Source organism: Marmota marmota, unplaced genomic scaffold (assembly GCF_001458135.2).
Source record: "Marmota marmota marmota unplaced genomic scaffold, marMar, whole genome shotgun sequence".
NCBI lineage: Eukaryota > Metazoa > Chordata > Mammalia > Rodentia > Sciuridae > Marmota > Marmota marmota.
In genome coordinates, this window is record NW_026000240.1 from 29,526,915 (window position 1) to 29,590,693 (window position 63,779).

Genomic DNA, 63,779 nt, shown 5'->3' on the forward strand with positions numbered 1-63,779 from the left:
CTCGTATGGGCCCCTTGAGCTTGAGCCATGAGAAAATAAGACTATTGGCAAGAGGGGCACATTCCTACTGCCATCTGCAGTCGACCCTAGAGGATAGTCTGGATCCATGGAAAGACCCTAAGGCAGGGACATAAAGGCCGGTAAGACTCCAGGGCAGGCCTGGTGGGGAGGGCACCAAGCAAAACAGCATGTATATATGCAGCCAAGATATTGACAGCAGTGAGCATTCATGGTCTGCCAGGAAGCAGGAAGTGGAGTTGTCAAATGCTGAGCTCATGCCACAAACTCAGAGAAGCTCAGTGCAGGGCATAGACATACAGATGGACAATGATCCACCACCGCACCCCAACTCAGACCTCTCCTACGCTCACTCCTGCAGCCACAGGCTCCCACTTAGCCAGGGCCTCTCAGCAGGCAGCAGCTGTGTCCAGGCTAAGCCCTCTCCAGACCAGCCAACCCCAGGTCCTGCCCTCAGTGGGATCCTCTGCGTCCAAATCCAAGACAGGTGCTAAGAAGGGTGTGTACAGCCTCACGGGATTGAAGGAAGCTCCTGTGAGGCATGGGGGGGCAGCAGTGGCCACATCATCTACTCACACCTTGTACAGAGACTTCATTCCTACTGAAGAGCAGGACAGCAACAGAGTCCTGTGTCTGCCATTCTTCAGAGGGACAGGTAATGGCAAGGCTGGTTTTGGGGGTGTATATATGTGTGCAACCTTGATTGCATGGGGTACCATGGGGTACCATGCCTGTAGAGGGTTGTGGTGTAAGAGGTTAACCACACAGTGCTCCATGTCCTTGGTGGCCCATGACACTTGTACCTGTGCCCTTACTTATGTGTTTAATTCTATTTCAGATTTTTCTGGAATCTGGGCACGCATTGTCCCTCTTATGCAGTTAAATGATGGCTGAGACTTGCTGAGAGCTTCACCATGGGCTTACCACAGCCCTCTGACATTGGTGGCTTAGAATTTCCATCTTCCAGATGAGACAGAAATGGAAGACCAGAGAGAATCATGCCTTGTTCCAAAGGTCAGTTGCTAAGCCAGAATGCAAAACCAGGACCTTTCCACCAGGAGCAGGGCTTCTCCTTGGAAGCCAGAACGTAAAGGAGGCCAAGGGCAGGTTCATCTGGGGTCACATTGAGAAAGGGTCAGATGTGGACTGCTAGCCCTGACATCTCTCCAAATACACGGCCCCCAAGTTCATTCATCAGAAGGTTTGATCAGTCTGGGGAAGATCTGGGTGCTGGACTGCAGAATCTGAGACAGGCTCACTGTATTGTGCTCAGCTGGGAGAAAATATGTGTTTAGCTCCCCTGCATGCCCTGTTCTGGAGCAAGATCTTGAGCTTTTAACTGATATCCCTACAAGAGGAAATCAGTGCCCTGGTTTTCCGAAAGTGGATGCTACAGAAAAGTAATGGTTTCTTGTTCATAGAGCTCTGGGACCAGAATTCACATCTCCTCACCCCACCCTTCCTCAGACCACAGCTTCCTTCTTGATATTGACCTTCTCTTTATTTAGAGAGAACTGAAAAGGAAGAGAGGGAGGGGAGCACTTGAGGGAGAAAGAGAAGGAAATGGAGAGAGAGATTGAGAGAGGAGCTAAGGGGCTTCCATTTCTGAACCAACCTGAGCATGACCCACCACACACAAGATAAAATCCTTCCATTCCAACCCGAGGGTTGGCCCTCTTACAGAAATAGCTGAACTCATGTGTACGTGCAGGGGAGTTGGGGCAGCTGCCAAAGAGGGGGTGGGCAGGAAGGCAGTGAGCCTCTGAACCAATATTTGCTGTTTACAAAAGTTGCCCAATTTACACAGAAGCAGAGCAAACAAAGAGCCTCTGTCTGCTTCAAGCTGTCCCCCTCCCCCAGTGTCCTCTGCCCCACACCAGAGCCTTCTCTGATATTCTGGGTCTGGGTCATCATGGGGAGCCTGAGAACCCATGCTCATAAGACCAATAGGACCGCTGGGTCAGGGGGAGTATGTCAAAGTAGGTGGGAACCAGGACAGGGGCCTCTTAGGAAAATGGCAGCCATTTTTATATGTCATATAACACTCCCCCTCCCCCTTGCTCTCTGTCCTATGCCTCAGAAGTCCTTGGACAATGGAAGATACTCAAGGTTTTCATCCTTTTCGTAACAGAATCCATAAACATACCCATCTCATAAAAAATAGTACCCCATGGCCAGGCAAAATAAATTCTATCATTTAAGAAGAAAGAATGACACCAGTCTTACACATATGCATCCAGGGAACAGAAAAGAAGCAACAGTCTCTGACTAATGTTCTAAGCATAGTATGTAGTAGGTATACTTTGCAAGGAAAAAAAAATCACCAAAGACAATAGGACATACGTAAAAATGAGTTTCATGAACACAGAGGCCAAGATCCTATGCAAAAAAATTAGCAAACAGAATCCAGTAAAACCAAACAAGGATAATAAATAATTACCCAATGGGTTTACTTCAGGAGTGCAAACTATCTTTTGAAATATCAATCAGTGTAATTGATTACATAAATACAAAGACGAAGAAAGATGACATGACCCTCTCATTCAGCATGGGAACGTTAGTATGGGAATCAGTATAGAAATGTGGCCTGGAAACTTTTTCTTTGAGGTCAAGAACAAGGCCAAAATATCTTCTAGTAGCATTTCTAGTCAACCTGGTAACTGGAGTTTCTTTCCAGTCTACACTGGCAAGAATATGAAATAGCAAGTAAAAGGATTGAAAAAAAAAAAAAACTCTCATTTTTACAAATGATATGATATGATTGTGTATTATAAAATTCTCAACTATTTTATATATTAGGATATATGAATTAAGAAATACGTTGGATGCAAGATAGAAATATAAAATCAATTATATTTCTACATGTAAAATGAAAAAAACATGAAAAATACTGTCCAAAAATAGCATAAGAAAAACAAATACCTAGGGGGGCTGGGTATGTGGCTCAAGCGGTAGCACGCTTGCCTGGCGTGTGCAGGGCGCTGGGTTCGATCCTCAGCACCACGTAAAAATAAAATAAAGATGTTGTGTCCACCGAAAACTAAAAAACAAATATTAAAAAAATTCTCTCTCTCTCTCTCTAAAAAAAAAAAGAAAAGAAAAAGAAAAAAGAAAAACAAATACCTAGGAATAAATCTATAAAAAGACAACTAAAACTTTTATGCACCAAACTATAAAGTATTATTGAAAAAAAAAAAAAAAACAAAGAACCCTAAGTAAATGGAAAACTATTTTCTAAACATAGACTGGAAGAACCAATATTGTAAAAATCTGAATTCTCCCCAAATAGATTTATTGATTCAGTGTAGTTCCAAACAAATTCCTAAAAAGTGTTTTATACTTTCTGGTGTACATTAGCAATATATTTCTAAAGTTCATATGAAAATGCAAAGTCTCAAATATACATTTGGTTGGTTGCATAGGGTGAAGCATACCAAGATAAGAATAGCATTAATTCAATTTTTCTAACTTTTGTCTGCGTACCAAAATCTGTAGTACGATTGTCAGGTCCATTGAACTCAGGTGTTGATTATGCATAAATTATCTAAGTGTGATCTTTAACATTATATTGGACTAATAGTATAGAGTAACAATTACATAGTCAAATTGGGCATGGTGGCATATGCCTGTAATCCCAAGGACTCAGGGGGCTGAGGCAGGAGGATCACAAGTCCGGGCCATTCTCAGCAACTTAGTGAGCCCTGTCTCAAAATAAAAAATAAAAAAGGACTGGGGATGTGGCTCAGTGGTAAAAGCACCCCTGTATTCAATTCCTAGTACCCCCAATTTTTTTAAATTACATAGTCAAGTACACACTTTAGGACACGTGCATATGTATCCACCACAATTAATATCCACTCTGTTGTATCATATTGATTTCCCACACTAGGAAGTAAACTAAATTTTTGACTAGCTATAAAGACCTTTTCAGATAGTTTTCCTCTTCCTCCTCATTCTTTTTTATATACCTATGAAAGTTTTTAAACATACACAAATGTAGAGAAAATATTATAATAAACTCCCTTAGACAACTCTCCCCATTTCAATAATTATTAGTATTTTTTTTCTTTCAATAATATTTGTATTTTTTCGAACTTATTTTATCTGTTTTCTCTGCTTTACTTTTCTTCTGGGATGATACTTGTCATATTATGTCCCCCATAAAAGTATGCATTTCTAACACAGAAATAATTTTTTTGCCTAATAATGCTGTCATTCTATCAAAATTGTTATCCCTTATTACCATCTAATATCCAGTCAATATACCAATTACCAGTTTGTTTGAACAAGTTAAGTTAGGTGTTCACAGGGGATGCCAAACATGATCCGTGATTTATATTGGGTGTCTCTTAAGTTACTGTAAAACAGTTCCCTGCATTTTATACTCTTTACTTGTCAAAGAAACTGGATCTTTGTCCTTTGTAGTTCCCAACATTCTGGATTTGGCTGATCTGTGTCTACATGGTGACTTACCAGGTTATTTCATTTGAACAGCTATTTTATGGAAAGTCCCTCCGTTGGGGTTTTTCTGGTGTTGCCTCATAATTAGACTCAGGTTGTACACTTGGGGCAGCAATAGCAGAGGTCAGCTGCTGTTCTTAGTGTATCATGTTATAAGGCACCCAAAGGTGATTTATCCCAATATTGGTTGTTTCTCTCCCTCTCCCATATTGGTTTTGTTAACTCTTTTCTTGGTGCTGGGGTCTGACAGGTTTCTCCCCTGCAAATTCTGTTTTGCCTTTTTAATTGTTGAGTAGTTTGTGGGGAAATATGTTGAGAGTATTTAATATTTATTTCCTCATAAGACTTTCACCCACTGACGCTTTAGCATTCATTGATGACTCTTGCCAGAATGAATTGGTACTATGCTGATCGCCAAAGGATATTCTGATTATATCTTCCTTCTACATTTATCAGTTGGCATTCTATAGTAAAGAAGAGTCCCCCTTTTTTCATATATTTACCTCTCAGTTAGCTATCTCAGCATGGATTCTTGGATTCCTATTTCACTCAATAAATTTTAAACCATTACCGTCAGTATTTTCACACTCAGTGGGTACATATCTGGCCAGTGGGAGGCCTTTGAAGCCAGATCCTTTGTAATTTTTACCAGCAATTTGTTTTCTAAGCACTTTGCTCTCCGGCAGAATTCAGGCCTACCTTATGCTTTCCCTGTGCCAGCTCTGGGATCTCTATTTCCGGAAACTCATTCACTAAGGAGACTATTATCCTTTTACTGGATAATAATATTTAAAAGACAAGTTCTAGCCAGGTGCAGTGGTGCACACCTGTGTGTAATCCCAGCAGCTTGGGAGGCTGAGGCAGGGAGATTTTGAGTTCAAAGCCAGCCCCAGCAATGGTGAGGCACAAAGCAACTAAGTACTAAGACTCTGTCTCTAAATAAAATATGAAATAGGGCTGGGGATGTGGCTCAGTGGCCAAGTGGCCCTGAGTTCAATCCCTGTTATTCCTGGGCCAAAAAAAAGCAAGTTCTAGGTGCCTGCTATTCAAGAGTCATTGATGCTATGACTTTCCAACAGACGGAACTAAGACCTGTGTGTGTGTGTGTGTGTGTGTGTGTGTAATGTGTATATACACATCCATCTACCTCTACCTATTTTGGTCTCTTCCTCTCTCTTCTCCATCTGTCTGTCTGTCAGTTCATCCTCCCTCCCTCTCTGGCAACTGTGAATTCACACTGATTCCTCCAACTGAACACCACGGCATACATTCTAGTTTTCTTCCATCCCATAGTTGCAACCCCCCCCCCCTTTTTTTTTTAGCAATGGGAGACTTCAGTCCTCATATTATCCCTGGCTTTACATATTATCCCATGCATAAGCAACCTTCTGATCCTCCCGCTACTTCCTCCGTCTCTCAGGCTGCACTGCCTCAGCCACCCCAAGGAAAGGAAAAGGGAGAGAATGAATACATGTTTAGAAATATAGAAAAGAAAAGAGAGGAAAGGGTGGAGGAAGGGAAAAGGAAAGGGAATGAAAAGGCTTTTATCATTTCCTCTGCCCAGCGCTGTGCAGGGGAGGGACCTGATGGTGTGCAGGATGGAGGGAGAAGAGAACAGAGATGTTCTGCATCCCTCCGTGTCATGAAGCCACGGGCTCCTTTTCCTCCATGCAGACATTCTTCTACAAGGAACTAGGAAAGATTAGGGGCTGTTTATCTTCATTTCAAAAGTCAGAGATATCCACTCTGTAATCCTTTCTTGTAATCCTTTCAGCCTGATGTTCAGCTGAACCCAGCCATACCTGACCTGAAGGCCGACAGCTGGAGAGGACACTGACCCTGGGCCTGAGTGGACTCTGTGAAGTCCTATGTGTAAAGGAACAAAAGTCCTGACCAAAGGCAGGCATGCAGGAATGCTGGCGCTCTCGAACATGCTGTTTACAGGACACTTGAACGGGCCTGCAAAAGACGGGATGAGAGTTCAGGGCCAGGGGCTCAGTTTAGTGCTCCACGGCAGGGCAGGTCCAGGTAGCATTGTGAAATAAACATCTGTCCCAGAGCTTCTTCAGGCCCTGACTCCAGAGGCCTCCCTCCCAGGGGACAAAGTAGGATTCTAGAGAATGGACAGGAAGGCAGGGGAATCTTGAGAGCCATTTATAAAGTAGACCTGGACACGGGGTGTCAAAGAGTCTGGATTTTAAAATAAAGCTGGAAGAGTGCACTACAAGTAGAAGAGTTCACTGCCAGAAGGGGTCTCGATTCCAGATATGAAATTGGAGATCATCTGCACAGTGCAAAACAGAAATGCAGTGCCCAGAAGAGGAGCTCCCTCTGCAAAACCTGAGACAAGAGGAAGTCATGCTCCCAGCTCTCCCTGACTGAAGACAACACTAAAGCTGGTGTGATTTGGTCGTTTGCTCCTATCCTTACAGACTTCCAGGTTGGACAGTGAATTAGGCAAGTTACTTAAGCTCTCAGTGCCTCAGTTTTTGCATCTAGAAATTGGGAATCACAATGCCTCCTTCATAGACTTCTTGTGAGATCTAAATTAGTAACTAAAGTTAGTCACCTTGTGCAGAACCCAGCACGTTATTATCCTTTTTCTTATTTTTACTTGTGATTTGCTCTTTATCTTCTCCCTCTGAGTCTCTTTGAGTCCTCCTAAGCTCAGCCCCTCAAGTCCCACCATATCAAGGATCCCTTCAAGTGTGCTGACTGCTAGATCTTAGACAATACGCCCTAGAGGATACAGCAGACAGGTCCTGGCAGTGTTTTGCTCTGTATGTCAGTTACCTGTGCCCTCCTTCTAGTCACCTGTGTATTCTTGAGGACCAGGCTGGTCTGGTATTAATTCTGGTCCATAGATTAAGGGAATAATCTTAATCATTAAAATAAAATGGGCATGAGAAGTCAAGATGGGGCTTGAATCTCAGGCTATTTAGGGTCTGCATGATGTTGGGCAAATTATCTAGGCTCCATTTCCCCAGGCTCTGTTTTCTCTCTAGTAATAGGAAGACAAGTACCTCCCCTGTCATTATGAAGACTACTGGCTTTACTTTTAAAGTGCTGGCTCTATTGGACACTGATTGATGGTAATGAGTACTATCATTGTTACAGAACTCCGAGCACAGACAACATACTTCATGCACATTCAGGGGACAAAGGAAGCATCTCTGTGTGCCTTCATTATGTCCCTCCTTTGCTATTGTTCCCTTCAGCAAAACACACCCTTAAGGGACCATCTAGCACAGCACCTCATTTTACAGGTTATAAAAACTGAGGCTAGCCAGTGGACATAACGGGTAGACTGCTCAGCAGGGCAGAGGACACTGGGACCTAGGACTTGAGGCTCAATGACCTGAGCTGTCCCAACCACCTTATGACACACTTTCCTGGAAAGTGCAATTCATATTTTCTTCCAAGTTTATTTCAGAATTTTACTTCTCATTGCTTTCTTTCATTGAGAGAAGTCAAGACTCCAGATCATCAGATGGATACACAGAGGACTGGCTAAGCATGAGCACACAGACAGAGAGGACTGGCCAAGCTGAGCAGAGTCCAGTGTTCCCGGGGCCAAAGCAAACAGAAAGCTGATCTCTCTACTGCCCCCAGAGCCAATGCCAGTGTTTAATGTCCCTGCTCTCCATGGAAAGAAGAACAAAGTCTACCTGGTTTCTCAGCTGTCCAAAGTAACCCTTTGGCCTCTGCAGATTTACAAACAATGTCAACTGTTGGTTTCTGCAATTGAATGATCTTACCCTTTTACTTGTTCTAAGTATTGCTCATTTATGTAAATATATCCAGCTTGTCTATAGGTGTCATTGACAAGACTTACCAGCTCCACAGGGAGCATCTGCCCCCAAACAATTAACAAGCCCCCATCCCTATCTTTCTTCTCCCTGGGAAAGGAAGTGAGAGATCTCAGAATGCAAAAATGTGTGTGTGTGTGTGTGTGTGTGTATTTTTAAAGTGAGAGTCCCTAGTTTTTATTAATCCTTAGTCGGGCCCATTGGTACTATAAATATGTTGAAATCACTGGCCATCTTTCCATGTTCTTAGAATTGGGAGGAAGTAGAGTTGAGGTACTTGACAGCAATCTCCCAGTGCCAGTGAAAGACCCCCCTTGGACCCAGACCTTCAACTCTAGGTAACTTAGGACTGCAGGTTTGGCCCCCCTGGTGGAGGAAACTGGTAGCCAAAACTCAAGCTCTTTAGAGCCAACTGTAACTAAGCCTCTGAGCAACAAAGCCTGAGGATTTTATAGCAGGTGAAACTTTAGAGGAGAATCTTCCAGAAGCCCCAGCATAAAGGACAGGCATGTCCATGGCTTCCTGGGGGCACACTGCAAGGAGCCTATGCAGGACCAGATGTGAAAATGTCATTCCCACAAGGAGTGAGACCTCAGCCTCTAGCTACTCCTGGAGCGAAGCTCCTGATCCACCGGCCCTTCCTGCTGCCTCTCTCTTGGGACTGTATTCTGGACAGAAGAGAGGGTCTGTCCCCGCAGGCTTGACTGAGTTCTTTGGGCCTGACAGTTAATAACTGAGAGAGAAATCCTGGCAGCTCATTGAATAGACAAGCATCTTGAGCCTGGAGGAGCTGGGGGAACTTTCTATGAGGCTTATTTTGGAGCCATCGTTTCCTTCCATTCCACCAGGGAGACCAGTTGGAAACTCCATCTCCTCAAAGCTAAAGATGCCTATTTTTTTCTGAGTTGTAATCCAGTTTTCTGGCCTTTTTCAGGCGAATTCCCAGGTCTGTTTATAAGAATTTTTTTATTTTTTGTACTTGAAGGCAATATGTATGAAGTTAAAATTGTTGGCTTTGAAGGGAAGATGCTTGGATTGAAATTGAGCATGAAAGGCTCCTAGCAAGACGTCACCTTCCATTCCTGACAGCTAGTATTGGAGTAACACTCTTTTTCATAAAATGAATAGAAAGTTAGTCAAACATATTAAACCACTGCTTTTGGATACGTGAAAGTACCAGGTTTTGATTTTTTTTAGAGAAGGAGACCAGTGAAATGAATCCTACAATCTTACTCACTTCCTGCCTTGAAGCACTTTTTCAGAACACAGCACAAGGACAGGTGAACCATGCAGAACAGGATAGTCTTGCCATACTTTGGGAACAGAGATGAGGAGTAGAGAACAGCGAACCAGAATTCACATGACACTGTACTGAAGAGAAGTGAAATATGCAGAAAAAGTTATCCTGAGATCTTTACAGTTTGAGACCAGGCAATGAGCAACTTCTGGGGAAAAAGTGACTATTGGGGAAAGATATATTGAACATCTTTTGGAACTCTCCAGAGCAGGGAGAGAGATGAGATTTGCCCAGTAGCACTAGAAAGACTTCATTGATCACATACAGAATCAGGGGGGAAAACTCAGACGTTAGGAGTAAAGATAAATTAGCCCTAGAGGAAAGTTTATATCCACTCTAACAAAAACCTTCATATACAACTTGAAAGCATTGAACTGATTTGCAAATATATTAACTTTTCATAAAAAAAGAACTCCCCTCATTTTCTTTTAAAGGAGGCATCAGAATCCAGACACTTAACAATGTAATAATCACAAAGTACAGCAACAAATAAAGAATTATCAGTCACCCAAAATCAGAAAAATGTAGCCCATATTCTGGAGGGAAAATAATCATAAGGAACAGATCCCAATAAGATAGAGATAATAAAATTAATAGAGAAAAATTTTCAAGTATTTACTTAGAGATTTAGAAGAATCAATGAACAAGATAAGGGCAGAAATGGAAGATGAGCAAAAGAATCAAATGAATCTTCTAGTGTAAAAAATAAAATTTTTTTTTTTTAAATTACTGGATGAATTGATCAACAGCTTAGACTCTAAAAAAGAAAAGATCAGTGAACCCAAATACAGGGCAATAGAAACTATCTACACCATAGCAAAGAGAAAGGGAGAGACAGAGAGAGACACACACACACACAAGTGTCACAATGGGCAAAAGGTGTGACTTACGCAGTCGAGGGGGAGAAATAAAGAATGTCCACATGCCTCTGCCCTTTTCAATGTTTTATTTACTCAAATCACTTAATACAATTTCACTCTATAGGTTCTTAATCAAGGGATGACAATCCTTAATGCTGGGCATTGCAATAGAAATAATCAATTCAAAGCAAACAATTCTAAGTTAATTCTCAGCACTGCAAACACACCTAATCATGACAGACCTATTGCAGACATTTCCTCTGCATGCTAAGCTTAAGTGGTAGATTTAAAGTCTTAAGTCTTATATCTTAATTCCAGCAGATGCACACTTACTCAGACCACAGCAACCAGGTCAGGATCCGACAGAGGCTTCTCCTGGGGTGGAGTTGATGGCTGGCTGAGGAGGTGGTCATAAGGAGAAGTCCTTTTCTCACCAGAGTCAAGAGGTGCTGTAGAGTTTGAGGGCGGTGAGAACAACACAGAGGAACAGGCAGATGAGAAGAGTTGGGATGTCAGTTCAGGTCCTCATCAGGCTCTCAGCATGAGGGCATTTCTATCTGCTGGCTGAATGTCTGTTCATTTGCTCCATTATTTATACCAAATTTGGGGGCTTTTGACCCCCACTTTCGGACCCTATCAGCTGCCACTGGGTCTCTCAGTAACATCATTTATCTGGTGGTGGTCCCCACCCTGATTTTCTTGCCTTCCTCCCTTACGGGGCCAGGACAACATGATAGAGACTTCACTCTGAGTTTATCAAGATGGGGAGAAGTGATCTGTTTTTGTCTGAGGGCCATACTGGAGGGCTCTGTTAGGTGCGCCTGGTAAGACTGTAAGTTCCAAACTGGAGTTTTAAACTGGAATTGCTTAGGCTCAGGCCTAAGGCCATTCTTACAACAAGGCCTCTGTGACCTATGGAGTGATATCAAGTTAGTTAACAAATCAATTTGTAGAACCCCAGAAAGGGTATCAAATAGTACATGGAGAAATAATGGCCAAAATTTTTCTACAATTGACAAAAACTATAAACTCACAGATCTAAAAGTTCAACAAATCCGAAACAAAGAACCCCAAAGAAAATTGCACAAGTATCGCAATAGGCAAAAGATGTGACTTATGCAGTCGAGGGGGAGAAGTAAAAAATGTCCACATGCCTCATATTATTGAAAACCACTGATAAAAAGAAAAAATGTCTTAAAAGCAGCCAGAGGAAAAAGAGACATTAAAAACAAGAAAACAAAGATAACTAACTGCTGGCTTCTTATCTAAAACAATACAAACCAAAAGGCAATAGAAAGACATCATTAAAGTACTGCAAGAAAGAAAAAAAAAATATATTAACCTAGAATTGTAATCCCACACAAAATATCCTTCAACAATGCAGACAAAATGAAACCTTTTCTTCTGATGTACAAAAACTGAAGGGATTTGTTGTCAGAAAAACTGAACTTTTACAAAAAGGAAAAAAAAATTGAGAGGTTGTTCGGGCTGAAAACAAAGGATTCAAATGGAAGGTCAAATCTCCCCCAAAGACCTGGGAATATGGTATCAGTGGTGCCAGCATAATTTAAAATTTTTCTCTGAAACTATGTTTGAAAAAAAAAAAAGAAAGGAAGAAAGATCAACTAAGTAGCAAAAACAAAAAGCCCAGAGACAATATGTGCAATAACACTAGGTAGAAAGTTATCATCATAAACTCCAGAATAAAAGTGGGTAGAGAAAAATCACCATGACCTACATGCAATTGGTATCCATGCAGAGAAAAGGAAGAAGAGGGAAACATTTGAAGGGTGTAAGAAGAGGATACCCCAAATGTGGAAAGCAGTTTTATTAGAAAAATATTGACAGACCAATCTGAGATTAACAGATGAAATTAGGAGGATTTTACTTTCTACAACACACAATAAAACAACGTGGAACAGGAGACACTGCTGGAAGTGCAACCCAAAGCAGAAAGGAACAACAGAGGTAAAGGGGATACGTCTTGCCAGCCCAAAGTGAATGAAATCAAGGAACCCGAGAAAGCACACTGCTGAGTTTTTGAATGAACATTGCACAGAACCAGCTTTGTGTAGTTAGAAAGTTATTCTTGAAAACAGCCTTATTCTAAAAGTTCAGAAAACCTAATTTTACCTAAAATTGATCAATAGAAGTCACCAAAGTCAAATCCCATAGAAAATCATTATGAGGAAAAAAAAAATAAAGAAGCAAAACAAGTTCTCTACATATGATGAGAGTATGTGACAAAGACATGCCCACAAATTAGCGACCATCTGTGACCTGTGTGAAGGTATACAGAAAGCCAAAATGGTAAAGATGTGAGTAAAAGTTTTAAATTTCTTTCTCCGTTAGAAACTCTATAAAGATAATTTACTTCTTTTCATTTCTAAGGAATAAAGTTTTACTTAGCTCACAGTTCAGGAGGCTTAGCCACCCAAGGACATGGCGGGAGCATGTGGTCAGCCAAAGAGAGCGTACTTGCTGCATAAGACAGAATAAGCAAGCCACACACAGAGTTTACCTTTATGACAAAGGCACTCCTTCAGAAACCCATGAATTTCATGATGAGATCCATTTATGACCCAATCAAAAGATCCCACCTGTCAAAGACCATTACATATGATTATGAGGACTAAGCTTTCAGCACATGAAAGTCATTCAAACCATAGCAGAGCTGATGTGCTCAACATGGCTAGACACTGACCAGTCCCATCCCCAAATACTTCAGCTAGGAGGGCACCAACCCTGGTGATTTCACCCCAGAAGATCTGACCCAATAGAATCCCATTCCTTAGAAATCCTATGGCATCAGTAACAGACTCTGGTCCTATTACCTCCTCTTTTTGCCTTGCTCCTTTCTTTCAATTGTCTGTTCTTCTGTGTTCTCATTAGCCCAGAGGTCAGTGATCTGACAAAGGCACACGGTCATTGGTTATTTCAAGCATTTTCTTTCTGGGACCACTCATATTTACAAGGAAATGCCTGGAAGCAGGTCAGACCTATGCTAAGGAAGGATTCCAATCTACAGGCAGGATTTCAGATATCCATGAGGGCAATGTTTGCACCTTGGGTCCTTCCCTGATCTCCAGCATTAACATATCATTCAGTCACAGCCATGAGCACGTTCCTTGTTACTGAGAACAGAATCTCTTGGCAGCCTTTAAATGAGAATTTACTTCTCAATTTAAAAACAATAAAAAAAACATATTGTGGAGTTTCCAGCACATGTAGAAGTATAATGTATGATAATAAAAGCACGAAGAAGAAAAGGGGGAATCATTGGAGCACCCCAGTCATCTTCTGTTGATTCAAAAGCTGACTGTGTGACTCTCTTCTCAACTCTGCATTGATTGACATCACTTTAGTAGCTTAAAATCATTCATGATAGGTGTATTAACTCCACTAAACTGGCAATGCTAAAAAATCAGGTTTGTTTTGTTTTGTTTTGTTTTTTTACCTTGAAGATCTGGTTAAAAGTTTACCAGCACATCACTGGGGAGCATGAAACTGTACAATTAATTAAAGAGTTTTATACTATATGCCAAATAATACAACATTATTTCAATCTTGTGTTAAGCTAAAGATGCATAATGCAAACCTTGAAGAAGGTATTAAAAAAAAAACAATAAATAGCAACAGAGAAGAGACATCTATGAGTGTTTCACAATAAGGAAATCAACTCATCAGAAGGCATATGTCCTAAATGTGTATGTACCTGACAGAGTCTTAAAACATAGGAAGAGTTACAGGATGAAATAACCAAATCCACACTTACACTTAGGGATTATAATCCTCTTCTCTTAGTAATTAATGCAATAAACAGAAAGTGCATTACAATGTAAGGCTTGCATAATAGCAGAAACCAAGTTGACCTAATTGTTTTTTATAAACAGCATTAGGCCCAACAATTATGACACAGGCTATTTTTTTCAAGTATGCAAGGAACATCTATGAAGATAAACTATATGCTAGCCATAAAAAAAAGTTCACTACATTCTGACCATGAGGAGATTAAAATAGAAATCAATAACAAAATCATATCTGATAAAATCATCAAATATCTGGAAATTTCAAAATAAGTTTTAAGAAACGAACATGTCAAAGTAAACCTTTGGAAAATTAGAATTTTTTGACCCAAATGATAATGAAAATACAACATTTCAAAATCTGTAGGATTCAACTAAAGCAGTGCTTAGAAGGAAATTTCTCATTTTAAATGTTTGTATCAGAAAAGAATAATGTTCTGTATAATTGATCCAATTTTACACCTTAAAAATCTAAGAAAAAAGCAGATTAAAAGAAAAGGGATCAGAAGGAACAAAAAGTAAAATGAAATAGAATATAGACAAGTGGTGAAAAAAGCCAAAAATTTGTTCCTTGATTCAATTGAACTGATAGAGTAACTAGACAGATTGAGTAAAGAGAAAATGGAAATTTCTGGCATTAAGAAAGAAAGGGTAGCACTATACATCCTATAAAGAACAAAAGAGCAATACGGAACAACTTTGTGGCAAAAATCAACAACTTAGATGAAGTAGAGACTTTCTGTTGAACCCTAATGCAAAGAAAAGACCACCGACTCCAATTTTAAATCAAATTAAAGCAAGCTTGTATTTGCATACACAAAGAGAGCTGTTCAGCGGCTGTCTCTCCTAACACAGGCTAGAGATCAGCACCCCAGCTCTCCAGGAATGAGGTTTTATAACACAAAAAGTTGCAAAAGGAGGTGTCTTGAGAACCTACATCGAACAGGATTTTGACAAGCATCATACAAAGGCAGATCATAGGTTAATGATCTACATGGCTTAACATTTCAAGGTAGGGAATAAATTTAGATCCCCCAACATCAGAATTTTTGAGGTGCCACTGAGGTTTCAGAGAGAGTTGTTATCTGGTCGGGGGAGCCAGGATTTATGAGGCACCACTAAGGTTTTAGAGAGGGCTGTTATCTGGCCAGGAAAAGCCAGGCATGGGTGAGTTCAAGGCACAGGTAGGAATTCCAAACAAGTTTAGAAATCACAGTAATTTATAGTAAAACAGAAATTAACTTTTCATGACTTTGTGATGAGATGGCTCCCAATCTTAAGATGGAATTAGCCTGGGTTCATCACTTTGCTTGAAAAAAAAAAAATGCAACTCTAGATTTTTACCAATTCTTTCTAAAGCCCTAAAGTTTTTTCTCTGTCCTATTCATGTATTCCTTTTTATCTTTGGGCATGTTGATAGCAACTGTTAAAAGTGAATTGTCCAAATATCACATCTCTGTGGTTTCTAGGTATACTTGTATTGACTGATTTTGCCTCTGACTTGGACACATTTTACTGCTTCTTTTGCATGTCTGATAATGTTTCCATTTGATACTAAACATGATGTATGTTTTTCACTTGATACTAGATATTTTGTATGCTGTGTTACTAAGTATTTAGAATTTGTCTTCCTTTCATGGTCTTGGACTTTGTTTTGAAAGGCAGTTAAGTTACTTGCAAACCAGTTTGATCCTCTAAAACCAGTTTCAGCTATGATAAGGAAGTTCTGGAGTTGTTACCAGTGGGCTGAGGGTTTTTTAGCTCCATTCAGATACAAATTGCAAATAAGCAAAGTGTGGCTTCCTTTGTTCCCTTTGAGTTTGGAGGACTAGCGGCTCTCTGCTTAGTGTTAGCAGCTCTCTCTGTTGCTCTTCTAGCAGATAAAGGTCTCTCCCAATTGCTTTTCCTATACCTCCCAGTAGCACTTCATGGCTTTCTGGCTGCTAAACATTTTCAGGACTAACACCTCTTGGTGGTACCAGTTCTGACTGCTAGCAACTCTGTTTCAGGTGCCCTCAGCATTATAAGCTCTGCCTGCAACCAGCTCAGCCTGTTCTATTCAGAATAGAAATCACAAATAAGCAAAATAAAAACCATCCAAAACAGGCATTTTTAGGACTTATGCTGCAGCATAAGGGAAAGCACTGACCCACCAAGGGTGAGAAGGAAGTGGTTTATGTAGACAAAATAGCAGGCTTGCGTGTGCACAGTGTCCTGCCAGTTAACCACAGAGGTTCTGCTTAGCCACAGGTAGGAAGGAGTGGGACGTCTGAAGCACAGAGCCAGAGTCATCTGGAAAGGACCTGAGATCAAAGGTACCACAGCCCAAACAAGCTTCTGAGGTGCTTCAAGGCATTAGGGGCAACCATGGCTGTCAAAGTCAAAGAAAGAAAATTTTCAAACTGCATATAAGAAAAAAAAAATGACCAGGCAATGTAGTCCATGCCTGCCTGTCATCTCAGGGACTTGGGAGGCTGAAGCAGGATAGGAAGATCACAAGTTCAAGGCCAGTCTCAGCAATTTAGTTAGGGAAACCCTGTCTCAAAGTAAACATAAATAAATAAATAAAAGGCTGTATATGTGGCTCGGTGGCAAAGCATCCCTGTGTTCAGTCCCCAGTAACAACAATAAAAATTACCTCTTGGGGAGTATCAGGCCCTTCCTTCTCTTCTAAGAGTGACTTTAATCTACCACCACTTTAGCCCCATGTCAAGGCATGCCTTTCAGTGGAAGACTTTATGTTCAATGATGTCGCTTCACTATGGTTGGTAGAAACTGGAATAATTTCTGGCCTTTTGAACTCTGGGAATTGTTCGATTTTTGTTTGTTTGTTTGTTGTTGTTGTTGTTTTTCAGTACTAGTCATTGAACTCAGGGCCTTGCACATGCTAGGCAAGGTACCACGAAGCTACCTCCCTAGCCCATTTTCTTTACTTGCATTTAAAAACAGGGTCTTGTTAAGTTGCCCAGGCTGACCTGGGAACTTGCAATCCTCCTGTCTCGGCCTCCTGAGTAACAGAGAATACAGGCATGTGCCACCATACACTGACCATTCAGCTTTTAAGTCACAGTTTTTCTTTGCCCAGCTCATGGATTTCAATTTCAGTCTACACACACTCAGATTGGTATTTTACCAAAGACTCAAGGACATGCCTGTACAGCTCTCCAGAGGGTTTCTCTGCAAGATCCATCCTGGCTAGGAACTCCACAAATCCTAGGCACCTTGGACTCACCAAGCTTCTGTCTCTGTTTTCTCAATTCATTGCTGAGGGCATTTGTGGGATCCCTCACCCTGTATACAATCTAGAGATTTCTTATCAGCAGAAAGAAGAGTCACCGTATGCTCATCTATTCTGTTTCCCTTCTTTCAAGGATCCCAGTCCTACAGTGCTATTGTCCCGTGTTTGCAAACACTCGTTTCATGTTTTTCCCAGGTTTTTGGTTGTTATGGAAGGAAGCCACGTTCTATACTGGTTACTCTTTCACAGGCAGAATTTCACACTCATAAATCTGATTTTTAATAGTGTGCAACTAGGTTCCCATTTAGCATTCCCTGAGGCACTGCTACAGGCTGGGACTGTAACCACAGGTATCACAACCTCTCTGGTCAGAAGCTGACCTATGCGTGTGTCACTTATCACACATTCAGGAAGTGGACTAAATAAGTATTAAGATTTTATTTATTGAAGTTGTTTTAATATTTTACAATAAATGTGAACTAAGAGTTTGATTCCATAAATTTTAAATGTTAAAATTTTTTAAATGTGCAAAATCATTCCTTATCCATTCTTGTTATTATGTAAATCCTTGACACTTCACACACTTTTGAAAAAATTCTTTCATTTTTAAGACCTTTATTTTATTTATTTATTTTTATGCAGTGCAGAGGATCAAACCCAGTGCCTCACACATGCTAGGAAAGTGCTCTACCACTGAGCCACAGCCCCAGTTCCTTCACACACTTTTTGTGACATCTTTCTGCACCCTTGTAATCAATCACCTTGCAGACTCTTGGGGCAGATTTGTTGCTTGGATTATATTCGAATGACTTAATTTGTATAAAATAATCACAGTATAGGGAGGGAAGTCCAGCTAGTCTTATAGAGTTCTAAAAAGGAAAGGTGCAATGTAATAGATATTAAATTCAGAGCACAATTTTAATATAAAGAAATAGTTGGCTTTTTGGTTTTGTTTTTATTTTTTTGTGGCACTGGGGTTTGAACCCAGAGCTTTATACATGCAACTGAACTATATCCCCAGCCTGAAATAGTTTTTAAAAAAAAAAAAAAAAAAAAAACTGAGAACTTTCAGTGAAGTGTTCTGAAAAGACATAATTTTTATTTATTTTAATTTTTTGCAGTTATAATTCAGCTATAGCAAGAAATTGTAAAGATAACTGACGTTGGCATAGGTCCACATGGAGACAAATGAGAACGGGCCCCATGTAAGGATGGCCTTAGGCCTGAGCCTAAGCAACTCCAGTTTAAAACTCCAATTTGAAACCTGCAATCTCACCAGGCAGAACTAACAATGTGGCCTCCAATGTGGCCCTAAGGCACAAATAAGTCACTTCTCCCCACCATGACAAACTCAGAGTGAAGTCTCTGGCATGTTGTCCTCACCCCATAAGGGGGGAAGGCAAGAAAATCAGGGTGGGGACCACCAGACCAGATGCTTTAACCCCAGGGCAAATGATGTCACTAAGAAACCCGGTGGCAGCTGATCAGGATTGAAAGGGTTGGGGTCAAAAGCCCCGAAATTTAGTATAAATGAAGGAGCAAATGAACAGACATTCAGCCAGCCAACACTGATGCTTTCACTCTAGAGAACCTGATGAGGACCCAGACTGACATCTCAACTCTTCTCATCTTTGCTGATCCTCTGCGTTTTCCTCACTGCTCCCAAACTCTACAGCCACATCTTGACCCTGGTGAGAGTGGCAACTTCTCCCTAGGACCCTCTCCTCAACTGGCCGTCAGCTCCACCCCAGGAGAAGCCTGCCTTGGTTCTTGGCCTGATGACCGCAGTCTGAGTAAGTGGGCATCTGCTGGACTTAAAGCCTAAGGCTTGAGCTTTTGATCTGACACTTGAACTTAGCATGCAGAGTCTGTCATGAGCCTGTCATGATACAGTGTGTTTGCAATGCTTAGAATTAATCTAAAATTTATTTGCTGTGAATTGATGATGTCTACTGCAGTGCCTAGCATTAAGGATTGTCATTTTTCTTGATTAAGAACCTATAGAGTGAAATTTTATTAAGTGTTTTGAGTGAATAAAGCATTGACAAAGGCAGAGGTGCGTGGACATTCTTTATTTCTCCCCCTTGACTGCATAAGTCGCACCTTTTGCTTTCGTGACACCCCACCACATTTGAGGTTCCCAGCATCCACGTGGCTGCCCACCCTGAGCAGTTTTTACTTCCTGTGGAATGTGCAGGCTTCCAGAAGTTCTGTAAAGCATAACAAAAGAGAAAGACTGTCAAGTGCTGCTGATGCTTACTAAATACAGTTCTGCTGCTATTTTTTAAAAATAAGTGGTAGTTATAAAGTTTTGTGGTTTCATTTTTTTTGGTTTTTGTTTGTTAGTTTTGTACCAGGGATTGAACCCAGGGGCACTTAGCCACTGAGCCACATTCCCAGCCCTTTCTGATATTTTGTTTTGAGACAGGGTATTGCTAAGTCGCTTAGAGCCTTGCTAAGTCTGAAGCTGGCCTTGGACTTGTGATCCTCCTGCCTCAGCCTCCCCAGTTGCTGGGATTACAGGCGGGTGCTGCCATGAGCAGCTTAATAAAGATTTGTTTTAAATAGGCTCAAACGCCTTCTCTGTGCATTTTCCTTTTTTCCTGCTCTCATCATCTGTAACACATGATATAACTCAGCAAAAATTCAGGCAAACTCTCAGCAGTTTGTTTACTCCAGCTCTAGTTTTATTTCCCCAATTTATTTCTTTATGAGGCTATCTAAAAAACAAGGATAGCTAGAAAGGGCCTATGACAGAACTATGCTTTATCTGTTTCTATTAATAGTATTTACACATTTTACTTAAAACCTCTGAAACTTTGTCCTCTATGGGTATTGCATACAGTATATGTCATTTCCCAAGACCTCTCCCTGTATTGAAGTGCTCACACATTCTTCTCACTTTATGACCAAAATTACAGAAATACACACGGAAATAAGTTCAACTCCCACGTGATCTCAAATTCTACTGCAATCTTTTTCTCCTTCCAACAACTCAGCCTTTTTCGGAGGGTGTCTCTCACTGTTGCCTAATTGAGTCTCCTCCTCACTGATTCTGAATCCTCCTGCAGGGCAGGGAACAGCCCTCCAGGTCTTAGTGCTCCTGTCAATACCAGCCCAGGGCCTGGTACACACTTGTCCTTAGTACAAACATCTTTACCTTGAGCTCCAGGTTATTTCTCCTTGGTGTTCTATGCTACTTACCAGAGGTTAAGCATGGTTTCAAGTTAGCCATAGCCACAAGATATTCTGGCCCTAAGAATTTTTCATAAGTTGTTTTGTTCTGAAGGTTAGCCAGACATTCTGTGTCATCACTAAACAGCAGGTCCTTGGTGGAAGATTCAAACAGCTGGAACATCAAATATTCAAATCCATTTCTTCCAAAGAGCTCCTGGGTCAGACATACAGACAAACAGAGAGGGACCATGGGCCATAGGAAGCACAGAGGTATATGTTCTGCCCCAGAAGACCTTTGTCGGTTGGACTGCTCAACTCCAGCCCCGGGGAAACCCCGAGACAAGGCAACAGTTTCGGGGGGTAGGGGGTACTGCAGTAAAATGGCAGCAGACAACGTCTCTGGGTTCAAATCCCTGCTGTCTTTTTCTTGCTGTCTGACTTAGTTCCACTGAGCTCAGTGAATCTGTTCACTCATTTCCAGATGAAGATGGTAACACCAAATAGATGATGTATGTAAAGCAACTGGTAATAGAAAGAATTTTAAGTTTTCCACCATATCACTATCTGGCTAACCACCATGAGATGTTTCCAACTTTCTGGATCATACTTGCATGTCTTTCTGCCACCTGGACTCCTGGCTGCCTTATCTCTTCTCTGGATCTGTCCCTGGTACCCAATCATTTCTATCCCTTTGTTCCTTTCTCCTCTCTATCTCTGTCCATTTCCTCTGTGATCAAGGTAACAGCTTGTCCTATGTGGGAATCTTCCCAGGACCTCTTATTTTAACAACTTTTCCTGGGTTATCTTTTAACTGGGATGTGTGGGTGGTATATGCTAAGACACAGATTTCTTATTTGGGGAACATCCAAGAATGGGGTCCGCTAGCGCAAAGACAGAGGAAGCTTTGGGTTTTCTGTAAGAGATCACTTGGTTTAGGCAGGCTGCTACTCCATAAGATGAGCCCTTGCTGGCTCCCTGTAGCCATCATAAGGTGTCTGAATGTTGGCTTTTTAATGGTCATGAAACCCTGGACAGTGCCAAGCCTGCCCAGGTTTAGGAAACACTTTTGGATCCACCCACGAGTCAGCTTGATTAACCTCCATTCTGCCTTTCCTACATTTAGCTCAGCCTTGTGTGAAGGGCTCTGAGCCAACTCCTTTATTTCTGCAACAGAAGAAGAGAGAAAGGTTTAATTCCCCAGGTGCCATGAATCTGCTCCAAGTCAAGTGAGTCTTAGGCAGACACTCAGGTGCCCCTTGTCTGAGGTTTTCCCACTCTACTTGGATGTGCTAGATGGCCCCAGAGCAAGTGAGTATGGTTAACAGTTGTAATCAGAGGCAGGACTGGGAAACTCAGGTCCCACTGCCCAGGGAGAAAGGATGAGGCTTGGCTGAGCACATCTGTGCACCTCCACAAGCAAATTCAGAGCACTCAGTCAAAAAGGAGAGAGAGGGGGCCCTGGATAGCCATACCTGTTGGTTGAAGAGTATTCTGCGGACAAAATCTGCCTTATCTTTCCTTGAGACCACAGCATGATTTGGCACTGTAGCCAGATGGCAGCTGTGAGCCTCAGTCACAGGCTTCCTGGTGCCATCAGGACACAGCAACTCAAAGTCTTTCTGCTTCAGATTCTTAGCCCATGCCTCAGTGTTCTTTCCTGAGGGGAGAAAAGTGGGTCAGCCACAGCTGATGGTTTTGGTCAAGATGCCCTCCCTGGGACAATGGGAGTGACCACCAGTGCCTGGGAGAGTCACAAAGTAAGAAAGCTCTCAAAAATAAAACTAAAGGGACAAACTCACAATTCAGAACATTTTTGATGATGCTTTTTCAGTCCTGTTAAAGGCAAAGATCTCTTAAAACACGCCTGCGTGTTGGTCAGTTGGATTCAAGACCTGAGTGATAACCAACCCCAGCAGGTCTGACATGAAGAACTTTCTCATTCCCTAAATTTAAAACATTAGGACCAAAGTCACTGGAGTCTGGTAAGGTTGCCCTGCTGGGTGGTGACTCCACACAAGAGACTCAGATCTTTCTCAGGTGGGAAAGGCACATACCGTCAGTGTTCCGGAGGACAGCAGAGTGCCTCACAAAGGCCACATCTCCCTTCTCAACCAGACACCTGCACATGGAAGGCTGTGTCAGTGAGGAGAGTCAACAGTAGTGGAAAGGAGACACAGAGAGGGAGTCACAGTCCCTGGCCACACACACACACTTCCTCACAAGCAACCATAACACCCACACCATCCCTGGGCATTAGACTAGGGGATGTAACAGAAAAACAGAACTGTCTATAGAGTTTCGGTTATGCATAACCATCGTGCAGATCCTCATTCTAAAGACTGACCAGTTTCTCCAGAGGGGATGCTTGTGTTCTCCTAGTAACAGGGATATCCATGACTCTCTGGGTGAACCACAACTTTCAGCATCAGCAATTACAATCAGAGCGGAGGACGTGGCTTTGAAGGAGTTTTGATCATACTTAGATCTACTCAGGATCCACAAGAACGAATGTGCTTCACTAGATATTTGTTCACCCTTAATTTCATGAAAAATGTTTCTCTATGTTCAAGGTACATTCTTTAATATGAAATGTTGGACAGATTAGAAATCAGCCTTACGATATCCGGTCAGTTGGCAATGGCTATTAATCGTCAGGAGCACCTCTCGCTCCTGTCTTTGGGTGCCTCTATACCTAAATTTGGCAGGGGGTGGGGGGTGGTGGGGGTGTCCATTACTCTCATTCACATTTGCTGAATTCTCTCACCCCATTTCTTTCCTTCATGACCCCTTCAGAGAATCACAGTCCTGAACAGGCATGATCACCTGTCTTGGGTGTGTCTATACCCCAGGGCAAGGCAGACAGAAAGACCTTCCTGGATATTCCTTCCCTATGCCACACCAATGGTCCTCAAGATTGTAGGCTAGGGACCAGCAGCATCAGCGTGGCTGGAAATCTGTGAGAAATGCAAGCCTGGCCTTACCCAGACCTGGATGACAAACTCAGGAGGTGGGGTCCTGGAATATGCTTTCACAAGCCCTCATGCTAAGTGAAATAAGCCAATCCCCAAAAAACCACAGGCCAAATGTTTTCTCTCAAATGCTGATGCTAATCCATAACTGGGCGGGCGGGGGTTACAGATAGGGAAGAATGGAGGAACTTTGGATTGGACAAAGGGGAGAGAGGGGAGGGGAGGGAGTTTGGGGATGGGAAATATAGTAGAATGAGACAGACATTATTACCCTATGTACATGTGTGATTGCACAAATGGTGTGACTCTGCATTGTGTACAGAGAAATGAAAAGTGGTGCTCCATTTGTGTATAATGAGTCAAAATGCATTCTGCTGTCATGTACAACTAATTAGAACAAATTAAAAAATCTACCTCCTCATTGAGGCCTGTAGGGCTCTGAGCCATGGCCAGCACCTACTGTTCTACAGGTCACATGCCAGACCCTTCTCTCTCCACACTTGAACCCACAGACCTTCTTTGCTGACCTCAACCCAGCAAGATTCTTCCCATCCTCATGCCCTTGTCTTTGCTGACCCTTCTTCCTGTATTACTCTTCCCCAAAATTTTTTCAGGCCTGATTCCCTCTCATTATTTAATTTTCATCTCACCTAGACCCTCAACTTGCAAAAGACATCCTATCATGGCCACCTTTTCTAAAATTGCTTCTGGCCAGAGGCAGTGGCTCATACCTATAATCCCAATGGCTCAGGAGGCTGAGGCAAGAGGATCACAAGTTCAAAGCCAGCCTCAGCAACTTAGCGAGGCCGCAAGCAACTTAACGAGATCCTGTCTCAAAGTAAAAATTAAAAAGGGCTGGAGATGTGTCTCAGTGGTTAAGCACCCTTGGGTTCAATCCTCAGTACCAAAAAATAAAATAAAATAGTCCCTGATGACTGCAACATCACCCTGTAATAGTTTGGATGTTGACTGTCCCCAAGAGGGCCATGTGTTAAAAGCCAAGTCCCTAAGGTGATAGTATTGGAAGGTGGTGGTCCTTTGAGGAGGTGGGACCTTGGGGGAGGTCCTTAGGTTATTGGGGGGGTGCCCTTGAAGAGGATTGATGGAACCCAACCCCTCACTCTTTCTTTGCCTCCTGGCCATGAGGTAAGGGGTTTTGTTCCACAGTGTGCTCCCACCATGATGTGCTGCCTCATTACAGGCCTAAAAGCATTGAGTCCCCACAATCATGGACTGGAATCTCCAAAACCATGACTCAAGACAAACCTTATCTCCATATAAGCTAATTATCTCAGTCATTTTGTTACAGTGATGGAAAGCTGACTAATGAATCCCCCCTCCCTTGGTTCCTTGGCAGCACTTACAGTTGGACAGAGTCTTATCCTTTATTTTTGTGTTTATTGTCCTACTCTTCATGTGGGACTAGGAGTGGGTGGAAAGGGACAGGGACAGGACCATGTGTGTCTAATTGGCTAGTATAACTCCTCTACTTAGAACAGCATCTACCATATATTAGCTGTTCAATAAGTATTTCTTGAAAGGGTGGAAGAGCCCAGGAATGTCTGTTTTTAAAAGATACTCATCAGCCAGGTGTAAGAAGCAAGGTGACTGGTGTCCCTCCTGTGATTTTAAACTGAGTCTCTGACAGATTCCATGACTTGTCTACAGTCACACAGAAGAAAGGGGCAATAGGAGAATCAGGATGGTGGCTCTGCAGTCATCACTCTCACCCATCCCCAGGGCCTTGAGGTGCCCTCTCACCCATCCCCAGGGCCTTGAGGTGCCCTAAGTCACCTGGGCCTGAGGAGAGTGCTCTAGAACTGGACTGGACTTCAGTCCTTGGGGCCACTAGGAACTGCAGTAGTGTGATCTCTTATTATGGATCCTTCTAAATCAACACCCAGACGCTGGGGAAATGGAGAGAGTGAGAGACTGGAGTTAGTACAAATGGAAGTTAGTACTTGCCTGAGCGCCCCGCTGGAGCCGTAGTACTTCTCGTGGCTGTTGGGAGCACACATGTGGGCTGGATTGCTGCTGCCACCACACAGTGCACAGAGGTGGGAATCCGGATCAGACCCAGGGGCACAGCTGCGACTGAAGAACTCATCTGCAAAGAACAGCCAGAGTCAGCTCTTCCCATGACAGCAGGAAGGCCTCAGAGCTTTTTTTTTTTTTCTCTAAAAATTCTGTGCAAAGGCACAGAATTATTTGGTGACATATTTTGAAGATCAAGAATCAAAATCCATTGTAGCAAAATGAAACTGAACCCCTATCTCTCATCCCTGCACAAAACTCAAAGTGGATCACGGACCTGAGACCAGAGACCCTGCACCTACCAGAAGAGGTGCCAACTCTCTATTATGTTGGCTTAGGAGTCAAATTCCTCAATAGGACTCCTAAAGTGCAAGACATAAAATCAAAAATCAATAAATGGGATGGTATCAAACTAAAAAGCTTCTTCACAGCAAAGGAAACAATCAAGACATGAAGAGAGAGCCCACAGAACGGGAGAAAATCTTTGCCACCTGCACCTCAGATAGAGTGTTAATCTCCAGAATTTAAAAAGAACTCAAAAAACTTAACACCCAAGAAGTAAATAACCCAATCAATAAATAGGCAAAAGAACTGAACAGGCACTTCACAGAAGAAGAAATACAATCGGTTAACAAATATTTGGAAAAATGTTCAACATCTCTAGCAATTAGGGAAATGCAAATTAGAACTACACTGAGATTCCATCTCACTCCAGTCAGAATGGCAATTATCAAGAATACAAGTAACAATAACTGTTGGCAAGGATGTGGGGGGGAAAGGTACACTCATACATTGTTGGTGGGACTGCCAATTGGTGCAACCACTCTGCAAAGCAGAATGGAAATTCCTCAGAAAACTAGGAATGAAACCACCATTTGACTCAGTTATCCCACCCTTTAGTATATACCCAAAGGAGTCAAAATCAGCATACTACAGTAATGCAGCCATATCGATGTTTATAGTGGCTCAATTCACAACAGCTAAGCAATGGAACCAAACTAGGTGCTCTTCAATGGTCAAATGGATAAAGGAAATGTGGTATATATTTACAATGGAATATTATTCAGTCATAAAAAGAATGAAATTGTGATATTTGCCAGTAAATAGATGGAACTAGAGACTATCATGCTAAGTGAAATAAGCCAATCCTAAAAAACCAAAGGCTGAATATTCTCTCTGATACGGGCATGCTAACTCACAATAAATGAGGAAGGGAAGAATAAAAGTTCATAGGGTTAGATAAAGGGGAAAGGAAATGAAGGTAAGGTAGAGGGTGGGATTAGGAAGACAGCAGAATGAATTGGACATAACTTTCCTATGTTTCTATATGAATACATGACCAGTGTAACTCCACATCACGTACTCCCACAAGAATGGGAATTTATGCAGCATGTATGTACAATACACCAAAATACATTCTACTGTCATATGTATCTAAAAAGAAGAATTTCATAGAATAAAATATAAAAAGAAGTTCCAGCTGGAACAAAGTAAAGGGAAATCAACTCCAGATGGATCGGGGTCTGTGAGCCCAGAAGTCCACCTGTCCTGGCGCAGAGTAGTGGTGTCAAGGGACCGACACAGATCTTAGCCCTCTGAGAGGGGAAAGTGTAAGTCTTGGCTCGTTGAACCTGAACTACACACCTGCTGTCCTCTGCTGCCCTCAAGGATTGCCCTTGAGACTCCAAGTCAGGAAGGCATGGCCACCAAGGCCAGCACTCAAGTTCTGGGGGGCTCATCCATAAGGAAATTAGCCTAGGCCCTGCCCTTTCAGGAACCTTAAGCCTGGTGGGCAAGAGGCAGAAGTCAAGTAACCACAGCAGTGAATCCATGATCCCACCTCCATGTTCAAAGAAAAGGAATGTGGTTCTATGAGGCTACGGAGCTGGGAGGACGACGGGTGAGAGATAGAGAGTGAGGAGGTAGTCCCCAAGTAAGCAGCCAAGAGGAGCCTTCAGACCAGGGGGCCAGCACCAGCAAAAGGCTGTCTTGAGGTGCAGTGGAGGGAAAGGCACAGAGAGGTTCCTGGAGGTCACAGGGCTGGACCCCCACGTTAAGCAGCGGGGGAGCAAGCAAGACAGAGCCCAGGGAAACTTTGACATCACTGTGTAGCTGTGTTCTTCATCCCTAGAGAAAGGGGAGCCTCTGATGGGTTTTGGGCAATGCTGGGCCAGGGGTAGTAGGCAGGATGCAGTCCGATATGCATTGTGCAAAGATAGGCCCGGCAGTGGGGTAGCTGGGACCTGGGGCAGGAGGCCAGGGTTGATGAGGGCAGCGGGGACTAACACAGAGCAGAGGGGTGGGGAATGGGTGGCAGGAGGAGAAACGGACATGCTGGTGAGGGACGGGTATGTGGAGGGTGGCAGCTAGGTTTCCAGCCGGGTAAGTGGGTGGACTGTGGGTCCTCTATTACCCTAGGCACTTCTGGGATAAAGCCAGGCTCAGCAGAGATGACACATTCCATTTTAGACAGGTTGAGGTGATTGTGCTTTTCAAATATCTGACTAGATATGTCAAACAGACCAATATATACACGTCTGGAGAGATGTGTCCTGGGAAGAAGGACCCGAGAGTTCTCTATCTTTTTGTAACAACAGCAGCCAACGTGGATTTTGTGCTTAGCACATGCTTAGCTTTGTGGCACTCCTTTTCGTGCTAATGGAACCGCACGGGTGGATGTGAGCACTTGGGGATTGGAGGAAAGAGGTGCTTTATGCATCTCAAACATTTCTTAAATTTGTTAGGAAAGGGGGATCTTGTAGGGGTAGGAGAAAAACCAAGACTGTGTTGTTTTTTTTCACAAAATCCAGGAAATAATGTTTGAAGGGGACTTGAGGAAATGGTGCTGAGAGGTCAAGAGGAAGGAGCTGGGCACACCCTTCCAGGAGAACAACATGGAGGGCACTGGTGGAATATGCTGCCGATCCAGACAGCGGGTTGCTGAGGAGCAGGTGGGCAGTGGGTAGTTCAGACAATGCTTTGAGGATACCTGGCAGTAAAGGGAGGAGGAAGAAAAATCAGGAGCTAGAGGAGATTATTGGGAGGAGGGGGTGAGTTTTAAAGATGGAAGGCATTGGGTGTGTTGACTTGTTGAAAGAAATCGTTGCACATACCAGAGGAAGAGTAAACAGAGGGTCTGAGACTCTGGAGGGGAGGCTGGTGGGGTGACCAACACCCAGGTGCAGACAGAGAGACTGGCTGGAGAAAGGAGGAGGCCCACAGCTTCAGCAGTGGGAAGCTGAAGGGGAACCTTTCTAATGGCTTCAAGCATCTCCTGTAGGTGCCCAATCAACCATCGGCTGAGAAAGACTGGCAGATGGGTGAGGGTTTGAGGTGTGTGAACCATTAGACCATTAGGGTAACAAAGTGTGGAGCAGAGAATCTGAGGGCTTGTGAGTGTCGGCTGGAGCATTTGCAGTGACATGAACTGCTCTGCTGCCCTGTGACAGGTGACATTCTCCAGGTGTGTCAGCTGCCCGGACAGCAAGTCATGCTGCAGGGGTTCTGCAGGGCTGGGATTTGTCAGATAGGTGGGGAATGCAGAGGAGCAGGAGCTGTTTAGGTTCTGGCAAAAATAAGCTGAAAAGACTCGTGTGAGAATCTAAGCGAGATTGACGTGAAAGACACAGCCCTCAGGGACTTAATGGTGGACATTTTGCAATTAAGAAAGCAACACAATTTGGATTTCATGTGAAAAAATCATACACACACACACACATCCTCACCCCACTCTTGTTTTGCTTGTTTCCTGAGCAATTTGAGAGACTTCAGGAATAGAGCTACTTCCCTGAGAGCTGCCTTTGGGACCAAGCGGGTGAGGAGAAAGGGGCACCCTCAGTGTCTGGCAACCCCACCCCCACTTATGGAATTCCTTGCCATTCATCCAGCAGAATTTCTCCCCAGGCACACACCCAACCAGGAAGACCTCCAGAACACACTCACCAAATTTACAGGACCCGGTTTGGTGGTGTATTAAACCCATGGGGATGTTCCAGCCTGCGGAAGTGCCCACCGCAGTGTGGCAGGACTTCTTGCCTCGCAGCGTGTGCCAAGTGACATCAGCATCGGATTTCTTCACCACGGCCACGACGTAATAACCTTGCAGGGGAGATACCAACATGCAACTTATTTTTTTGCGGGGGGGAGGTTGGAAGGAGGGAGGAGGATGGAGGACATAAGTGAGATCTGACCAGCCTTCTTCACCAAGCCATTGAATGGCATCTCCACATGGTGTCCAACGTGAGCTGGACATTCTCTATCTCCATTCCATCCACCCCAGCCCCCCTTGGCTGTGGATGTGAAAACAACACTTTCAATGTTTTCTTGCAGTTAAATCCTTAGCAGAAATCAGAATGTGTGACATTGGGAGAGTGGAAGTGACCCAGGGGTCCCCTGCCTTCCCTTTCGATTCTTTCTCCTAGGAAACAAAGTCAGGAAGTATGAGGTCTTTCTGTCCATCTCTCCCTTCTCCACACTAATAGAGCAGAGGCTATTACAGCAACTGCAGGAGCAACAGCAGTGTGGGTTCTCGTCTCCACCCCGGCTCACGGCTATAGGGCATGCGGTAAAATCACTGCACTTGGGGAGGTCTTGGATGTGGGAGCTATCCTAGAGAGTCAGTTCCATTTCTTCTGGGTGGGAGTCATTCCAGTAACCTAGGGTCTACTTTTTACTAACACTGAGATCCCGATATTAAATTCCTGTCTGCTTAAAATAATGCTTAACTCCTTCACTGATTTCTCACTAATGCCTGTCCTTTCAAGCCAAGAGCCAGACCTTCTCAGAGAAGATCCAAGTTTTCTGAGCAAGTTTGCTCAAGGGAAAAAAATAATATACATACATACATACATATATACATATATATATATGCATATGTATATACCTACATACATAAGATACTTATATACTATATATTTATAATATATGTATATATACATGTAAGTATACGTATTTAGAAATGAATTTCAGTATAATCATTGCAAATTGGGGGGGGTGTATATAGGGAGTGCTGACATACAATTTAATACTCCAGCACACTCTGAAAATGCATTCTAGAGGTGTTGCTGCTAGCCTCTGCCTGCTGCTCCCCTTAGGAGATGGGAACACCTTGAACTCCTCATCTTACTCTAGCAGGGACCCTCCCAATACCTATCATTATTAGGTCCTGGGCCAAAGATACAAAAACTACCACACCCCAGACGCATCTACACACGTGTACCTGCATGTATTGCACATGCACCCTACTGTTGCAATGGAATCCGTCTATGTATTCTTTTCTGCAAGTTGCTTTATTCCTCCTCAGTAGTATATTGTGGACATCTTTTTGATTCAACAGAACTAGACATAGCTATCTCATTCTGATGGTGGAATCTAAGGTATGGCCTCTTACCTGGATTTATTGTGTTATAGTCCCCCTACTAATGGGCATTTATATTGAGACCCATTTTGTCTCATCACAAGCCACAAATTTATATAACTCTTTGTACCTATGAGAGTGCACCTTAAGTATGTCTGTTTAATTGCAGTTCATTAGAAAGAACTTTAATAACTTCTTTCTTAATTTCTTATCTTACTGCATTCACTTCCAAAACAATGCTGCCTATCTTTGGTGGGACTGGGTAGTCTTGCCTTATTCCTGGCTCTAGAAAATTATCATTAAGTCCCAAGTTCTCAATTCTATGAATTTTTCAACAAAATTGGCATGGGTGCATTAAAATAGAGTTGGAAATAATAATTCTGAAGCTTATGTAATATTATGATATCAATTAATATTATTATTCTGTATTATATTTAAGTTTTTATAGGTGTTCAACATCTGGGACAATGGAACAAAATGGGTTACTATTTCAGTTTTCCTGTCCAAATATTATATAACTGAATTGTGCCTGTTGAGTAAGGCCTGACTACAAAATGGAATTGGCTAAATTAGAATCATAAATCTTGGCCGACCTCGGTAGCGCACACCTGTAATCCCAGTGGCTCAGGAGGCTGAGGCAAGAGGATCTCAAGTTCAAGGCCAGCCTCAGCAACTTGGCAAGGCTCTAAGCAACTCAGTGAGACCCTGTCTTAAAATAAAAAATAAAAAGAGTCGGGGATGTGGCTTAGTGGTTAAGCACCCCTGAGTTCAAACCCTGGTACCAAAAAAAAAAAAAAATCCTAAATCTTCAGAATTAGAAAATAGTGTGGCTTGACACCAAAACAACCACACATGCACACTCCTTTTCTGGGTGCTGTAGATCAGATCTCTACCTACTCCAGTACGGAAAAGTCACAGTCAGCATGGCAGACACAAGGCCAGGGTGCCAGTCACTTCCTAAATGACCTCAGCCACTTAGCCTCTAGGAGCCTGAATTTCTCCTCAGTAAAATGGTGACAGGGAAATCCACACTGGAGCGCTGGTGAGGAGGGTCCAATGCACTAATGGGAGCGTATGTCCAGTAGGAACGGCAAGGGGAGGTTGCACCCTAGACGTGCAGCAGTGCTGCTGGGGACAGAGGCCAAGCCAGCTTTGCATGTTAACAATGAACTGCGGTGGCTGCTGCTCCTTTTTCTTCCCCAAATCTAATAATAATCCCTTGTGTCTCCCAACAGCAGGTCTCCACCTCTGAGTCCTGGCATCTCTGATCCCACTCACCTTCCAAGGGGGCATTCACACACTTTGACCCAAGCCGCTCACTGCCCTGTTTGGGTTCTACAAAGAAAAAGAGGAACAGTCACAGTTAGGGGCACTAAACTCCTTCACAGTACTCCACCTGAAGTTAGGAGCTTCCATGGTACAACAAGGCAAGACTGGTCCCCTTCCCATTGACCCTCAGGGGGCTTCATCTCATCGACCTCCCATCACATGTCCTCGTGATGGACCAGATCCTGGATCACACATATCCTCTGCAACGTGCATGTGGCAAGAATAAAATGAGAAGCACTAACTAAGCACTTTATCATTGGTTGTCAATTAGCTAAGGTTCTGCAAGCCCCTTTAATCTCCTCTCTCCCTGCTCTTTGCCATCTGAACATTAGGTTCCATCCCATAATCTCCTCAATACTCAGGCGGGTATAAAAGAAAGAAAAAGAGATGCATTGAAGGGGAGGAGAGGCAGAGACCACTGCAGATCTCGGCAAAGACCCCTTTGCATTAGCTGTGTGCAATCCCCTGTCATCTCCTGAGTTAGCAGACAGCTCTAACACAGGGGCGATTCGTCGGCCCTGGGCAGACTCTGCAGTGCATCCTCCAATGCTGCTCTCTCAGCAACAAAGGTATTATTTCAAGATCTTTCTTGACCTTTCAAGTCCTGCATCTGTATCTTCCCGATTTCTGACTTTGGGGAGGGGTGTTTTACCTACTAGCTATACTTCAACAACAACTACTGTTATCTTGTCTCTGAGCTTCATTCCTTCTTCATCTTTTTATGTCCATGCCCGGCGGAAAACAGAGAGGTGCACCCCTTCGCTTACCATAATTCTCTGCCAGGACAGGCACCAGGCCACAGTGGCCTGCTATGTAGACAAATCCTCCATCCAAGCTCATGGCATCAGCGTCTCCTTTCTGAGGTTAAGAAACAAATCAATGATGCTACAGCAAGACTGTCTCCTTCCCACTGACCCTCAGAGGGCTTCATCTCATTGGCCTCACATCACATGTCCTTGTGATGGACCAGATCATGGATCACCCATACTTCTGCCACATATGTGGGCTTTAGAAACTGGACATGCCTTTGGCCTGTTGATCCTAGAATGAGTGCCTGAAGCCAGGCCATGCTCTCTGGACTTCTCTGTCCTCCCAGGAGACCCAGCTGCTCCTAGGAGACCCATGCCAAGTCCCGGACATGCCCTCACCTCACTGTGACCATCGTCAACTCAACAGTCCACATGGCCAGACTCAGGGACTGTGTGCAGGTTTCTATGGAGCATGATTTCCTTCCAATAATGAAATTCAAATCTGTTCACATAATCCCACTAGCACTGTACTCACAACCCTGGCACAACAAAGGTTCTCAATAAAAAACTAATTACTCTAAATAATCAATGAATAATCGACTTATTATTTTAATTAGGATTTCCAACCACAGAGCAAAAAATGTATACTTATAGTCATAAATAAGGTCATTGTTAGGGTATGGATGTGATGTGTCCCCCAAAAACTCAGGTGTGAGACAATGCAAGAAAGTTCAGAGAAGAAATGATTGGGTTGGGAGGGTCTTAACCCTATCAATGAATAAATCCCCTAATAGGGATTAACTGAGTGGTAACTGAAGGGGTAGGGTATGGCCAGAGGAGATGGGAATTGGGGCATGGCTTTGGGGTATATATATATTTGTATCTGGCAAGTGGAGTCTCTCTCTCTCTCTGCTTTCTGATCATCATGTGAGCTGCTGCCCTCTGCCACACTCTTCCACCATGATGTTCAGCCTCACTTCGAGCCCTAAGGAATGGAGCCAGCCTTCTATGGACCAAGACCTCTGAAACCGTGAGCCCTCCAATAAACTTTTCCTCCTCTATAGTTGTGCTGGTCAGATCCTTTTAGTCACAGCAGTGAAAAAGCTGACTAAAACAGGCATCGAGATAAAAATACACAGACACATAAACACTGTTCACTTTGACATATCAGCTGTCCTAGAAATTTAAAAAATAGCAACTACAGCAGCACGATCTTGCCAAATCTTTAATATGTCCCAGGCTATTTCCTAAACATTGTACAGTGATTACCTTATGTATTCCTCATAAACTCAAATAAGGCAGGTCTTATAATTTCTCTTCTCAGACAGATTAACAAACAGAAGCAGAGGGAAATTTAATAATTTGCAATCCTTCTGCCTCAGCCTCTGAAGTCACTGGGATTACAGGCATGTGCCACCTTGCCCAACTCAAGTCTTTAAATTATAATGATATCCAACATTTATTGACTGATCATTCTATGCTAGGCAATGTTCCGAGCACTTAAGTTGTAATTCTTACAACTGGAAAATTTAGGAGATAAATATATTTAACTAGCAAAATCTTAATCCTATGGGTTGGTACCAGGTTTACCAAATTTAGGATCTTCTCAAGAAAGACTGCTGTACAGTCTCCTCAGAGTATCAGTTTTTTAGTCTTTTGTGTTTAATTCTTTTTCCAAATTGCAAAAAAATACTAACTGCCCACAGAGAAATGGAAAGTTTATAACACAGTTTCATCACTCAGAAATGATGGGACGATGATCTCTAAGTGGTGAAGGTGTGAATTATTTTGTTAACTGGGGAAGGTGTGAATGATTTTGTTAATTTTTCATGGATCTGCCAACATGTAGGAAGATTTTTATGATCAGAAAAAAATTGAGGGCTGACAAGGTCGATCAGCACTGACAATCCACAGTGGCCCTGACCACACCCTAGAATGCGCCCCTACTCCCCACAGCTCCTGTGCAGGACATCCCAAGGATCCCAGACTCCAGAGCTGAGCCCAAGGAGTCTAACTCTGCTTCTGCCTGGTAGGTGGAGTGGCCCATGGGGAAAGTGGGGTGGGGATTTGGAGTGTGTTGGGGTAGCGTGTTAGCGTGGAGACCGGTGAGGAGGCTGGGAAGGGGCAAAAGCACGTGGCAAAAGCACGCTGTGTCTGAGTGAGCGCAGCTGTAGAGGGACCCCCTACCACAATGGCGGCAATGCAGTCCTCAGGAGTCTCCTCCATGGTGCACACCAGGGCACCACCGCTCACTGCACTCCACTGGTCACACTTGGCCTTCTCCTGGTGGCCCACTGCACACCACTGTACCTTCTGGGAGTCTTCCACACCTGGGATGGGTGGAGAATAGTCAGGGATCCAAACGAAGCTCCAGATGGCTGCAGAGTGGCTGCCCAAGGAACTCCCCACTGACAATAGCAAAGTGCCTTATCCCAGGACACGGCTTGGTTCTCAGGATGAGCACCAAAGGTAAAGATTTCCCTCACTTCTGCTCTCACCTCCAGCATCAATTCCCCAGGGAGGCCTCAGAGCCCCAGTCCAAATCGGAACCATCTGGAACTTTCCCTTACAGGACGAGGCTTCCCATCAGGGGAGCGGGCCCCAGCTGGGAGTCACGTGTTCTGGGTGGGCCTGATCTCCTCCCCTTGCCCAATGTCTTTCCTCACCACCCTGTGCCCACCTCCAACATGGTGGCAACCCTATTGTAGATGCTTGATGACTATTGATTGATTAGTGAGAGGCAAAAATAGAGAAGGAAAGAAGAAATCAACTATGTGAATCCAAAGGAAGGCAGGAACTGGACTAAAAACCTCCAGAATCCTAGTTCTGCTCCTGATGGTGGTAGAGCCCCTGTTCGCGCTCCCGTTCAGAACGGACTATTCTCCCTGTGAATCAGACCTGTCTCTGGGCTGGTCTCCAGAACCATCATTACTTCAAGTCTTCCATAATAGGAAGATCTTCGAAACCCTTTTGTAATCATATAACTTAGGCCTTTCTCCCAACTTAGAAGAAAATCCACCCATTAACCCAGCTCAGTTGGTAGCTCCCACGGGCTCTGCAGGCTGGGAAGGTTGCATGAGGCCTGGAGGTACCAGGAAAGCCTCAACCCATGGTCCCTGCCCTGCCTGCTGCCCAAGATGGCCAGGCCCCTCCCAGAACCTTCCATACCTCCCTTTAGATGCTGAGTGAGAGAATAGTACTCATAGCCCAGGTACAGCTTGGCGTCCATCTTACGGGGGACCCTTAGAAACCCATGGGCGGCGTCGGTAAACAGCAGGTCTTTCCCCAGAGGGGAGCCGAAGAGCTGGAATCCTGAAGACTTGTCCTTTCCAAAATGTTCCTGTTCACAGGAAAAAAAGGAAGAGTGAAGGAGAGAGATTGGCATTGAGGTAAAGAGAAAGGTCAAACAAACCCAAAGCCAGATGAACCACGCTCCAGAAATATGAAATGGAAAATTCCAGAAATAAACAATAAACTTTAACTCTTATTGCCATATATTGTCGTAATTATTCTGGTTTGTAAATTATTTTGTTAATTTCTTCCTGTGCCTAATTTATTAGCTAAACTTTATCATGGGTTTGAACGTATAGGAAAAAAAACATACTACAGTTGGTCCCCAATTTATAATAGCTTGACTTAGAATTTTGTAATGTTATAACGGGTTTATCTGGACATAACTCATCATAAATTGAGGAGCATCTATGTAGGGTTCGGTGCTATCCATGGATTCAGACATCCGTGGAGGGTCTTGGAATGTATCCCCACAGATAAGGAGGGACCACAGTGAAGGCCTGAGCACAAGGACAGTGGCCAGGACCTCTGACATCCTTGAGGCTCGTGGTGTTCTCCAGTGTCTCCAGGAAATGCTTTACTCAAATCTCAGCTGGTGGCCTTGAGTGGGGCCTCAGGGAGACTGCCGGGGGTTGCCCCCAGATCTGTACAAAGGGGTACCAGGTGGTCCTGTGTCAAGCAGCTGCCCCTCTCCAAGATGGGCTTCTGCTCTGTGCTCCCAGGAGCAGTGGGGAAGGCTGCCTCGTTCTTGACTGATGTCCCCACTGGCTCTGGTGGTCTTCACCCTGAAGTGGCTGATGGTCCAGTCACATGCCATTGGAGTAGAAGCCAGGCACCCTGGGCTCCTCTTCCCTTCTCTCCCAGGCTGCCACTGAATGACCAGTTGTGAGACATCAACAGTGTCCCTTCCCCTTTCTGGCCTCCAAAAGAACAAAGGGTCCTTTGCCGAGGACTCCAGCTGCCTGGCCCAAAGCCACTCCTGATCGCAGCTATGGCGATGCCTATCTTTGTGCTCTTTCAAATGACTGCTTTTCACTTTTGCTTTGGCTCTGCATAAATGTCACCTGCTGTCCTCACCAGAGACCCCCTTCCATTTCCTCTGGGAACACACAGTTTACTCCCCAGGGCCCAGGAATCTCCCCACATATACCCTTCAAATCAGTTTCTCTGTCCTCCACAGAGTATGCAATCCATGTCCCCAAGGCTGTGTGATTCCATGTGGTGACAAGGGGTATGTGTACTCGTTTGTGTCTCCTCCACACTCCTCCGTGAGCAATTTGAGGGCAAGTTTTTGCTTAATTTCTCAGTGCCCTGTGCTGAGCACAGAGTGTTGAGAGATGGAGCAGGGTGACGGACAGGGGCTGACTGGGACAGACTGTCACCAATGCAGGACAGAGAGGGCATGCTCATGTCCTAGGACCCACTGGAAGGGAAGTCAGGAGGGCAGATCTCAGGCCAGCAAGGCCCTAGGGTACCATCTCATGGAGGCGGGTGAGGTTGGCACCTGTGAGGATTTGTTTAGAACCAGGAAAGAACAAAATGAGAGTTAGAGGAGCTTCTGCAAAGAATCTTTAGCGTTGTCTGTTATAAATATAGACCGAGTGCCTTGTCCGTGAAGTGGGTCATGCCTGGCAAAGTGGCAGGGTTCCCACTGTGTCTTGAACACAAAAGAACTTCTAGAGTGACCAGAAAGCAAGGAGGAAAATCCCCAAATCCAAGCAGAGAGCTCTAAGCAGGGGAGAGGATGGTGGGTGGGGATACCTGAGCCTGGTTGAGAAGCTCCCAGATCAGATCTTCCTTGCCATCCACACTTCGAGCCACGACAGCATGAGAAGGAACCCGGGCCAAGTGGCAATTCTCATATTCATCCACAGGCTTCCGGGTGTTGTCTGGGCAAAGCAGCTCATACTGGTCCCTGTCAGCCTTCTGTTCCAGGTTCTCTGGGGAGGGAAAGTCCGGATGAGCCCACTGCAGCAGAACCATGAGCTGGGGTGTGCCCTCCACACTGAACCACACAGTGTGACCTGAAGGGGACTAAGACAGAATCTTTTCGATACAGATTTTCATACATCGGAGGAACTGGAGATCTTGGCAGTGAAATGACTGGTTCACAGTCTCACTGCAGATAGCTATGGCTGGAGGCATGCCTAGCCCAGGGCCCGCCCAGCTGCTCCACTTCTCTGTGTCTGCTCATAAGAATACTAACTGCAAGCTGAGCATTCATGGCTCACCCAATTCACTTAATCCTCACCACACTGGGGGAGGCCAATAATATAAGCATCCTATCATGGAGATGAGGAAAAAGAGGTAAGGTAACTTGTCAAAGTCTCAGCCAATCTGGGCTGACCCACTGCTGTGCCAAGACAATCTAGATCCCTACTAGAGCAGCCATATTTCCCTGGAGGCAGAGCCTGCTGGGGAAAGGCAGGGGAAGGCCCAGGGATGGAAGGAGGCCTAGGGTACCAGCCCAAGCACTCTGCAAGTACAAAGAAACAGACTCCCTGGTTCCCTCACGAAGGTGTTATGGGTTCAATGCATTCATAGGTTGAAGTGCTAATCCCCAGTACCTCACATGTGACCTTATTTGCAAATAGGGTTCTTGCAGATGTAATTAGTTAAGATGAGGTCATACTGGAATAGAGTGGGCTCCTAATCCAATACAACTGGTGTCATAAAAGGGGGGGGGTTTGGGGGAGAGACAAGCAAGCAGGGAGAATTCCACGGGGACATGTAAGCGGAGATTGGGGTGATGTGTCTGCAAGCTGAAGAACCCCACAGATTGCCAGCAAGCTAGGAGAGAGGCTTGGAACAGATGCCCCCCCCCCCACCCCCAGTCCTCAGGAAGATGAACCGTGCCAACACCCTGATCTTGGAATTCTAGCCTCCAGAACTATGAGATGCTGCTTAAACCACTCAGTGTGTGGACTTTGTCCTGACTGTCCTAGCAAATTAATACAGAAGGACTTTGAGGTTGATAAACTCTCACCCACCAACAGTTACTTGCACCCCTGAAACCAGTGTTTATTCTCTCATAAAATTCTCCTTAAAAGGTAATCAGGGACAGCCAGATATGGTTGGGGTGGCACATGCCTATAATGCCGAATATTCAGGAGACTGAGGCAGAAGAATTGCAAGTTCAAGGCCAGCCTTAGCAACTTAGGCCCTAAACAACTTAGCAAGACCCTGTCTCAAAAAACAAGGTAAGGGATGGGATATAGTTCAGTTGGTAGAGTGCTTGCCTCGCATTCACAATCCCCAGCACCACAAAAAAGAAAAAGGGCTGGGGGTGTGGCTCAGTGCTAGAGTATCCGTGCATTCAATCCCATGACCTCAAAGTAATGATAATTTTTTTAAAAAGCAGTACATGAGGGCAGTCAGAGGTAAATCAGGATGGTCTGGGCACAGCCTGCGGTTTCCATAATATTAGTGTGTTTTCAAATTCTTCAGGGTGCGTGCTAGACCATGAGCAATCAAAGGACATAATGATAATTACTTGGAACAACTTGATTCTAGGAGGTGAGACTTGGAGGTGACCCCACTAATTTAAATAGCTGATAATAGGACATGCATCAATTGCCAAATCGCTGACAAAGGAGGCCAAATTATCATAATGAGACAGCGAAATGTGAACGGCTGAATAAGAGAACAAAGGACACTGAAGGCATTGTGTCAGGAAAAGACAGGAGGTCGAGGTTGTGAGGAACTAAGGCCAACGAAAATGTGAGGACTTAACCCAGCACCACAAAAAAAGAAGAGGAAGAAGTAAAAAGCACAAATATAAAAACAAAAAAGACCCTCCCCCTCGGTGTGGAGCACCTGTCTGGCTGGCTCAAGGCCCTCTGTGTGAACCCACATCCTGGGGATCAAATTGGAGGGCACTTGTTTTGTTAGTTGGTAAGTTCTGTATAAAGGTTCACTAGATTTCTGGAGAGGTGGCTGCAGTTGGCTACGTGGAAGGTGGGGACAGAGAGGCACAGGTCCCTGACACAGGGAGATGTTCAGCAGAAGGTGAGTTGAGAACAAATTGGGCCCTAAACAAAGGACAAACAACAAAAATGCTTAAGCAGAATCTCTCCTGTGGCATTAAACATCTCCACGTCACCTGTTCTGGGTATAAGGAAACCTGGGGCAAGAGCCAGCCCCCTGACTCAGCTGGGGCCCACATGCCCTTCCTCCAGCACTTACCAAACACTGTCACGTGCCTCACGAAGGCCACATCCCCGGCGCCATCCTCCAGACACCTGAGGAACAGGAAGGCCACGGTCAGGCTCTGCCCCTGGTGTGGGCCTTGCCTCTCTCTCGTGAAGCTCCACCCGGAACACGGACTCATGGGGACCATGGCGCTCAGCTCCTGGATGACTAGTGCCCACGGTCTCCCAGACATTGGTTTGTGCTCACAGAGGTGATGGCCTCATCTGAGTGACCTTTGAACCCCACAGCCAAGCCCAAACCTGAAGCAGGCAGGAGCCCTGGAAATGCAACATCCCAGGCACCTGGGGGAGGGAGGGAAGGTGTGAAAAAGGACTCTTGCCTTCCTCTTAGAAAGCCACCGAAAGTGGCAGGGTGTTTGTTTGTTTGTTTGTTTTGTTTGTTTTTAATAAAAGCTTAGAGCTTTTCACATGAAGCATAAAAACACTGGGTCGCCTTGGACTTCAGCCAGTTTCCCCTGGTTTTGAGCAGTAGCATAGATCAAGGAGTGGTCTCCGCAGAGACTGAGGAATTGGCACAAGTCCCAGCACAGGAAGGTGCCGAGCAGATGATGTGAGATGGGACACCCTGGCCTTTGGCCCTGGCCCTGGAGAGTCACTATGGGCAGGTTCCAGGTTCTGAGGAGATCTGAACATCCCCCAGGCAAAAGAGGGTTGGGAGCCCACCATAGGCCATGAGAGACACTCAGGACCCTGACTGTCACATTGATGCTCTAGGTCCCTGGGACAGGCTCTGTCCACTTTTAGTGCCTTTGTCCCGCCAACATCACAGGGAGGGGGAGTAAGGGGATCTTACTCACTTGAAGGCGCCCGAGTACCCGAAGTATGGCTCATGAGAGGAGCAGGCACACTTGTCTGTCCCTTTTCCCACACACAGTTGACAAAGGCTGGGGAACGACTTCCCATCTGCACAGGGGACACAGCTGCTGGAGAAGAACCTGGCCGTTGCTGCCAAACACAGACACACAGGCCACAGGGCATGAGCGGCTGGGCCTCCAGGTTGTCCCGACCCGAGAGCCCGTGAGTCTGCCCACGCTTCCCAGGACTGTCCTGAGGAAGCGGGTGTGCACAGGCTAGCAGGGTGCAGTCCTGCCAGCGGTGATTGATAATGCCCACACCAGGGTGAGTGGATGGCCCAGGGTCCCTGTGCCCTTGGGCACCACACTCAAGTGTAGCTCAGTGCTCAAGCCTATGAAAATGTTCTCCAGATTGTCCCCTGCACAGTGTAAGAGCTGGTGACCTTCACTACACCAACATATAGCCCAGTGCCAATGGCATCTGGTAACTCACCAACATAGAGGCTCTAAGGGGTCAGGCAGGACCTTGTAGGTCAGGGAGTCCCCAATCAGCCCTTCCATACCTCAAGACATAGTAAGTCCCACCGCCCCGCCTATATGCAGAAGCTGTGGTGGTTTTAGGGGATCCTTCTTCCTGCAGAGAGTTGAGCTATCTTGAGGTGAGGGGTGAGGAGCATGCTAACAGCCACTGCCTAACTGCCATACAGATGTCCACTAGCAACTGTCACTGAAGCATCTGTCACTTTGCCCAAGAAATGGCAAAACATGACTAGATCTGTGGTCCAGGCTGCAACACTTCATCAGATCCCTGCAGCCACTTGTCCCTGTCACAGTCACAGTGACTATAGAGGTTGGAAGAACTCCAAAAGACACTTTTTCAGAGTGCAGGACTCGGCCATCATCTTTAAAGACCAAAAAGGTATCTGAAACTCACCTGAGCTCATCATAACTGAACAAGAAGCCTGGGCCCATCCAATCATCCTCCTCACCTGTCTCAAGCCCTCACCCAAGGTACAGAGCTGAGTGCCAGTGTGTGGCTGAAATCCCCAGCAATCCTTCCTAGGAAGCTGGGGGAGGCAGAGAGGTGGCATTTCCACCAAGCTGCCAGGATTCCCAGGAAGGCAGAACTGACAGGAGCACTTTTGCTAAAAGAAGACTCAGCTGCCAACGAGCTGGAGACCATGAAACTCACACACACTTGACAGTGACTGTGTGATCTCAGCATGACTCATCTGGGCAAATGGTACAGGAGCCCTACCTGGAGGTACCCAGCCCTCGCTGGCTTACCTGTTTCAAGAGAGCCGGAAGGAAGCAGCATGCTGACGGGGATGTTCCACCCCGAGGACCAGCCCAGGCCTGTGTGGCAGGACTTCTTGCCTTGGAGCTGGTTCAGATGGAAGCCGGTGCCCTTTTTCACCAGGGCGACAGCGTAATAGTAGGTTTGTGGATCTGCAAAGGATCAGAAAGAAACAAGGGCCAAAGGACGTTGCCACATCATCACTACTAATCTTCCAGAGTGCGTGCAATGCAGAATTGGAAGGATTCTAGGACCTGCGCCATCCCCTGATAAGCAGAGAGAAAAGGAAATGAAAAAACAAACAAAAAAAAGAAACCCTTAACTGACAAGAGAGAGAAACCTGAACATTTTCAAAGCAATAAACACTACAGGTGTTCCCTGACATTATTATAAGACTTCTATTTTTTTATTATATTATTATTAATTATTGTATTGGACTTCTAATTTTTTTTAAACTTTATGATGGTGCAAAGAGATATAGTCAGTAGAAACCACTCTCTGAAATTTGAGTTTAATCTTTTCACAGACTAGTGATGTGCCCTGTGATCCTCTCTCTTAACTCTGGGCAGTAGCAATGGGCCACAGCTCCCAGTCAGCCATCCTGGGGAGAATCAACCCATACTCTCCAGCCTACCGTATTGGTAAGCTATGATGTTTGGTGGATCAGTGTATTGAATGCATTTTTGTCTTACAGTATTCTTGATTTACATGGTTTGTCAGGACATAAGCCCATCATAAGTTGAGGAGCACCTGTAGTTCTTTTCCTGCCCGTGCCTCTGAGCCTTGGGGACAGGAAACTTGAAGTCCCCAGTTATTGCAGAGCCTGCTCGTGTTTTGTTCTCAGGGACAGTGTCAGCTCCCAGCCCCGATGATGTCACTACTTCTCTGCAAGGGGTTTTCTTCCTTCTCTGTTTCTCTGTCTACAGCTCAAAGGTAAAGGAGAGAGAGGAAGGATGCAGGGGTTCCCAAAAATAAACCAGGTCCCTGCAATTCAGAGTCAGATTGAGGTGAGCTGTGCACATACACACTAACGGCACTAAGGGACAGGTATGAGAAAGAGGCAAAGCCCATTCCTAAACTCCCCCAGCACTTGTCCTCATGTGTGTTCTGTAGCCCCAGTAGGAGACAGCAGAAGCAGCCAGATTCTCACCCATCACCAAAGATGGCTTCCTATTGGTGCAGACTCCTTGGTGGGTGATGGATGCTAGACAGCACCCTCCTCTCAGGCTAAAGCACTCCACAGCTTGAAGCACCAATGACATCTCCATGTTAGGATGCATAAAGCTTGCAGTTGCCAGGGGTAACCAATCTACCAGCCCTTGAGGGTTAGTATCAGTGACAGCCTCCTTCAAGCCAAAGAGTTCCAGCAACTTTCTTCCCATTACTATTACAATGACGAAGTTCCTGCCTCCCCTGATGGCTTCGGTGTCCCACCAGACCTGGGTCCCCAGGGAGAACATACCATCTTTTGGCCCATAGAATTCCTCCACGATGGGTTTCAGGTTGTAAGGGGCCAGACCTGCCTCAAACACCAAACCTCCATCGATCATCACTGCATCGGCTTCGTTTGCCTGAAAGGGAAGAGATCAGACCATGAATGACACCTGTCACCTCTGAGGAAGACTTTCCTCCCCCTCTGCCAAGGATGATCGCTCTGCAGATCCTTACATGGCTCAAACCTCCTGCACCTCCCTCCTGTCTATACTCAAATGTCACCTTCTCATTGAGGCTGTCCCTGACTGCATTCTCAAAGCTACTACCTGGGATGCTGTCTGACATCTGCATGTGTTCAGTAAAGGTGCAATTGTTAAGAATATTGTGATCTGCAGTTGTTTAAATCCACAAATGTAGAACGTGTGGACACGGAGGATGACGGCATTGTTTCTATATACTTCCCTTCTTTTTCCAATCTCATTTTTTCCTTATAAATATTTTACAATAGGTATTCATACAGATATAGATATACATATACACGTACATATTTGTGTATGTGAGCATATAAAGCGAGGACACTATTAGATGGCATGTATTCGAGACCAATTAACTTAACAAAGAATGAATTTAGCATAAAAGGTAAAAGAACAAGAAGGTCACTGAGCCTTGTGAATGCCAAGATCTGAAGCAGCAAGAACTGACATGGGTTTCAATCTATCCCAGTGGGCTGCACCTCATGACTGTGGATTCTAGGTTGTTCTTGCTTTTTCTCGCCTTATATACATTTTCCTTTCTCAAGTATTTCTTCTTCAAGTTCCAATATCAGAGGCAAAAAGATAACAATATTCTTAAAGAGAATGCTTCACCAGCCCCCACAATGACACAAGGGCAAATTCCTATCCCAAATCCATCTCTGTCTCTATCTTTGTCTCTCCGCTCACGTGTCACAGATGTTTATATTGTAACCATGTTGCAGATCTCTCATGTATTATTTTTCCAGAAATATTTCTCTGTTTATTATCTTAAATGTAATGAGACCACAACTTCAGGCTATTTTTCCCCAATTAGTGACTGTTGGTATTTGAAAATAATATTACTTATGATATATTTATTTTTTATCAAACTCATTTAGTCATTAATAAATAATTATAACAGCATTTCTCTCAGTTCCACTGTCATTTCTAAATCCTGTACATGCACATATAAATATGAACATATGCATGAATTAAAAATTCATATGCACCTTATGATTCTTACTAAATATTTCCAAATGGTTTTCCAGAAATGAAAAAAATAACTTATAATGCCAATAGAAATTTATGACTTATAATGCCAATTGCAATGCATATCAATTTCACTGAAAACCTATCAGTGAAAGATATTATCATTTAAGAAATATTATTACATTACTAGATATAAAGTGTTACTATAAGAATGGTTTTATTTATATTTCTTTGATTATTAAGAAAGATGAACACTTTCCCTCATTGTTTATATTGTTTAGTATAATTTTTTTCTGTGAGTGGTTTGTTTATTGCTTATTATTCTTAAGTGTTCTCATAAATTTAAATGACATCTTTGTATAGTTTTTACAGTACAGTATGCTGATGTGATTATTTTTTGCATGCTAAGGCTTTTAAAAATATTTCTTAGTCGAGCTTCAAAATTTTTAATTTCCAAATTTTCTGCTTTTGTCCCATGTCTAATCATATCTGTTTCTTTTAGTCAAATTGAATGAAACTGGTTTATTTAGTGAATGGATTAAGGCTCTCACTCTTTCTGTTTGTTTGTTTGTTTAATGTCTACCCAGTTGTCCAACTAAAGAATCATTTCTCAACCATTTGTTTGAAAAGTTTGCCTTATCATACGTAACTAGTTAAGTCTACATGTACTCTTGCTTAAATTTATTAAGTCTAGGTCACTGATGTCCTAATGCTGACCTTTTTTATACTTTGTATCTTTATCATATCATATAGATAGTTAAATAGGTAGAAAGTTAGGAATATGTCAGTGTTGTTCTCTTCCAGGTCTTCAAGATCTCTGCCAGTAACCTGTTCTTTTTTGGGGGGAGGGGAAGGCAGTACCAGGAATTGAACAGGGGCACTTAACCACTGAGCAACATCCCCAGCCCTATTTTGTATTTTATTTAGAGACAGGGTCTCTCTCAGTTGCTTAGCGCCTCACTTTTGCTGAGACTGGCTTTGAACTTTTGATCCTCCTGCCTCAGCCTCCCAAGCTGCTGGGATTATAGGCATGCACCATTGAGCCCTGCTAATTTATAATGCTTTTATTTAAATACAACATCCTTTTAGGAAGGGCTCAGCTATTCCTCTGTCACTTTTATTTCTCAAGGCATGTTGTAATCTCATCCACATTCTCGTCTTGAAGAATTTATAATTACTTTAGTGATTTCTTTGAAAAGACTGTATTTGGGGATGGAATCATAGTTCAATGGTAGAAACGCTTACCTAGCATGTGTGAGGCTCTGGGTTCAATCCCCAGCACCACCAGGAAAAATAAAAAAAGAGGAAAAAGAAAAAATAATTAAGCTAAAATGTATTTTGATGAAAATAATAGTAAAGTTGTGCATTAACTTTGAGAGGATATACAAGTATATGATATTTAATCTTTCTACCTGGGAATATGGCATTTTAGTTCATTTATTAAAAGGTATCATTCACTTGTTATAGACTTTCATATTATAACAATTTTGCAGATCTTTTCTATTTTAAATTTCCAAAAATATTTTCTGTTTATTATTTTAAAAATAATGAGCCCAGGGGCTGGAGATGTGGCTCAAACGGTAGCGCGCTCGCCTGGCATGCGTGGGGCGCTGGGTTCGATCCTCAGCATAAAAATAAAATAAAGATGTTGTGTCCACTGAAAACTAAAAATAAATATTAAAAAATTCTCTCTCTCTTTAAAAAAAATAATAATAAACCCATATTTTCAAGCTGTTTTTCCCCAACTAATGACTATTGGTATATGAAAATGACATTACTGTGACATATTTCTCTTTTACCAAACTACTTTGTTCATTAAAAAAAATGTAGCAGCTTTTCTCTTGATTCTATTGTACTTTCCAGGCATGAAATCATTTGAAAATACTGACATTTTTGTTTGTTTCCATCTTACATGTATTTATCTTATTGCATCACCAAGGAAATTTCAAAAACAATGTCAAGTAATAACAGTGACACTATAGTACAACCACTCTGGAAATCAGTATGGAGGTTCCTCGAAAGACTAGGTATGAAACCACTACATGACCCAGCTAGCCTACTCCTTGGTGTTTATCCCAAGGAACTATAGCATACTATAGCAATATGTGCATTCCCGCATTTATAACAGTGCAATTTACAAGAGCTAAACTAGGGAACTGGCTTAGGTGTCCATCAACAGAGGAATGGATAAAGAAAATGTGGTATATATGCACCATGGAGCTTTACTCAGCCATAGAGAAGAACAAAACTATGACATCTGCAGAAAAATGGATAGAACTGGAGAACATTATGTTAATAAAAATAAACCAGACTCGGAAAGCCAAGGGTTGTGTTTTCTCCTCTACGTGGAAGCTAGAGAGAAAAAAAGGGGAAAATCTCATGAAAATCGAGTAGACCAGTAAAGCAGAACATATGGACCGGGGAGGAGAAGAGGTAAAGAGAAGGTACTGGGGAATGAAACTGACCTAAATATATTACATGTGTGTATGAATGAATCACAACGAATCCTACTATTATGTATAATTATAAAGTATCCATCTAAAAAATAATAGTGACACTGGACCTTTTTGCTTATTTCTTATTTCTGAGTTTTTGTTTTGTTTGGGGCAGTGCCAGGGATGGAAACCAGAGCCTTACACATGCTTGGCAAGGGCTCGTTCCTGAGTTACATCCCCAGCCCAATCCTGAGTCCTTATAGAGTCTCTCTAGTTCAATGCTGGCTTTGCTCACCATAGATATCTCACTAACACTGAATCCTTCTCTGTTGTTGGTTTAATCACGATTATGGTTTCTGCTATTCATGAATGTTGAACAGCAGCATTTTCCTCTATAATAATAAGTGGAGAAAAACCAAGTATGGACTTTCTTCTGCTCTCCTTTGGGCAGCAGTGACTCACCACGATGGCCCTGATGCACTCAAGGTAAGAAGTTCTCTTCACGCAGGTGACAAGGGGAGCATCTGCTTGAAAGACTTTCTTTACATTGTCGCGGAAACTGGAACACTTGGTGTCCTCCTGATCCGACACGGTGCACCATCTTACAGTTTTTTCAGGAACAGCCACACACAGCCCTAAGGTAAAGAGAAGGGGACCACAGCATCACTTTCCTCTGCTGGCACAAGTCAAAGACAAGATCCAAGTTAGTTGGATGGGATACACACAAATTGGACTGGCAGCCTGGCTCATGTGAATCCATAGGGCCCATATCTCTGCTTCTGTCCTGTCTCTTGGATTAAAAAAAAAAAAAAAAAAAGCCAAAACCCATCCCCCAAACGCTAAACAAAATTAGCATTATAAGACGGTCTTTCCTCATCCCCATATGTCCCAAAGTATTGAAAACAAAGACTCAAACACCATACTAGGGTTTTCAGACAGCACTAAAAGGTAAACAACCCAAATGTGCCATCAATGAATGATTAGATAAACAAAACGTGGTTTGTCCACATAATGAAATATTATTCTGTCACAAAAGATTGAAATAGTGCTACAATTTTTTGGTTTAATAAAAACCAAAAAAAAATAGTTTACAGTTTTTCTCTTTTTATTTTGCAATAGTGTTAAGGATTAAACCCAGGGCCTGATGCATGCTAGGCAAGCAATCTATCGCTGAGTCACAGTGAACTTCAAGAACATTACGTTAAGTGAGCCAGGTGCAGTGTTACACACCTGAAATCCCAAGGACTCCCAGAGCTGAGGCAGGAGGATTGACAGTTCAAAGCCAGCCTCAGCAAAAGCAAGGTGCTAAGCAGCTTAGTGAGACTCTGTCTCTAAATAAAATACCAAATAGGGCTGAGTTCAAACCCTGGTACCCACCCACCCAACACCTCCCCCCCAAAAAAAAGAAAGAGAGAAAGAAACTTCTTGCCTCTGGATAGAAACCTTGGACCTGGTAATTTAGTTTTAAACTTAACGTTGGCTGTTGTAACCTTACATGGTAGTAATTGCAGGGTCATTAGAACCAGTGCTTATTTATCATTTGTACTTTAAGCTGTAATGAAGAGCATTACAAAGGCAAAATGCTGTTTATAAATCTGTAGTATTTGTACACAACCTTATTTTCTTTTATTTTAGATACACCTTTATTTTAAATGAACTCTAGAGAACAAAAGATACAATAAGAACAGTGAGCTCTTTGGTTGGTTGGTTTGTTGCTGAGGATTGAACCCATGGCCTTGGGCATGCTAGGCAAGCACTCTGCCACTGAGCTAAATCCCCAACGCCTACTTTTGTTTTTATGAGCCCCTAGATGTCAGGCACTGTGCAAGTATTTTACCATCTTCTAATGTTCACAATTGTTTCTGCCATTTAAGTGTTTTCCCTGTTTTAGAGACGAGAAATAACAAATGCTGAGAGATGAGAGATGCCCAATTACCTAAAACAGAATCCCATGCCAAAGATAGGGAGGGATAAATGGAGACCCTCAAAATGATTGGAAAAATCTTCAAAAGTAGCAACCAAGGTAAGAGCAAGATAGGGAATGGAACTGTACAGGCCGTGTGCCCTTGTGCAGAATATCAAGATGGGGCCTTTTTTGAAAGTACGGTTACCATTGTGTTTATGTTTTAAAAAAAAATGAGGAAAAGATTAAAACAGATACTTCACAAAGAAGTAAAAGAAATGGCCACGGTTATATTTTGGATATGAGGTGTCCTCCAAAGCTCCTGTGTTAATGCAGGAATATTCATTATTGAATAGTCTATTCAATAATGATTGGATTACAAGAGGTGTAACCTAATCAGTCCATCCTAGTTTGAGTGGACTGACTGGGTGGTGACTCTAGGCAGGTGGGGCATGGCTGGAGGGGTGGGTCACTGAGGGCATACCTTAGAAGGGTGCATCTTCCCTTCGGCCCCTCCCTTTCTCTGTTACCAGCTGCCATGAGCCGGGCAACTCTCCTCTGCCATCCCCTCTGCCATGACGCTCTGCCTCACCTTGGACCCTAAGTAATGTAGCGGACCAACCATGGACTGAACCTCTGAAACTGTGAACCCAAAATAAACTTTTCTTCCTCTAAGTTGTTCTTGTCAGCTATTTTAGTCACAGTGACAAAAAGCTGACTAACACAGACACTAAGAACATGAAAAGATGCTCAACATCATTAGTCATCAGAGAACTCAAACTTGAAATCACAGTGAGATCCCACCATATACAATTAGACCGGTTAACTATGAAAAGATCGATACCACCAAGTGTTAGCAAGATGGGGAACAATGAACTTCTCATGTATCACTGATGTGAATGTTAAAGTGAAACACTACTTAAAAAGTTTAACTTACTTATTTTACTTAACAGGGTGAAGGACAGAACCCAGGGCTTTGAACATGACAGGCAAGCCCTCTACCACTAAACTACACCACCAGCTCCTAAGTGTAGCATTTTCTTAACAAGTGAACATAAATTTGTAAAGGAACCCTCTTTAAAATTAAAAGATTTAAAAGAAGCTCTCAGTCTCTACTTTTTAAGGAAGTTTGGGAGCCTATACTTTATTTTTTTTTCCTTGCCAAGCTCCATCTCATGCTGAGAATGTAAACTGCCCCAATATCCCAGTGTTAACGAACCTCAAGAAGTGATTTACAGCCAGGCGCGGTGGCACATGCCTATAATCCCAGCAGCTCAGGAGGCTGAGGCAGGAGGATTGTGAGTTCAAAGCTAGTCTCAGAAACTTAGCAAGGCCCTAAGCAACTCAGGAAGACCCCCATCTATAAATAAAACATACAAAGGGCTGGGGATGTGGCTTAGTGACTGAATGCCCCTGGGTTCAGTCCCCCGTACCCACCCCCCTCAAAAGAAAATTGGATTTACAAATACACTATGTGTATTTCTTGGGTTTTGTTCTCAATCATAAGATTCTGATGCTACTTTTTCTTCGCCAATGGATTTCTCTTAATCCTGAAGTGGGTGAGAACTGAGTCCAGCCTGTTGGGACCCCCACAGTCAAGCCTTGGGCCAAAGGCCCAGGAAACACAATTAGCTCCCCAGATGTGACAGCGCCCTCTGGTGGCATCTCTTAGATAAGATTTCTCAGAGCTTCACCTGTGGGCAGTCAGCCCCGGATGAAAGAAGCAATTCCTTATGAATATCTAGGTTTTCGGGGGGTGGGGATAGGGATGAATTTCTTTCTCTTTTGGGCCAGTGATGACTGTCCTCACCACTTTTTGGTGACATATAGAAATGAATTTTTCAGACAGTGCATGTTGGGCCTGGTCCTTTTCTTGTCATTTGAGCCAACTGGGGGTTCTTTGGACCATCTGAGGCTTTGGCCCTTAGTGGACAAGTCTTGATTTTGAAAAATTGTGATGTTAATTTTCAGGGGAGGGGCATAACACATATGAGAAAAAACAAGATATTTGGAGATTTCTTTTAGTGATTCACATGGAAATGGAAAGTGCTGATTCTATCGGAAGCCCCCTGGGGAGAATTTCAGCTGACTGGTATCTAAAAGCTGCACTCTACACCAGCTTTATATTCTTTTTTATCTTTCAGCTTGGTTGTTGGCTTAATAGAAGCTAAAGAAGTTTGATGGCTGGCAGCAACTGTCCTTTTGGGAATGTACTTATAGGACAGTCCCCAGACTCTGAAGATGAGATTCCCTCTTGGTGACTCTAGATGACTAGGACCTTGATGGAGGTGTCAGGCCACTGTCCTATGACATGCAGCAGTCTCAGGATTCCATTTCAAAACATACCCTGTTCCTAGGTTTAAAGGAAGTCTAACAACTCATCTAGGAGGTTTGTACATAATGGGTAGTCACCCTGCACCTTGAGCATCCCCACACCCTTAGTGTTGAGGGCTTTCCAGAAGATAGCTGGTCCACCAGTGACACTCTGGGAAGGAATCCTTGTAAACATCACATTTGGAGGGGTGGGGGTGGGGGACACCAGGGATTGAACTCAGGGGCACTCAAACACGGAGCCATATCCGCAGCTGTATTTTGTATTTTATTTAGAGACAGGGTCTCACTGAGTTGCTTAGTGCCTCACTTTTGCTAAGGCTGGCTTTGAACTTGCAATCCTCCTGCCTTAGCCTCCAGAGCCACTGGGATTACAGGCATGATATATATATACATATATATATCATACATATATATATCATACATATATATATCATACATATATATATCATACATACATACATATATATATATAGAGAGAGAGAGAGAGAGAAAGTAAATGGACACAATACCTTTATTGATTGATTGATTGAAATTTTAGATTGATTGATTTTTATGTGGTGCTGAGGAGGATCTAACCCAGTGCCTCACACATGTTAGACAAGCACTCAACCACGGAGCCACAGCTCCTGTCCAAATAGCACGTTTGGTTGACCCCCAAAACACCTCCCAAGCACTGGTTCTTACTCCAATCACCAGATAACCCTCTAACCAAATGAGTCCTAAAAACAGCACTGGACAAAGTTTAGTTAAAACACACCAAAGTAAACTGCCCCCGATGTATATCTAGAAATAACTTTGAATAAGATATCAATGGCCACTTCATTTTTGGCAGGAATTTCTTTTCTTTTTTTTAGCTCATGTTTTTTTTTTTCCCCCCTGATGAATTCACTTTTGGTTCTGTGTGCTTAAACTAATATTGTTTTGTTTTCTTTGGTGGGAGGTTTTTACTTTCCTTATCGATGTTGTTGTTTTGTCTTGTTTTCTGTGGCTGCCTTTACTAAGAAAACTGGTCATTCAAGATTACTTGGAGGATAATTATTTCAGCTAGTCCCAACTGGAATTGGGACATCAAAAAAATTAATGCTCAGACTTTTTTTTCCCCCAAGAAAGGTCAAAAGTTGTTCTTTTTTTTTTTTTTTTAAGTCAAGCTATTGCCATTTAAAATTTTTGATTCAAGGATTACATTAGACCTGCAAATAAAAATCTTGAAGTTTAGCCACATAACCAACCAGGTGGCCTTGTTTCAGTGTGTCATAAATATAACTTAGATCTAACTGCTTATAAACCTGGCAAATTTATATTATGGTATTGCTTTGTCTTATGACTGAAATTTTAACATAAATAGATTTCCGACAAATGAGTTAATTTAAATTTGTTGGGAAGATAAAGACTGAGATGAGTTCATAGCTTCATATCTTGCCGGCTTGCTCAGCCAATTAGGATCACATTTTTCTCTCTTAGATGTTTAAGATGCGACACTGCTTTCTGTGTCTCAAATACAGCAACTCGTCAGGTTTCTCTTTTGTCAAAGAAATAACTTAGAGTATTGACTCTGCTTGTCTGATATCTCAATTTTCATAATTTTAAAATAACCTAAAAATAAATGGGGTAAATATAAATTGGATAAATATTTATTAATACATATGATAGAGATAAAACGTTGGAGTCATTTTAAATCCTGGGTCAATTAAAATACGAGTATAGCAATGGCTAAGTATAAATTCAAGTACTCTTGTCTCCTTAAAAATCTACAAAAAGGTAGTGTACTGGAAGCTACTAAGTGTGTTTCATAAATTGTTGGTGTATAGAACACTTTGTGTTGTACCACCAAGAGATTTCTGCTCCTTTAATAAGTTTGAGAACAATAATTCTAGAGGGCTAATAGACATGAACACTTTAAAGTACACTTTCATCTAGTATAGCCAATAATTTGAGGGGAAATGAGTTTTGAACTATAAAAAATTTTAGATGATTGAGGGTCATATTTGTTCATAATTTTAAAATGCCCTAAAGTCAATAATTTATAAAAGGGCAACTCATTCAATACTTAATTTGTAAAAAGAGCCACCATCTATTTAGGTAGTGGTCAGTTTGGGGGGAAGATCATTTTGTTTTTCTGTAAAGATGCATTAATGAAGACTATCTCAGGCAGAATTAATAGCTGAAATGTGCTCATTTAATGTGACCCTTGGACAGCAGTCATCAGAGAGACCAGAGAGGCTTGCCCGCTTCTCTGCAATATTGGGATCCTACTTGGAGGATAATTATTTCCCTATCTAGTCTCGCTTACATCAGATTCTTAGAAACGTAGTTTTTAAAATCACTTTTTGTCTTACAGCAGATACTTGAAAGATTCAGAACCAAAAATCTTGGGCTTTTCACATCCCACATATCTTGTGCTTTGAATGATGTGCAGTGCTTGCATCCACATATGGCTTCTGTAGTTTGTCTGGAGCAGGGACGTGAGTATGAACACACCATTGGTCAGCCAGGCACTGGCTGTGCACACCTGGAATCCCAGCTGCTTCTGTTGGGTTGGTTTAGCCAGAGTCTCCCTTACTCCTGATGTCACCTCTTACAAGATTACTGACTTAATTACTAAATTATTACCCAAAGACCCCCACACACACTCTCATCTTTGGCTAAAATTCCCACTTGCCCACACTGTGTTCAGTTGAGCCCAGAGTCTCCTCCAATGCAAAAATCCCATTGCCATAGTTGCTGGTGACTGCACCTGTCCTGTTGATCCTGAATAAAGTCGGCTGTGCTGTGCTTTAATAAGTAGCACCTTTAACGAAGGTGAGTAACAATCAGTAACACTGGGGCTCAAAGGTAGATACCTGTTGTTGGGGAGTAGATAAGGAAAAGTCTTAAGAATAAATAAAAACCACGGCAGCCAGGTGCGGTGGTTCAGGCCTATAATCCTAGCAGTATGGGAGACTGAGGTGTGAGGATCACAAGTTCAAGGCCAGACTCAACAATTTAGTGAGGCCCTAAGCAATTTATGGAGATCCTGTCCAGAGAGATAGATACATACATAGATAGATGCATAGACCAATGGACTGAACAGATGGAAGGACTGGGGAAATAGCTCAGCAGGAGAACACTTCCCTAGCATGTGTGAGGCTCTGGGTTCAATCCTTACTACTGGGGGGGGAAAAATCATTCTACAAAAACTTGGGAATTCACAAATGAGGTTATACACTAAGGTTAGACATAAACTGAGTACTAAAGAAGTTTATAATAAAGTGTTGTTTAAAAAGAATTGTTTAAAACATTGTCAGAATTCTTTTTTGAGGGGGTTACCAAAGATTGAACTCAGGGGCACTCGACCACTGAGCCCCATCCCCAGCCCTATTTTGTATTTTATTAGAGACAGGGTCTCACTGAGTTGCTGAGGGCCTCATTTTTGCTGAGGCTGGCTTTGAACTCAAAATCATCCTGCCTCAGCCCCCAAGCCACTGGGATTACAGGCATGGGCCAACATTAGCAGAATTCTTAAGTTTAAGATATTTAATTTTATTTGATGTTTCTTTCCTTATCTTGGGCCTAAAATTAGGTTTCTGGGTAGCCTAAATTCATAATGGCCTAAGAATTACCAATCTGTTTTTGTTGTAAGCTGATCATATATCCGTGCGATACTTTCAGCATAGAATGACACAATATGAATTTCTATATTTATTTCTCCTTTTTAGTAAAAAAAAAAAAAACGAATATGTTCAGGTTAGCAACAATCTATCCCTAAAATGTTATTATTATTTTTTTATTTGTTAATTTTTAGTACTGGGAATTGAAGCCAGGGGCACTTTACTACTAAGCTACATACCCAACCATTTTTTTTTTTTAATTTTGAGACAGAGTCTTGCTAAATTGCTGGGTCTGGCCTTGAACTTGCAATCCTCCTCCCTCAGCCTCAAACTAACTCACTGAGAATACAGGCACGAGTCACCTCACCTGGCTAAAAAATGTTTTTAGATGAGAAAGAATTTTATATGAATAAAATGAGATTTTTCTCCTAAATTAAAATGACTAAATTGTTGCAAGATGAAAGCAGGAACAGAACTAAAGATCTAAGCAAATTACAGAATGTTTACAAAGGATAAATCATAAAGAGGAGATTTATATGCAATTAAGTTAATAATAAATAAGAAAAATTCTTTCTAGAGAAAATTATTTATATTTACATCAAAATTTAACAAACCAATATAAAACCAGAATCCAAATGTTCATCAATAAGTGAATGGTCCACAAACTGTGGTAAAACCATACAATGGCATAGTACTCAGCAATAAAAAAGGAATGAACTATGACATATGCAATCACATGTATCAAAAATTGTTTTGGATTGCAAAATTATTATACTGAGTGGGGGAAAAAAATAAACACAAAGGACCATGTACTATATGGTTCCATTTATGTGAAATCTTATAAGACACAACATTTATTATAATGGCAAAAAGTGGGAATGGCTGAGAAGGGGTGGGAGTGATTTGAAAGTGTTGAAATGTTCTTTATCTTGATTATGGTGGTAATTGCAATGGATTGTTATATTTGTCAAAATTCACTGAACTGAATATATACTTAAAATGGATGTATTTTCTTATATATAAAGCATATGACTTTATGAAATGACTTTTAGAAATGACTGAGGAGTGGTAATAGGGATTGAACCCAGGGCTCTTATTACTGAGCTACATCTCCAGTTCTTTTTACTTTTTTTGAGACAGGGTCTAAGTTGTTGAGACTGGCCTCAAACTTTGTAATCGTCTTACCTGGGTCTCCTAAGTCACTAGGATTATAGACATGTACCACTGCACTGACAGAAGTGATTTTTAAGCCAGTAATGGTGGCTCACACCTGTAATCCCAGCAGCTCAGGAGGCTGAGGCTGGAGGATTACAAGTTCAAAGCCAGCCTCAGTCATTTAGCAAGGCCCTAAACAATTTAGCAAGACCCTAACTCAAAATAAAGTATTAAAAAAAAAAAGGCTAGAAGAAAGCAATCAAGAACTTGAAGAGTGAACCTACAGAATGGGAGGAAATCTTTGCCACCAGCACCTCAGACAGAGCATTAACCTCCAGGACATATAAAGAACACACACACACACACACACACACACACGATCAATCAATAAATGGGCAAAGGAACTGAACAGGCACTTCACAGAAGAAAAATTTGAGTGGTCAACAAATACATGAAAAAATGTTCAACATCTCTAGCAATTAGAGAAATGCAAATTGAAACTACACTGAGATTCCATCTTATTCCAGATATAGTAACAATTATCAAGAATACAAGCACCAGGGCTGGGGCTATGGCTCAGCAGTAGAGCACTCGCCTAGCACATGTGAGGCATTGGGTTCCATCCTCAGCACCACACACAAAATAAAGGTTATTGTGTCCCCTCTATACCTAAAACAAATATTTTTAAAAGAAGAAGAATATAAGCAACAATAAATGTTGGCAAGGATGTGTGTGTGTGTGGGGGGAATTTTCACTCATACATTGTTGGTGGGACTGCAAATTAGTGCAACCACTTTGCAAAGCTTTATAGAGATTCCTCAAAAAACTAGAAATGGAATCACCATTTGACCCTGTTATCCCACGCCTTCATGTATAACCAAAGGACTTAAAATCAGCTTACTACTGATAGATGCACCCACATCAATGTTTATAACAGCTCAATTTACAATAGCTAAGCTATTGAACCAATGTAGGTGCCCTTCAACAGATGAATGGGTAAAGGAAATGTGGTATATATACACAGTGGAATATTAATCAGCCATAAAAAAAGAATGGCTTTATGACTTCTGCTGGTGAATGGATGGATTTGGAGACTGTTGTGCTAAGTGAAATAAGCCAATCCCCCAAAACCAAAGGTTGGGTGTTCTCTCTGATATGTGGACACTAACTAACAATAAGGGAGGAGAGGGAAGAACAGCAGTTAGTTGGACTAGACAAAGGGGAAAGAAAGGAAAGGGAGGGGAGATAGGATTAGGAAAGAGTACAAAAAAATTAAAGATTATAAATAAATAGAAAATCAATAGAGTAAAGGAAAGGAAAGAGAGAGGGAGGAGGTGAGGGAAAAAGGAAGAACTGGGGCTGAATTAGAGCAGATTATATTCCATGCTCTTATAATTATGTTAAGAAACTATAATATTGGGGCTGGGGATGTGGCTCAGTGGTAGAGTGCTTGCCTCACATGTGTGAGGCACTGGGTTCAATCCTCAGCACCACATATAAATAAATAAATAAAATAAAAGTCATCAAAACTAAAAAAATATTTTTTAAAAAAGAAACTATAATATTATATATAACTAAAATGAACCAATAAAAATTTAAAAAAAAAAATCTAATGGCTGGGGATGTGGCTCAGTGGTTAAACTCCCCTGGGTTCAATCCCTGATACCAAAACAAAGAATTAAAAGAAAAAGAAGAAATTATTTTTAAAGGAAAGAGAAAGAAAACCTGGGTAAGCCAGCAAAGGGTGGCTGGAGTCCAGGAACCCAGGAGGGTCATTAACAGCACCCTACCCCTCGCTATCTGATCATTGAAAGAAAGGTCAATTAGCCACTGCAAAGAAGAAGTCTTCAGACTGAAAAGAAAGTTGCTGGTGGCCACCTGCTCACTAGGTAGAGGAAGCTCTTGAGCCCCAAAGGCAGGCCATATGCCTCTCCCCTCAGTCTTTTCTGTTTAAGCCACTTGGATTGCTTCTTGGTCATTTGCCACAAAGGACAACGTCATCCTGTTAAACTGGAAAGCTGAGCTTTGAGGAAGATACATCCCAGGCCCCTTCCTGACCCAGTGGCCCTGCGGGGATGGAGCCCAGAGGGACGTCTCTCATCTCCCATTTGTAAACACAGCGAGTTGGGGAATTGAACTTTTGGTCAGTGCCTGGCATTGCCAGGAGAGGAGTCAGAGGAAGGACAAATGCCACAGGCCCTGCTCAGGAGCGGTACCCAGCTGAGTCACCTCGTTGGCTACCTTTCCAGCCTGCCCGGTCCCAGCCAGAGCTGAGCTCCCTGTGTGACCTCATGTGGCCAGTTCAGGGCCAGGGAGGGGTCCCGCACACCACCTGCCCTTCCCTTGCTCTGCCCGGCCCGGGTCACCCCTCCCCCAAGTCAGATGCCCTAACCAGAAACTTACTGATGACAGCCTGAGACAGGACAGGCCTCCCGGAGGACAGAAGCTGCAGTTGTTGAGCCCCAAGGGCTCTCACCTGAGGCTCTTCCTTACAGTTAGTCGCCCAGCCAAGGGCCCTGGAAGAGCCCTCCCTCCTCCCTCTGGCATTTCTGTGCAGGGTTTTCACCTATGCCTGGACCTCTACCTGCCTCCAGACACCCTTTTCGCATTTTCACAACTCTGTGTTGTGAAAGGACAATGTTTACCAGCACAGAGAGGTCAGCCCAGAGTCACACAGCAGTGAGAGAGGCAGCTGGATTCATTCAAGAGTGATATCTTTCTCCCCCTTTGGCCCACAGGCTGTAGGATTCCGCTGTAGCTGACCCTTGCTGTCTGTCACCCGGTCCCCTCCGCAGACCACCCTCCAGAGCAGGCCCCTCCTCTGGTTCCCGGTGCGCACTCACCCAGGGCCCCCGCGCACAGCAGGGCGCAGATAGCGAGCCTCATTCTCCGCTGCGGGCGCGCGACACGGTCTGGAACCCCGAGCCTGGGTCCTGCACCCCGAGCCTGGGTCCTGCCTGCTCTACCAGCCCAGGAGCCGGGTGGATCCGCCTACTCCGAAAGGTTGGGCACAGGGCCATCGCCACTCCCTCCTTCCTCCCCCGGGGCAGCGGCCCAGCAGCCTGTCCCACCCTTATCTAGCAGTTCCTAAAGGTCTCAAAAGCCACGGACTCCTAGAGGCTGGGGGACATCCTCAGGATGAAAAACGGTGGCCCCTTCCTTCAGGAAAGCGTGCCCACATATACACAACGTTTCGCACACATTTTTTGGGAATTCTCAGACTCACAAAGCGTCCACGTAGACCACTCCAAGGTCCTCCTGGAAGCGTCCCTAAATGGCACTGCCCCTGCATCCCTCTTGTGCTGAGAGGACAAAGTCAGGTGGAGCGCAGACCCCCTGGAGAGCTGCTACCTTGCTGCAGCTCGATCTTCCTCAGATTTGTGACTTCTGCCTGAGGACAGTCAGCTAAGTTTAAGTAAAATTTAAAAAGCTTTCTATTAAAGTGTGGATCACGTGCATAAAACTTCACATAACCTAAGTGTACAGTGTGATTAATTATCACTGGGTGAACACACCCGCACAAGCAGTCCGGGTATCAGGAAACAGAACATCAGCAGAGCTGGGACAGCCAGCCTGTGGGGGCCCTTCCTGTCACCACCCATCTCTTCTCCTGCGGGTTGTTTTGGCTTCTAACAACATAGGCCTTAATTTCACAGCTATGGAATCCTACCATATGTACAGTTTTGTATTTGGCTTTTTTGATTCAAGATTACCTTTGTGAGATTCCTCTAAGCAGTTGTGCCCCGGGGAAGGTCATTGATTTTTCAGCCTCTCTTCCACTCTATGTGATGAAGGCTATAAATTTCCCCAAAGAATTCTTTTTTCTTGATATGTTATAACCTTATGACTATTCACTTCAAAATAGATTCTGGTTGGGTGTAATGCGCACCTGTAGTCCCAGCCCTTTGGGAGGCTGAGGTGGGAAGATCGTTGGAACTCAAGAGTTCTAGACCAGCCTAGCCAGTTCCTATCTCCAAAACAAACATACAGATATTCTCATTTTCATTGTGACTTTTTTATTCAACTCATGATTTATTTAGAAATGTACTGTGTGCTGTGTGTGATGGTGCACACCTGTAATCCCAGCAACTGCAGAGGCTGAGGCAGGAGGATCCCAAGTCCACGCCAGACTCAGCAACTAGAGTGAGACCCTATCTCAAAATAAAAAAAAAAAATAAATAAAAAGGGGTGGGGATGTGACTGTGTAGTTAAGCACCTCTGGTTCAATCACCAGTATAGGAAGGAAGGAAGGAAGGAAGGAAGGAAGGAAGGAATTGAGTGATTAACCAGATAACCTACTATAACCACAAAGTCCTTTGTAAAATGTGGAGGGTGAGTGGGTAGCATTTCAGTGGTACAATGTTAGAAAGATTCTCTCATCTCTGGCTCCAAAGATTGAAGAGGATGGGGCCACAAGCCAAGAAATGTGTGCATCTCTAAAGATGGAACAGCAAGAGACAGTCTCCTGCAGAACCTCCCAAAAGGAACAGAGCCCTGCTGACATCTTCTCTCTCTCTCTCTCTTTTTTTAATTTTTACACCTTTATTTTATTTATTTCTTTATAAAGGATCAAACCCAGGATTTCACACCCAATGCCTCAAACTTGCTAGGCAAGCACTCTACTATGGAGCCACAACCCCAGTCCCCTGCTGACATCTTGATGGCAACCCAGTGTGGCCAATTTCAAACTTCTGACCTTCAAAACTGTAGCTGATGAGAAGTTTGTGCTACTTCAGTACAACCGTTATAGGAAATGAATAGACCTGGGGTACTTACTGGGGCCTCTCTGGGGCATGGCATTATTCCTTTTTTATTAGTTTTTATTATTATTTTTTATTATTCCTTTTTATTTTTTTATTTTTTATTATTCCTTTTTATTATTCCTTTTTTATTATTTACTTTTTTATTAGTACTTTATAGTTATACATAATGTTGGGGTTTATTTTGATGTAATTATACAAGCATGGAATATAATTTGCTCCAATGCAGTCCCCAGTAATTTCCCTCCTCTCCTCCCTCCCCCCTGTTCCTTTTCCTCTACTGGTCTTCCTTCTTATTTATTTATAGTTTTTTTTTTTAATTAGTGCTTTATAGACACATGTAAAGGTGAAATTCACCGCGGTATATTCATCTGCGTACATAGACTAGTTTGGCCAATTCCATTCCACCGTTCCTCCCATTTCCAGTCCCTCCTCCTTCCCCGCCAATCCCCTTCTTCTACTCCATTGATTTCTATTTTCATGGGATTCATGTCCCTCCCCCCTTTACCCCTTATTTTGGTCTCACTTCTGCACATGAGAGAAACACATTTGACCCTTGACTTTCGGAGACTGGTTTATTTCACTTAGCATCATGTTCTCCTGTTCCACCATTTACCAGGAAATCATGGTGTTTCTTCTTTATCTCTCGTTTCATGGAAATCTCAATTGTACCCAGTCCCTTTGTCAAGTTCATTTCTCTGCACCTCCCTTCTTACTGGGATCTTGTCTCCACTTGTGTTTTTCCAGCCCCAAGACTGACATAAGCTGATGGTTTCTCTGCACCCCAGCTGGGCTCAGGCGAAGCCTGATGCCTCCTGCCTTGTGCCCAGAAGTGGCTCAGAATGTAATTTCTGGTTCTTCCTCCACTTGTTCATTCCCTTGAGAAAACAGGGTCTATGAGGATGGATGCCACTATTTTCTTGTTCAATATTCTAATCCTAAGTTGGAAAGTAGGTTATCAAATAGATGAATGAAAGGACAAAAAAATTCTCAAAAGTAGGCTGAGTAATCTCCTCTGTTGGCCTGTGGACAAAAACCAACAGGGTCCGGGGTGACCTCTCCTCTAAAGTTAATGATCCACCTAGAGCTAACATACCCTAAATCCAAAAGGGCCAAAGTATCCCAGAGTAGAGCAAACTCTGAAAACTTCTTATGTACAGGGACAAAGTCATATTGCAATGAAAGCACATCCAAAGTGCTAAAGTCACCTTCGGGGGTCAGGCAGAAATAGCAGAACAGAAGGTTAAAAGATTGTATTGTAGAAAACCATTTTAAAAACTTCACGTCAAGAAGGATATTTGGAAAACTAGAGAATTGTAAACGTATCATGAACTGTGTAACAGTGTGAAGTGCAGAAGTGTGTAACCGGGCTAAGTGCTTTCAACTATTTATATAAATTAACATAAGCCCAGAAAGTAGGTGCTATTGGTCATCCCCTTTTCATCCAGGAAAAATAGTGAAATACAGAGAGGTTAAATAAGGCATTCAAATTAGGTACTTGATTCCACATTCCATGCTCTTCTCCATGTGGCCTCTGGCATTTGTCCCCAGAACAGTTTCCCCCTTCCAAGGACCTTGCTAGTAATAATGACAGTTTTTGCAAGAGCAACGAATTCAGAGTTGGTAGTGTTAGCACGAACTGCCGTAACAGCTGCCAACATCTCAAGGGTTTAGCACAGTCAAATCCAACTGGCCACCTCCACCATTCATCTTCACAGCTCCAATCTTCAGAGATCCAGGCTGAAAGAAGCTCTGCCATTTTCAACATGTAGCTTCCAAGATGTTTTGCTGACATCCACACGACAGGATTCATGCAAGAAGTGCAACAACTTTTCCTGAACCAGGGCTGGGAATGATAAACAATACTTCTATTGATTTCTATTGGCCAAAATTCAGTCACATGACCCCCACCTGGATGTAGGAAGGGTGCTCATTGCTCTTCAAGGTCCCTGGCAGTTCTGGAAGGGTCTTGCCTTTTAATTACTCTCTCTCTGTAACATCTGAAAGGAGGGTGAAGGAGTTTTTGTTTCTTTTTTTTTTATTGTTGGTTGTTCAAAACATTACATAGTTCTTGATATATCATATTTCACACTTTGATTCAAGTGGGTTATGAACTCCCATTTTTACCCCATATACAGATTGCAGAATCACATCAGTTACACATCCATTGATTTACATATTGCCATACTAGTGTCTGTTGTGTTCTGCTACCTTTCCTGTCCTCTACTATCCCCCCTCCCCTCCCCTCCCCT

General features: G+C 43.2%; 1 protein-coding gene across 4 annotated transcripts; it reads right to left on the reverse strand.

The window, feature by feature from the left end:
- Window positions 1-19,546: 19,546 nt before the first annotated feature.
- LOC107143385 (inhibitor of carbonic anhydrase-like) lies at window positions 19,547-59,770 on the reverse strand. 4 transcript variants are annotated; one of them, XM_048793942.1, is made up of 17 exons: window positions 59,611-59,770; window positions 48,251-48,423; window positions 44,159-44,267; window positions 42,687-42,848; window positions 41,403-41,547; window positions 40,580-40,635; window positions 38,156-38,334; window positions 36,272-36,443; window positions 35,291-35,433; window positions 33,122-33,212; window positions 32,304-32,360; window positions 29,612-29,767; window positions 25,601-25,742; window positions 22,721-22,785; window positions 22,139-22,323; window positions 20,694-20,880; window positions 19,547-19,699 (listed from the first exon to the last, which is right to left on the reverse strand). In XM_048793942.1, exons 1-17 carry the CDS (start codon window positions 59,651-59,653, stop codon window positions 19,665-19,667), a joined length of 2,100 nt encoding a protein of 699 aa, XP_048649899.1. In that variant the 5' UTR covers window positions 59,654-59,770; the 3' UTR covers window positions 19,547-19,664. The 4 variants fall into 4 exon arrangements, with proteins under 4 accessions (XP_048649899.1, XP_015342528.1, XP_048649900.1 ...); XM_015487042.2 differs by having other exon boundaries at window positions 41,403-41,550; XM_048793943.1 differs by lacking the exon at window positions 59,611-59,770 and adding an exon at window positions 59,171-59,328 and having other exon boundaries at window positions 41,403-41,550.
- Between the last annotated feature and the right edge of the window lie 4,009 nt (window positions 59,771-63,779).

Bases quoted from the DNA above. Each gene is read 5' to 3' on its own strand.
- LOC107143385 (XM_015487042.2), bottom strand. From the start codon at position 59,653: ATGAGGCTCGCTATCTGCGCCCTGCTGTGCGCGGGGGCCCTGG. The intron at 35,434-36,271 runs GTATGGAAGGTT...CACCCATCCCAG, and splicing joins CACTCAGCATCTAAAGGGAG to GTGTGGAAGACTCCCAGAAG. The intron at 19,700-20,693 runs GTAAGTAGCATA...TATGCTTTACAG, and splicing joins GAAACCATGCTTAACCTCTG to AACTTCTGGAAGCCTGCACA.